The 72,089-nt window shown below is 44.5% G+C and overlaps 1 protein-coding gene and 1 long non-coding RNA gene across 2 annotated transcripts; both read right to left on the reverse strand.

The window, feature by feature from the left end:
• Nucleotides 1-19,752: 19,752 nt before the first annotated feature.
• LOC142826704 (uncharacterized) lies at nucleotides 19,753-42,692 on the reverse strand. The gene is made up of 3 exons (XR_012900908.1): nucleotides 39,784-42,692; nucleotides 37,711-37,903; nucleotides 19,753-20,227 (listed from the first exon to the last, which is right to left on the reverse strand). It is a non-coding gene; the product is annotated as an uncharacterized LOC142826704 (long non-coding RNA).
• Nucleotides 42,693-45,073: 2,381 nt separating this feature from the next.
• On the reverse strand, nucleotides 45,074-47,641 carry LOC142826990 (uncharacterized). Its single transcript, XM_075920337.1, has 2 exons — nucleotides 46,121-47,641; nucleotides 45,074-45,763 (listed from the first exon to the last, which is right to left on the reverse strand). The coding sequence occupies exons 1-2, from the start codon at nucleotides 46,692-46,694 to the stop codon at nucleotides 45,216-45,218; spliced, it is 1,122 nt and encodes a 373-aa protein (XP_075776452.1). The 5' UTR covers nucleotides 46,695-47,641; the 3' UTR covers nucleotides 45,074-45,215.
• Between the last annotated feature and the right edge of the window lie 24,448 nt (nucleotides 47,642-72,089).

Consider the following 72,089-nt stretch of genomic DNA (forward strand, 5'->3'; position numbering starts at 1 on the left):
TGATCCCTCAAAGGGGGATCAGCTCTTTACCAGGCCAGCCAACTTGTGAAATACAGAACTATAGCTGCCTACCCGGAGAGTATTTTATGTATTTTTAAAGCAAAGAAACAAACAAAAGATATATCATCAAGACATGGGCACACATCCCAGTTTCCCTTTCTTTTCTGTGGTGTATGCCTTTCCCTCACCCTTTTCCTGTTTGTGCTTTTAGACTGTAAAGTCTTTAAGGCATGGATCGTGATTGCCAAGCCCAGCATGTTATTGGTGTCCTGTAAATAAATAACAACAAATCCTTTCCAGACTCACTCTTAAAAGTATTCACATAATGGTTATCAATATGTGGAGAAATTGGCTTCTTTTTTCAGTTTCTGAAATGCCCAGAGGGCAATAACATTGGTTTTTATTCTTTTCCTATTTTCTTTTGGCTTTGTTTTCTGCTGTTTCTTGAATATTATATTCTAACTATCCTGCCCCCAGGAAAATGGTTCTTTTATTGGAGGCATTTCATCTGTACAGTCACCTGTCTGTCTGCAGAAGAAAGCATAATGCTTTGTTAACCCTCAGCAACCATTTGCTCACCTCCAAGATACTACTGTTTCATGCTTCATTTGACCAAGGAATTTGCACAGTCTGCAGGACAATTACCTGTGCAGTCAATATCTTTAGTTCTTGGCCCCATCCCAAAGAGTAGTTTGTGCTGACTTCTTGAGCTGGACTGATGATAATTTTGGTTTTGGAAAATGCATGAAAAAACTAAAGCTATTTCAGATCCAGAGTTTCATTATATGAACCACCGAATTTCAGTGGGGGAGGGTTATAAAAAGGGGTTGTAATGAGCAAATACTGATGGGTTTTGCATGAGCCTGTTAGTCAGGTTTCAAGTTTGCAAAATCAAACAGGGTTTAGACCAGTTTCTTTGTATTTGAACTATCAGATTTAGAATTTGAAAGAAGCAATGAAAGAGTTTCAGATAAAAGGATTCAGTTTTGTCCAATCTCAGCTAATAACTGTACTTGCAGTACCATGGCAGATGCTAAGTTCTCCTTTTTACAGTCTTTGTACAAGGTAGTTTCTAGGCTATTTATTCTCATTCTACTTTTGGGCCTGATTCTCTATTGCCCTGCACCATGAGTAATGTGGGTGTAAAACAGTCATTCCAGGCTCTTAGCTGAGAGAACACTTACCTTCTGCTTGCTTGTAGAATATTGATCAACCCACCTTAGATTGAGTCACTTCCTAGAAGAACTTGCTGCTGCTTCTGACTCTTCCCCCTCACATGCCTAGAGAAATTGTAAGCATCTGTTAATACTTGGAGCATGGAGAAACATTCAGACACAAACTGGCATGCTTGTACAGGTTGAACCTCTAATCCAGCACCCTTGAGACCCAACCAGTGCCAAACCAGAGAATTTGCTGAACCACAGGAGGTCAATATTGTCTAGCAGCATTACCAACACCTCCACTGCTTACTAGGCTCTTAGAAGACATTTAGGAGTAAATTAGAGCTAAATAATAGCACATAACACTGCAAGCCAGGACAGGTGGTTATAAAAAACTTTATGGGACTATGGGAAACTTGGCCACAGCCATGATTTTAGTTAACTAAAATCATACAAACCATGGATGTTGCTGGACCAAAGAGTGGCAGACTAGATTGAATCAATCTGTAGATGTTTCGATCAGCATGCTAGTCAACTCTTAAGATTGATATTTGTCTGGAACATGTCACTGATTAAATTTGTATAGATTCATGTCATGACAAGGATGTCAGCCATCAATGAGCATCAACTATATAGTTTGGAATTTTCTTACAAATCCCCAATCATAAGTGGATCAAGAAAAAGTAGGACTTGATTCTTAATTAAAACCAATGAAGAATAGATTTGAAGATTTGTGTTTCTATGTGCAAAGCATCTGCTTAAAATTTGCTCAGATATATTCATTATTCAAAATGATTTGCAAAATTACTTATGTGGATAATTGGTGGTTTGTAGATTGTTTGAAAGCAGTCCTTACCAGTAGTCAGTATTCAAAATTTGAGCTACTTCGATTAGTTTTGTTTGAACCCATAGGTTTCATGGTATTATTCCTTTACACTGATTGAATGATTGTAAATCTTAGAACTGGATTTCCAAAATGAATACACTTGTTTATAGGATTGGTATTCATGCTGTGTGACTATTCCTTAATCTATGCCTACAACTTATTAGCTGGGGTGTATGGAGAGGACATGAGGTAAATAGGATGAAGTTTAATAAAGACAAATGCAAAGTGCCCCGCTTAGGAAGGAACAATCAGTTTCATACAGAATGGGAAACGATGGTCTGGGAAGGAGTATGACAGAAAGGGATCTAGGGGTTATAGTGGATAACAAGCTGAATATGAGTCAGCAGTGTGATGCTGTTGCAAAGAAAGCAAACATGATTCTGGGATGCATTTACAGGTGTGTTGTGAGCAAGGCACGAGAAGTCATTCTTCCACTCTACTCTGCTCTGGTTAGGCCTCAATTGGAGTATTGTGTTCAGTTCTGAGCACCGCATTTCAAGAAAGATGTGGAGAAATTGGAGAGGGTCCAGAAAAGAGCAACAAGAGTGATTAAAGGTCTAGAGAACATGACCTATGAGGGAAGGCTGAAGGAATTGGGTTTGTTTAGTTTAGAAAAGAGAAGATTGAGGGAGGAACATGATAGCAGTTTTCAGATATCTAAAAGGGTGTCATAAGGAGGAGGGAGAAAACTTGTTCATCTTGGGCTCTGAGGATAGAACAAGAAGCAATGGGCTTAAACTGCAGCAAGGGAGGTTTAGGTTGGACATTAGGAAAAAGTTCCTAACTGTCAGGGTAGTGAAACACTGGAATAAATTGCCCAGGAGGTTGTGGAATCTCCATCTCTGGAGATATTTAAGAGTAGGTTAGATAAATGTCTATCAGGGATGGTCTAGACAGTATTTGGTCCTGCCATGAGGGCAGAGGACTGGACTCGATGACCTCTCGAGGTCCCTTCCAGTCCTAGTATTCTATGATTCTATGAACACAGTCAAAGTGAATTCAGCTTCTAATTTGAGTGAATAGTTGCAGAAATATTTGTGTGTTCATTCACCCAGCCCTATTTCAGGTCATAAACCAGTCACTCACTGCCTTGCATTACAAAAAGGCTTCCATCAGAGGTATGTTATTACATTATTGCTCTATAGAGAGGCTTTACACCTTCTTCAAGCATTTGGTACCCGCTGCTCTCACAAACAGGATCTGAGATTTGATGGAACACTGCCTGGTCCATTTTGTTCCTTCAAAAGTAAGCTTTATTAAGTTCAATCATTATTCATTAATACATGATCACTTATAATGTGCAGATAAAAACACGTGCTGGAGTGGGCAGCCTTCCAATCTTCTGGGGATATATGCTTGGCCATTGAAATAGGCAGATAGATAATGCCAGAGAATCATGTGACTCAGTTACCCTTGTGTTAACAATTCTCCAAGGTCACTTGAATGGCTTGCTACTGACTTATGCAGTTAGAATTTGCTGCCACCTCTGTCAGAGAATGCAGAATATATAAAGTAGTAGCACCTGGGAACATTCTGTGGCATGAGCAGCCTATTCAGGAACGATAAAGAAAGCAGGAGATGCAGCTGCCAAGACAGTGCACTGAGTTTCCTAACTTTTTATTTAATAGAGTTTAACTTTTTCTGTTCAATATTTATAATTGTTTCCCCTACCTTGAAATGAGACCTGCAAGCACTTGAATAAATGGATTGAAAGACTGTAGCTTCTGCAAGTTGCTCTTGCAGAATTCTCCTTTGTAACTTATTAATGCAGTGGTTACAGCTCACATCCATGTTTCAGCATCAAGGTCAGTGGCCAATGCAGGAAACACATCTCAATAATTTAGAGTCAGATTGTGCCTGGCTATTTCCCAGCTGGATAAGGGGATGAACAGATGCAAAGATCTAATGAAGACAAGCATCTGCAGTCTCCAGATCACAGGGACTGTTCCCTCTGTGTGCTCCTTGGAGCATGACACCCTAAGAAGGCAAAAAAAGGCCATGGATTTGGCCCTTTTAATGAATCAGCTAGTGCAGCTGACCAGGTGAGGGTGCTGCAGCCCCTGTAAGAGTATAGCAGTAACCACTCTCCTCTGGGTTTCAGGAATCTTTGGCAGGAATTCATCCTCTGATTTCCTGCCATAATTCCTCCTCAGGCTGTACCACTCCCAGCACAGGCTTGTGCTTTAATGACATAACTGAGCACATAGAAAATATTTTAGCCTATAAAATTAGGAGCATATGGACAACAAGTAAAGTGTGTGGACTAAAAGGGCCCGAGGAAATTATGTTCTTCCAGGTCTCACAGGGAAGTTTTATGAATTAAAATGTTGAGAGTGCTCCTCATTTGAATGAAGCCTGGAAATCACATTAACGCTTGTCCCTCAAACTAATGTAAAGCAACATGACATCCCATCATCCCCTACAGTCACATCTCAGACAGGAGTAAGACAGCAAGGTCCAAACAACTCCTCCTCTTTGTGGCCATAGATAATGGTAAGAAGGTTTTGGTTTTTTCACTGGTAGCATTTGTTTGTGGAACAACATTTTAGCACCTCTTGTCAAAACGACCCAGTTCACTCCTCATGCTGAAGCTGAGCAGGTGTGATCACAGAGAGCCAAGTTCATGCCTGGAGTAATGCCAGTGCACTCAGAGGAGTTACCCCAGGGATAAACTTGGCTGGAAACATTTGATACATAGAAACCAGGTGCATTTGCTGGGGAACTGCTGCCATTACAATTATGATGGAGTGTTAGAGAGTGGTCTTTGCCCATTTTGCATTCCAGTCTAAACAATAGCTTTGTTCCTTGAAAGTTAAATACCTATTCAGGCAGTTTCTCTTTTCACATGCAGCAGAGGAATATTGTGGTTCATCCAGGAGGTCCATTGCAGAGATGTGGGTCTGCAGCATGTTATTCTGCAAAGTTAAATTGTTACTAATAAAATTGACCCACTCTAGCTACCTGCCCTTTTAAAATGATCTAGAAAGGACAAAGACATTTAAGGAGGCAACACACCAGAACAGCAGGGTGACTCTCCGAATGGCTGCACTGTAAGAAATATGGAAAGGGGGACCTAACTTCATCCCTTTCTCAACTACGCAGATAGACTTACATGCCAGCATACTCACATTACATTAATTCTACAGCCAGGTAGTGAAAACTCAACAGCTCTGGCTGGCCCTGTGGCCTAGCTGGAGCACTGCTCACTGCTATGCCAGAGACCTAAATTCAATACATATGAATGGTTTATTTCAAAGATGTAAATAGCAATATTTGTTTTTACTGTAATTGTCACTCTGGTGGTTCATGACAGTCCCAGGGCAGACTGTCAAAACCAGGACAGACACTCCAAACGGGTGGTGTGTGCTGTCATTAGATTTCCTCAAGTCAGTAACAAATGTGAACTCCTGGATCGCTATTAGCTGTCTCACCGTGGAGTCACATATAGTCCTTTAGACCCGCCAATTCGTCTTGCCGCCCAGACAAACTGGACATAGTGATAAATGGTCACATACACCAAAAATCACACCACATTCACATTGCTTCCAGTCCCAAGGGATCAACCCTTAGCCCTGGTCAATTAGCACCATACGGGGGGCTGACAGCCATGCTGGGGACCTTGGCAAGGTTGTGGTGGGGACGGACTCCATATTCCAGGAAGGGGCAGGGACTCAGGTGGAAGGGGTGGGGCCGAGGGCAGCCAGCCCTCAGTTCTGCCTGGACCATGGAGCCCCCTTCCCAGTGCTATCTGGAGTGAGCTGCACAGTGCCCTTGTCTTCCCAGGCAGCCGTAAGAGCAGCCTGGAGCAGTTCTGTGGCAGGGATTTAAAGAGCTTGGTGCTCTGGGCGCTGCCGCTGCCTCAGCTGGAGTCCTGGGCTTTTTTGAATCACTGGGCTCAGAGGCAATTGCCGTCCTTCCAACCCACCCCCACTCCAAGTCAGCAGGCCTGATACCTTAGATCCTCTGCCAAAGACAACTCCTGTCATGTACTACATAATGTAAAGGTTTATTGACTAGGAAAAAGGAATAAGAGACTTATTTACAGGTCAAAGCAAGCAAACATACACCCACACAAGCTGTAATCTAAATCCTAAGAATGACACAGTTGTTGTTAGCTGTCAATTCAAACTGTTCTTCAGAGCTAGCCTAGGAGGCAGCCTCCCGGGAATCTGGCTTCAGTTTAGCATCTCTGCTGCTTCAGTGTTCAAACAGCTGAAAAGATGGGAAAGTTTGTCTTTGCCTTTGTTTTATTTCCTTCATTCAGCTTCAAAGCCCACAAGATGAGTTTCTTTGCAGTGATGTGCGAAAGGACCCATCTGATTTTGATAGACCTTTTGGATGGAAAAGGGGAGGAAGGACAATTCCTTGTGTCTGAGCTCACAAGTCCAGAGCAAATGTTTTCAAAGTTATAAAGCAAAACCTTACTTATTTTTTCATAACCTGGAATACAGGTGCTACAAGTGAGATTAATGCATGGATCCACTCACGAGCATTTCATCTAAATACCAGATACATTTGTATAAGACTAAGTATTTTGCGCAAAACTAACAAATGGGTGACCTGGTCTGGTCTCTAGCTACGCGGATGTCAGTTCTTAGCTAATGTCTGTAGCCTTGGCAATAGCTGGCATCTGGCCTGCTAGCATCAAAATAATCCTTTCCATTATATTCTCTGGCTTGTTCTGGTGGCTGATTTTTAGCCCTGCAATACCCTAATAATTTTCTGTGGTGTGATTTCATTAACATTTCTTTCAATTCTTTCCATTCATGAAATTAGATGGATTTATTAATTCTTGCCAATTTTCTAAAACAGACAAATATTTTATAAGAAAATCCATTGTAGACAAAAAATAGTTAAGCCATAAAGGTACCAGGCCAGGCTGCTTGCTCACTTACACTGCTAAGTGCATTAAAGCCCATGGAGCTATTTTAGATTGATACCGGTATAAATTAAGATCAGCGTTTAGCTACTTGTGCTGTGTGATTTAGTCACCCTAGTCACATATTAGTGTTTCTGCACACTGATCGGATGACTCACAAAGCTGCAAAGAGCTTTCAGGGTGGCTACACAAATTTCTGGTGAGACTCCTTTCGCAAATCCACATTCATATTTGTATTTGCAAGTTTCTCTTTCAACAAACATTTTGGTGAATACAAGTGTTTGTGGAAGACCCTGAAAGAGATCATGAATAATATTGCAGTTAATTTGTAATTTTTATTCAAACAAATGTTCCTGAATACTTTTCTGCTTCACCCACTCCTCGTTTAGTGATGAAAAGATTAGGAGTACATTCTGCTGGTCAAAAAATGTCAAATTTTGTATTTTTCAACAATATAACAATTCCAACTTTTACCTCAGAATTATTTTTCTCCGCTAATTGTACAACTGAGCAAAAAAGCCATTTTATGAACATGTATGGCAAAAGTTCTCTCATTTCTTGATTGCGCTAGAAATAAATCTAAAGTCTCCAATAAAATGAGAGTTTGTTTAAAATCTAAGTGGTCAGAATTCTGATAGCTTTAGCAAGATGCTATATTTTAGGGTGCAGGAGATAAAACAAAAACAAGTAAAGTTTGCCCTGAAACACATCATCCGTTCTCTGAAAATAAGACCTAATGCATCCATTTTACATCTCATGGAATGAGACAGGATTTTTCAAACTCACAAAATGTTTCATTTTAGCATTTTTCACAGATAAAAAAATGAAACCATTCCACATAGGTCATTAAATATCTCCTGTTATTTTAGTGGACTTCGCCAGATATTTCATGGTTGAGAAGCAGGCTACTGCTGTGTGAGCACGGGTGGTGGCGGCTGGGGAAAACAGCAGCAGGGATCTCATCCTTTTCCCAGTGAAAGCATGCATTGTATGCTGTGCACCCAATCCTAATCCCATTGAAGTCATTAGGAGTTTTGCCATGCAAGGTAGTAGGAATCATGTATTTTTCCACTGCTAAGGCTAACTAATGGTTTTCATCATACAAAGGCACACCACACATTCTGCTCCCAAAAGAAGGCTCACGAGTTAAGAGCATCAGCACCATGCAGGGCTGAGCCTCTAGTGATTTACTTTGCATATGTAATACAAAATATGCTACCCTCTTACTCTGTAAGAACAATGAGACACCAAAAGTGCTGTGTTAAATGAATTGGAACATTTAATGTAACTGTGTATTCTTATAACCCTCTAGATTTTAAATATATCCTTAATGATTGGTTTTCTACTGTGCTATTGTGTCATCCCTACAGAATGTTTGGGGGGTAACTATGTGGAGAAAGGGCACCTAATACAATTTATGATCAATTTAAGAGAGAACACAGGTGGGTTTTTTATGTTAAAATGTAGGTCTGACCCTACTCCATGGAAGTAAATAGAGGAGTTGGATTGGGTCCTGCATTATCTATTTTCCCATTAATAACTGAATGTTGCGCTGAGTGTCATTTTGTCAGCTAGTAAAAGGGAGAGAGAGACTCTTCAATCTTTGTTGGGTTTGAGATTAATTTAGGAGAGAAAACCAACTCAGCAGAAATGTATCTGGGATGAACCACTATGTATGTTAACATGGCATTGCCAGAGGTCTGACAGTGACTAGCCAATGAAAAGTCCATGTCAGTGGGCTGCTGACAGATATTTCTCAATATCCAGTGCTTAATTTGTGCCATGGCTTGTCAGAGCAGAGCCCTCACACTTCTAGACTTCATAGATCATAGTCCCTGTACCTCTGGGCTTGCCATATTAGTAAAAAAATTGCTTGAGACCCGACATCTCTTCAGTTACAAATGAAGCACTGACAATATCAGAGATAGGGCTCTGTCCTGCATGGTAGAGAGTCTTTTCTCTGAGGTGCCTACAATGCCAATGAAGTAGCAAGACTTACTCAGCACTTGCAGGCTGGAGCCCCTAGTTTACAGGGGGAAGTTGTTACCTAAGACATTCTCCAGACATGTGGAGAATGTGAGAAGTTTATACACCTGTAGCTGTGTAGTTCCATTTTGTTTTGGTCTAATTTCTTTCAGCTAGAACTTGGTAATTTGTGCAAAAATATGTCTGAATGTGTACTCAAATTCCCTTTGCCTGCATTCACTCCCTTAGCATGTTCCCCTTCCATAGGTATTCCAACTAACAAGCCAGCTCCTGACCCAGTATATGGCTCCTCTGTGCTGCTCAATGAAGTTGCCTTTTTTGGACAGCTGAGATCTCCCACGCAATGGGATAACCTATGGATGGCATAGGACTGATTTAGCTGGCTCTAGGCTACTACTTCTGAGCTCCCTCAGCACAGGAATGGGTAGGGGCACAGAAGAAATAAACTATGCTTTTGTAATCTTGGCCTGTGTAATCCTCCTGGGAGGGCTGTTACAAGATGGTGTAATTTAGGCTAAGTCTACACTAGAAACTAGGGGTGTGCTTTCCTCCTTCGTTATGCAAATGCATAATGAAGTATGCAAATTGTGTATCTTTTTTCGATTTAATTTCGAAAGAGGCTATCTTGAAATTTGGCGCGTCAACATGGCATCAAAATTTGAAATAAAGTGCTCTTTCGAGCCATTCCTTATTCCTCATGGAAAAGGCGAACAGAGGTGGCGAAAGAGAGCGTCCGCTATTTCGAAAATGTTTCCGAAATAGTGGGCGTGTTCCTTGGATGTGGCATTGCTATTTTGGGATACTTCTGGTATTCTGACATAGCAATGCAGTCTAGACATAGCCATACTCATGCCAACTCCCATCAAAGTAGGGTGAGTATGAACAGCAGTGTAGCAATGGTAGCAAGGATTGTGGCAGCAGAGTCAAAGCAGAACCATGCCAAATACTCATTGACTGGTTTCAGGCAGATTTGGCTTAGCCACACCTTTACAGATGATATCCAGGCTACCATAGATATATTGCTATTTATTCTCATGCTGCCTTATTGAGGACTAGCCCAAATATGTGCACCACATATCACAACTCCAGCTCACAGTGTAGATGTAGCTTTAGGGTTGCCATAAGGATCTTCTAAGTTACGCTGGGGACCAAAGAGGCCCAGGGCTCTGTCGAGATCAAAAAGCCTGGAAGGTGGCATGAAGCCATTTTTCATCCTCCCCTCCAATATCCATGTATGTGTGTCTTGTGCCAAACAGAGCTGATCTAGACCTGAGAATTGGGGCTGTTGAGTTTATTACAACAGAAATCTTTTTCAGAACTACATATTTTAAATAGCTATTGAGAAATATTCAAAATGAATGCTGCCTTCATAAACTTACCCCAGAAACCCGATTCTGCAAGTTTTATTCATCCAATAATAACAGAAATATCCTATTAAAATTAACCAAATCATCTTCTTTCAGAAATACTGAACACTCACAACAAACTATTTGAGTGTGTGAGCTACAAAACAAACATCATTTGTTGCAAACTTTGTGCAAACTATTTCCAACACCACCATTCCAAGGAAAACATCAGCCACCAAAGAGTAGTCTGAAGATGAAAATAAAGGAAATTTGTTGACTAAGGGCAGGTCTACACCTTGGGGGGATGTCGGCTTAAGGTACACAATTCTAGCTATGTAAATAATGTACGTTAAGATGAGCTAGGGCACCATCATCACAGCAGGAGGTCGATGGAAGAAACACTCCTGCCGACTTCCCTTACTCCTTGCAACAGAGAGGATACCGGCATTGATGGAGACACCCTTAGCATTTGATTTAGCGTGTTCCCACTAGACTCACTAAATCGAACACCTGAAGATCGATTGCTGCAGTGTCGATCTTTCCAGCAATGTAGATGTACCCTTAATTATTCAGTGAATTATTTGTTCAGCTCTACTCACAAGGCATTTGACATGAGAATACCACTACACATTGCTGCTTATTGCTTCATAAGTATATGGCTTCCTTAATATATTTTTACTCCGTTAGTAGTTTTAGTGCCAGGTGTCTGCTAATGTAGCTTAAAAGTTGGAGTTATTTCCAGCTGAACATCTCAGCTCATTTTTTTCCTTGGGGAAAAAGATAGAAAGAGAAAACCTGCTCAAGCCCACACAATTATTGATTTGCTTCCTGGTAATTTAAACTCTCTCTCTCTCTCTCTCTCTCTCTCTCTCTCTCTTTCTCCCTCTTTCCTTTATATGTGGTATATGGTAAGGATGTTAAGAGGCAGATAAATGGTTAATTATGTTGTCAATACAATTTGCATCAACTACATGATTAGTTGATAAGGGAAGGCGCTTAGTCCTGGCTTGTGCCAGTCCCAGGAGCTACCTCTGCCATGTCACGTCAACCAGGATGATTTGTTTGTCCTAAAGAGCAATATTTTTTTCAAAATATTTTCCATTTTTTAATTTTAATTTTTTTCTCAAATGAAACTGTTCAACAAGTTCAACACAAATTTGCAAAATGTATCAGTTGACTAAATCTGCATTTTCCAACAAAAATAACGTTCAAAGAAAACTTTCCTTACAGCTCTAATCATTGAAGGGGAGCACAGTAGGGCTCCTTGCATGTAATTGTTTGGCACTGATACGGATGTCCTGCCTTTGCTCTGTGGCCCGCCATTAATGATCAGCTTCATTTTGCAAGACTTGGTTGACTTCCTGTAGGTATTTATTGCTCCACTAGACAGAGATGGTATTCTGTGCTTCAAAGGCAGGAAGTCTACGGTTTGCTGACCCAGAATGCTTCTGACCTGAAAGATGTTCATTTGGTTTTCTGCACCAGTTGCTAGCTTTGGATTCAAAATGCCAGCAGAAACAGGGTGGTTTACGTATTGCTGTTCACACCAGAGGTTTGGTGGGATAGGAAAAGTGGAAACAGTGTGTGAGAGGGAGGAACCTTTGAGCACTGTCAAGCTGACAATCAGCCTTACAGGATTCTATGTGGTTATGGTCAGAGAAGTGACCCTGTTAAAAATGACAGCCTGCTGTTCTATATTTACTCCCCTTCGATGATTCCCACTTCCAATTTACTCCAAATGCTCACGTCAAAACATTTTTTTAACTGCCAGTTCATCCTAATAGCTATCTGAGCAGTCTTTACATCGGACTTCACTGAGAAGATGAAAACATTTGGAGCCAGAGCTTACCCGGTAATTTTGTTGATGATACAAAAGGCCATGCAGAACACAGCTTACTCTGCTATAGCTGTACAGCCTTGCTGGGTTCACGCCCATCAATACTTTTTATTTCCGCGACTAAGGGAATACAACTCAGAAGACACAAAGGAAGCAGAAATGTTCAGTAACAAGGTACATTTTTGTAGTTCCTTTTCTGACCATAACCTCACTTTAATGCAGCCACAATGTGATCAGTGGCCTTGAGGATTTATTATTGAAATAAGCGTCTACTACATGCTGAACCAAATAAATTGTGTTATCAGCTCAAGTATATGGAGCTCCTAGATTCTTTCACATTCACTATAAACCCTAATTTTATTATGGTTTAATAGATAATAAAATTAGGGTTTATAGTGAATGTGAAAGTATCTAGGAGCACTGGCGGGGGTATGAATGCCAGTTCACAGAGCTGGAGGGGACTGTGAGAGCCATTAACATTTGGACATATAATAGTACTATAGTGGGGATCATGTCACTACTTCCATAGCTCCATGTCATGAAAATACCCTCTTAGCTGACATTTGGCAAACAACATGCTTCATAATAGGGGCAAAAAGATGAAATATGCCTGTAGTAATGTTGTGAGACCTCCCCTCCCACCAATATGAGGGAAATCGCTGTGGATGATATGGGAGGGGAGCAAAGGTCTTGGAAAATGAATCAGAATGATGAATAATTGTCAGAACTTTAACAGTGTTCAACAAGGAACTAGATAAATTCATGGAGAAAATGTCTGTTAATGCTTATTAGCCAGGATGGGTAGAAACGATGGCCCTAGCCTCTATTTGTCAGAGGCTGGGAATGGGTGCCAGGAATCATCACTCGATGATTACCTGTTCTGTGCATTCCCTCTGGGTCAGGGGTTCCCAAACTTTTTGACATGGGGACCAGTAAATTCATTCACGAGTTTTTGGAGGACCAGTAACATTCATTTGCATATTTGCATATTCATTAAACAAATGATGAATATTCAGATACATTGTTTCTGGTCCTCCCAAAGCCCCCAGTACCAGCGTTAGCAAAGCTTTTGATACCGTCACCCACAATGTTCTTGCCAGCAAGTTAAGGGAATATGGATTGGATAAATGGACTGTAAGATGGATAGAAAACTGGCTAGATCAGGGTTTCCCAAACTTTTTACTTTAGTTGGAACCCGGGTTTTTTTTAGTACTGTTTTTTGCAGCCCAAAAATATAAAAACACATATACAAAAAGAATGAAAAATGAATAAATTTTCAATTTTCACCCGTCTGCATCCTCCACCCAGCCTGGGCCATGGCTTGGGGGACCCGGCACTGCATAGGTACTCCAGGAGGCGGGAGCAGGAGCAGACTGGGGGTAGGGTACCTGTCTAGGAGGAAGGGTGCAAGGAAGGGTAGGGTTGCCAGGTGTCAGGTTTTGTACCGGACAATCTGGTATTTGAGGGTTTTGTCTGAGAAACAAATTGAGAAATTATCAGACACACAAAATGTCTGGTATTTTCTAATTAGGTAAGTTTTATTGTAATTAGGTGCATCAGTCCTTAGCTGCCTGGATAGTAGATGTGCTCATGCTGCCTGAGTGTGTTTACCTGCCAGGCAGTTCGCAACTACTCGAGGGAGGGTATGTGTGTGTGTGTGTGTGTGTGTGTGGGGGGGGGGGGGACAAATTGGAATCCTCAGGCAGACTCACTCCTCTGCCAGGGTCTGTAGGGTCTGCATGTGCCCAGGTCAGTCCCGCCCCCCCGCCCCGCCCCTTCTCCTCCTGATCTCCCAGTCAAGCCCTGCTGCCCCCGTCCAGCCCTCCTTCCGGCAGCCAGTTCCCACCAATCTCCCCCGGTGAGCCCTGCTCCCCCAACGACCCCCCCAACCAGCCCAGCCGCCCCCATCCAACCTTGCTTCTGTCGCCCACTCGCCTCCCCCTCCCCCCCATCTCCGCAGGACAGCCCTGTTGCCTCCAACCCTGCTTCTGCCAGCTGCCCACCCGGATCGCCACGGAACTGCGCCACTACCTCCAACCCTGCTTCTGCTGCCCACTCTCCTCCTCCCCCCCATCTCCGCGGGACAGCCCCGTTGCCGCCAACCCTGCTTCTGCCGCCCACTCGCGTCTTCCCCCCCATCTCCGCAGGACAGCCCTGTTGCCGCCAACCCTGCTTCTGCCGCCCACTCGCGTCTTCCCCCCCATCTCCGCGGGACAGCCCCGTTGCCGCCAACCCTGTTTCTGTCACCTGCCCGCCTAGATCTCCACGGGACAGCGCCGCTGCCTCCAACCCTGCTTCCGCCACCCGCCACCCACACACCTGGATCTCCACGGGACATCCCCACTGCCTCCAACCCTTCTTCCCAGCAGCCGGTTCTCCCTTTCCCCCGCCGCCACCTCCTCCCATCCCGCCCTGCTCTGCGCCCCTACCGGCAGCCATGCTGAGGCCTGGTATTTTTTTCCCGCGGCCCGGTAGCAGGCCGTGGCCCAAAGTTTGGGAAATGCTTCTCTGGGGCACCTGGCATTGGCCACTGTCGGCAGATAGGATAATGGGCTAGATGGACCTTTGGGCCAAACCAGTATGGACATTCTTATGTTCTTATGTCAGCTATGGCAGAAAGCTCTGTTCCCCTTTCACATAGCCTGAGGTTCTCGGCACTGGCGTTCTGATCATGCTGGGTCATGCCTAAATCTGTTTCTTTGGATAAGGAGTCTTGTGATTTTTCTACAGAATAAAACCTTTCATTAAAAAAAACTCAAGCTTGGACTTGGGAGTTTTGGGTATCTCAACTTTGGCAAAGCTTTAGAATTATATTTTTCTTTCTATGGTCAATACCATTTTAGATGAATAGGTAAAGGAATCTGTTATTCTCTACTAGGAAGAATTCGGCCCTTATAAAGAAATTGGCATGAGGTCTTGGAAATAGAAGAACGATATTTCCTTTGGTGTTTTCTCTTATAAACTAAGCCACTGGAAAGACGTGGCAGCCAGCTGCCAGGAGTGGAAGACTACAGAGAGAGTGTGTGTTTGCAGTGAAATGAATTTGCAGTACAGTAAGTGGGATCCTACTGGCTGCCGTTGATCCTGCACCTTGTTAACGCTTCTAAGCACTGTTCTACTCAGTCACTGGGCAGATATGAGCAGTGTGCTTGAAAGGTGGGGGCTGGGAATTGGCTGCAGGAAGTCAGTTGTGGTTTGCGACTACCTATTAGTGCAAGTTAGGGACCTTCCACGAGTCAGTGGAAGATCAGAAGCAGCACACCCACAGAGTACCCATGACATGGCCCCCTCCTTCTCCTCACATTGGGCTGGTTGGCAGTGTAGGTACCAGCTTTTCATCAACAGCGAGTTCCCCTCAACAGTGGGAATTCTGCACTGTCTTCCGGTGACCACTTTAAATGCAGTGCTAAGTGGATTTAGCAGACTGGAGATTTTAGTTTAATTTGAATAATGGTGGCAGAACTGGGTACCCTAGCGCCTTGATAGACAGTGAAGCGCTAAGGACATGGGTTACAATGATATAGGGTGACCATCCATCCCATTTTTAATGGGACAGTCCCTTATTTAAACCATCTTGCAGGTGTCCCGCTTTTTTAAAAACCAGGCAAATTGTCCCATATTTTCACTCCCCTTTCAGGTCAGTCAGTGCAGCCTCAGCAGCCTCCTGCTTGTGGCTGGTGGATGGATGCAGGTGCTCAGTGGCCAACAGGTGGTGCTCTCAGGCAGGGTTCAGAGGCAGAAAGACACAGAGGGTATGTCTACACTACCCTCCTAGTTCGAACTAGGAGGGTAATGTAGGCATACCGCACTTGCAAATGAAGCCCGGGATTTGAATTTCCTGGGCTTCATTTGCATAAGCGGGGAGCCGCCATTTTTAAATCCCCGCTGCTTCGAACCCCGTGCAGCGCGGCTACACGGGGCTCGAACTAGGTAGTTCGGACTAGGGTGCCTATTCCGAACTACCGGTACACCTCATTTCACGAGGAGTAACGGTAGTTCGGAATAGGAACCTAGTCCGAACTACCTAGTTCGAGCCCCGTGTAGCCGCGCTGCACGGGGTTCGAAGCAGCGGGGATTTAAAAATGGCGGCTCCCCACTTATGCAAATGAAGCCCGGGAAATTCAAATCCCGGGCTTCATTTGCAAGTGCGGTATGCCTACATTACCCCGCTAGTTCAAACTAGCGGGGTAGTATAGACATACCCAAAGCTAGTAGGAGGAGAAGCAGCCTGTGTATGACAGGGGAGTGGTGGGGGAGGCTGAGTGAGGGGTGTGTGTCACCCCTCCCCATGTGCACCCTGAAGCAGTGTTTCTCAAGGGGGGGATCTGCCATCCCTTTCAGCCTATGAGGCTGAAGTCCCAATCCACTGTGGGGCTGAAATCTCAGTCCCTGGTGGCCCCCTCCCACAATGAATTTCCTGTGTCCCCCCAGACTGAAGCTCCAATCCCTGTTGGCCCTCACAGGTTGAAGCCTCAATCCCCAGTGCCACGTCCCACTCAATTCCCAGCACCCCCAAAACTGAAGCCCCTATTCCATCTGCCCCCCTGAATTCTCTCCCAAACCCCTGGCCAGTTGGAGATGGAAGCTGGAGCTGGGCAGGGTAGGGCAGCTGCTCCTCTGGCTAGTGCCTTGGCTCAGGCAGCCGTGGTGTTCCCTCCTCTCCTGCTGCTGCTGCTGGTGCTGGCACAGGGGGCTGACACTGCCCCTTAGCTCCCAGCCCCCTTTTCTCACACAACTGATAAGAGCCACAGGGGACAAGGAACCCAGCTCCATGGCTGGCAGAGCCCTCAGGGAACAAGGGTGCAGGGGAGCCCTCCTGGCAAACAGCCTCTAACAGCTCCCTGGTCTTACACAGCCTCTAGCTACTCCCTGCCTGCTCCCTGGGCTATGCCCCTGCTCACACATAGCCCCTAGCTACCGCCTGTCTGCCCCTGAGCTACTCACATGCAGTCTCTAGCTACTCATTCCATATCCTGAGCTACCCCTTCCCTGCACCCTGAGCAGCGGTTTTCAAACCTTTTTATCTGAGCCCACCACTTGCGTCATAATTATTGGCTGTACCTCCCTCATCTTCCAGCCACAGCCAAGAGAGGGTGCATGGCCTGCTGGGGTGAGTTGGGACTGCCTCACTGGTCCTGCTATATGGAGCTGGTTCAAGTCTGCTGGCATTGCCCCCAGCTAGAGACAGGGTTACAGCCAAAATGGCCCTTGGATTCCATTAGTCTGGGACTTACGTTTCCTAGTCACCTCCGTTCTCTGAGCACCTCACCATCAAACCCCACAATCACCCAACAGGTGATTCATGGGGATGGCAAGAGGGGACATGTGCCCCCCAAACACCATGGGCAGGAAGATCAAGGGGCTGGCTTGCAGCCAGTAGGCCCAGAGTCTCTGGGCAGATGGGGGGAGGATTAGCTGTGGGGGCTTGGCACCAGTAGCAGGGTCCACCCGTAACCCCACACTCACCAGCTGTGGCAGAGAAAGCAGAGCAACACAGCCCAGTGCAGTGCTCAGGAGAGGAGCTGGACCACCCCCACACTCCCAGCAGGAATCAGAGTGACGTGGCTGAGGGAGTAGACTGAGCTGCACCTACTGCTGCTAGTGAGTGTGGGGGGTCTTGACCACTGCTGCTAGCACCAGACCCTTTGTCTACTAGTTCCCGTTGTGCCCGGGGGGCATTATAGCATGTTGGGAGGAGGGGCTACTGCAACCGTTCTGATTGATTGCAATTAAACTTGCTTGAGTTTCAGCAATTTTACCAGGTATCCTGTATTCATCATAGGGAAATATGGTCACCCTATGAATATACAAGCATTCATTTTAGGTACATGGACATCAGAAGTGGTTCTATTTTTTAAAGTAAAGTATAAACATTCATGGTTGGTATTCAATGCAGCAGGAAAGAGTTTTAAGGGGTAAATAAGGTCCATGTACAAAAAGGCCTTTGTGACTATATTTACTGTAAGCCAGGGATTCAGTTTTATTCTCCATGCAACTCATGTTTTAAGAGAGTCTTGTGGACACCTTCCCACTAACTGGCTATGGTGTAATACCTCTGTGACCACTAACACAAATGCTTACATGGAAAAGGAATATTAATATGCCTTTAGTTATCTTGTAATTCAGTTTAGTAGGTAGAAACAAAGAGTAGAATGTGTGATCTGCCACCTTCCTGCAAATCATCAGCAGGTGTTTTTGGCCCATCAGTGATAGACAGACTGTAGTTTGAGAACCTCTGCTATAAATAACTATGCACTTACATATACATTTTGTTGTGCAATAGTTTTATATGCATGGGAAATTGCAATTATCCTGTGTGTATGCTACACTAGAGTGTGTGCTTTTGTGTGTCGGCCCACAAACATTTTATTTCTAAATTGCACATAAGTATTTATGAATGACCATTTTTAAAATTCACATCAGCATGTATTCATACCAGAAGTGTTTACAGACAAAACCTGTCAAAAAACCAACACGATACAATATGATTTATCTGACCAGTCAAAATTATAAATTAATATTTAGAGGGAACTGTTTGCAATCATTTATAGAGTTAAAAAATTACAAAAAAAAATACTTGAGTGCTTGAGGATCAGGAATACATTTGAGGAAATTAAATATATTTATGGATAACCAATTAGTGGAAAAGGGGTAAATACACATTGGATATATTATTTATTGTGAAACCACTGACCTTTTGTGGTTATAGATTGAACAGTAAAAGCATGTATCATAAATAAAATTTCAGCTTTACATGCTTTGGACATTTAAAATAATTGAATACATGATCTGGAAAAGCTATTAGAACAATGATATAAATTACGGTAGTTGGTCTTAGAATATATGATGATGAATTATATCTTCCTGTAATATAGAACCTAACAAGTCCTCATCTCGATGCAATTTTACAGCACTATTTTTCATCTCAAGAAACTCATCTGACTGTAAAGCTGTTCTAAATCTAAACCATTTTTATTATACATCACCATCTGTTCCTGAGAACCCCCATAAACACAAAATCCCACTCCAAGTGTGGTTCTAGCTGAAAAGTTACTTTGGAAAAAGGATACCCTTCTTACGCAAAGCATTTGCTCTCTGTGAGTAGTCATTAAAGAAGCTATATTTACTGTACTGCATTTCAAATATGTACCCCAACTTCCCTATTTGGTTTATTTTTCTGGGGTGTTAGGATAGGGAGCCATTATATATATTACAGACATCCCCTCAGGTTAGAAAAACACAGATTCTAGACAATAAAGAGCTGCTCCATTAGTAGGTGCACAATGTAATCATAAGTGAATGATCTATACTTTCCTTCATCTTTCTCTTGCTTCTAATGTTCTAAAGAACCTCTAAAATAATAAAACACTCTCTCAATGACTTAACCACCTGCATTCTGCTACAAAGACCTTTTACATCTGCACTTGAAAGGGAATCCTCTGAACTGTCATTCATGTTAAAATTCAACACTCTCCGGGAAGGAATGAACAAATACTCAAACTATCTTACCCATTACCAAGATAGCTTCCCCAATTATCACCTCTAATACCATTAGCTCACAGACATCCCACTCTCCCCACCTCTAATATCATCAATTCACAGACACTTACCTTCCTTCCTTCCCCCTCCCCCGCCCGCATCTCCCTCCTGTTCTGAAATGTGATTTGTCCTTTTCATATGTGTTCATTTTTTTTAATTGTATCCTTTGGTATGTATGGTTGTGACTATTTTCTTCCACTATTTGATCTGAGGAAGTGGGTCTGGCCCACGAAAGCTCATCATCTAATAAACCATCTTGTTAGTCTTTAAAGTGCTACATTGTCCTGCATTTTGCTTCTAAAATAATGGTGAGTTTTTGGGGCTTGATACTTGGGATGGTTGAGGTCCCTGGATCTCAGTCGTTGTTGTGGAATTGAGCCTCCATGGACTTGAAAATTAGTAACAAAAAAGCTTTTGTCATTTTCAGAGAAAAAAAATCTATTGAACTTCATCCTCCTCAGCCTGATGATTGTGGTAAAAACACTTGGGAAATCATGAGTGTTTCTTTTCCCCTCACTCATCCGAGGCCCTTTCTGATAGCAGAAAGCCATGATAGTGTGTGCCTGAGTTTTCTCCATTCAGCCAATTCTGCAGCTGTTAAGAAGCATACAAAATAACTAAGCCATCTTACCCAGCAATTAATCATTAATGTTTCTTGGAAAACATGTTAAATTGAAAAGAACAGTTTTATTTTTCCTAAAATATTACATTAAAGCTTCTTTTTCAATTGCTTTGCAGTATATCACAGAATACTATGTATTATGCATTAAACTATCCTATTTCTTCTTGTACAACCAGATTATTCCTTTGCCAAGTGCTCCAGTTGTAGAAGGTCCACTTTAAAAGTGAAATAAAAAGAAAAAGTTGACACAATAGGAAAATGTATAAATATGCTTTTAATTTGGATATGTCTGGAAAAGGGGAGGCATAACACAAGAGGATTAGGTGACATGTTATTTGAACGGACATATTGCTCTGTGGGTTATATATGAAGTCCTGAGAAAAGCTGGGATGTATCAGCCTGCTTTCCTGACATGAGCATGGCTGAGGATTTTGGACAGCCAGTGCACTGATTCTAATCTTTACCTCCTGACAGCTCATTACTTTACTCCCTGTTAATGCTGCACTAGTCTGCCTTTTCTGGTAGTGGTAAGAAATGAAATGAACCCCATGGTATATGTACAGCAGTTGCCACTCTCAATACACACCAGAAAAAAATGTACAATGCAGCATAATAATATTGTCTTCATCTCTTCCACAGAGACATAGAAGCAAGTTCAACACACACCGTCATATGTTTCAGAGGGCAGCTGTGTTAGTCTGTTTCAGCAAAAACAAGGAGGAGGCCTCTGGCACCTTAAAGACTAACACATTTATTTGGACATAAGCGTTTGTGGGCTGGAGCCCACTTCATACTCAGATGCATGAAATGGAAATTTCTATTAGCCATGTATATATTACTACGTAGAGGACCAGTGCTAACCACGTCAATTCATTCAGGGTGGAGGTGGTACATTTGCAACAGTTGATGAGAAGTTATTGATACTAAAAAGAAGAAAAAATACTTTTTTTATGGAGCTACCTGTTGAGAATGGGCCACTTCTATACTGAATGAATCAACCTGGTTAGCACTGGTCCTCCTCAAAGTAATGTAACACACCCATCATTGAATTAATGTATTTATCCGTGTCAGTCTGAAGTTTCCGTTTCATGCATCTGAGGGAGTGGGTTCCAGCCCACGGAAGCTTACACTCCATAATGGAGATCACTGTACTAACTAGAACTAATAACTGAGATTTTTTAAATGCCAAAGCACCCACCTTGCCTCTGCATTAATTAGCATAGAGATAGCACCTGACATGAATAAGCCAGAAAGACTTGAGCAGGGCCAGTCTTAAGATATGTTGCGCACCAAGCAAAAGCAAGACTGTGACTTTCCTTCTGCTGCTAGAAGGAGAGATTACAGTGAAGGGTAAAGTAAATTGGAAGCCTTTCCATTGACTTCACTGGAGATTGGATCAGTCCCTTAGCTTCCTCCTCTGAGTCAACTATTGAATGAGGCCAATGAAAATCCATGCAGGAACAGAGGATCCTAAAAGTTTCTTGAACAGTTGTCTGTACCAAGGCTTGCAGAACTACTAGGGATAGAATCACCCCTTCATACAGGTGCCACCAATTGTATACATAATGCTTTCCCCTAGATCGCTATGGGGAATGAATCCAAACCTTTGTCAGCTGTCTTCATTGGCACCAATGAATTTGGCACTGCTCTGGTAATAGGATTTGCTATGTTGTGCTCCCCTTTTAGACTCCGTAATCAGAGCAGTCCACAGTTTGCAATTCTCAGTAGCAGTGATTTTTGTGGTTGATCTTGAAGGAATAATTTCCAGAGGGCATTGCCCACCAAACCATAACTAGGGCTCTACCAAATTTTTGGCCCATTTTGGTCAATTTCACAGCCATCAGATTTTAATAATAGTAATTTTCACAATTTCAGCTATTTAAATCTTAATATATCCTGGCAATATTCTCCAATAAGAAAATAGTGGTTACTTCAGCCACCAATTCAAGGCAAATGAATTGATTTCTGCTAGATGTAAATATCATATAAACAACCAATTAGTTATTTGGGGAAACTATGCCATGAATTAACACAGAAATAGCTGATAGTTATGTAACATTAAGGTTGCATCTACACATCAGGGCTTAACTTGAAATAAGCTACACAAATTGAGCTACGTCAATTGTGTAGCTTATTTTGAAATTGAAATTGGGAGCATCTACACAGCACTTATTTTGAAATAGAGCATTCTTCCTCTGACTTTCTTCCTCCTTGTACAATGAGGGTTATAGGAGTTCGAGTAAGAAGTCCTCCAGCTTGACAGTATCTCGACATTATTTCGAAATAACTGCCTGTGTAGATGCAGACTAAGTTATTTCAAAGTAACATTAGTTATTTTGAAATAATGTTGTTGTGTTGATGTACTCTCAAGGTGTGTCACCAACTTTAATCATGAAAAGAAACTTAAAGGGAAAGCTGCCAGTCCACCCTTGGGCTGTAACGACTAAGGGTAGCAGGTTGTATGTTAGCATCTAACAACTATGTCCCAGACTTAGCATTAAGGTTTATTGTCAACTTCAGCTTGAAATTTCCCAGGCATGTGCCAATTTGTACAATATCTTTAATGTTATTTAAACAGATTTATGTCTGTGTGCTTCATAGGGAAGCTGCTGTTTGTTGTGAAGTTTTCAAAATTTATGTGCCTTGCAGGGATATTTGAAAATATTTTGAAATGATAGCTAGGCAGTTTATTCCAATCAAGAGTGTTTATGCAATGAAAAGCAAGATCTCTACAAATATTTGTATTGTAACTGTACTTGTATATAGAACCCCAAAGTTTGTATAAAACAGGTGTTTGTTATATACATGTTTCCCTGCGATGTTAACCATCTAACCTACACTTTACATTGCTAGCTCCATATACAAACATAACTTATTTGGAAAAAATACACTGAAACTGTCATTAATTTTAAGTTAACTCATTACAAAGCTGGGAAGAAGGCTACAGAATACAGGATGCTATATCAATCAGGGTCACCTTTTGACTATTAAATATCAAGTGATCTTTACAGATCAGTGTTTTTCATAGCCAACTGCTCCTATATGACAGGTGATTATTTGGTACTGAGAAGAGAGGATTTTTATGGATGGATGGGTGGGTTATATGGCAGGGTTCTTTTTGTTTTGTTTTTTAATAAATGTGGGACATGTGAGAAGCACAAGATGTGCGGGGAAGAATAATCAAAGATCTCCCTGTTCCAGAGGAAATTTTTTTTAATAAACATTTTGATCACATTTTCTAATAATTTAGTACATATTCCATTCTTGTACAGAGCCCTCTGACAACAGTACCTGGCTTCCTCGACACGGTTAGTTTCTCTAGAGTATTTATTTATTTATTTAAAATATTTCTACCCGGCCTCTCTATTTAAAATATTCTAGAATGCTTACAAAAACGTTTAAAACAAAATAAATATGTATTGTAGCACCCTCTACAGTTTCAGAGACTTCTCCAAAACAACTACAGGTTGGGCCTACCTGGTCCAGCACCTCCAGGACCTCAGTGGTCCTGAACCAGGGAGATTGTTGGACCAGGTAGGTCAAAGTTCCCCTCCCAGCTGTCAGCCCCTGAGGTGCCAGCCTCAGCTATTGGGCTGCGCTCTGGGTCCTGCCTGGGGCTCTGTGTCACACCAGTCTCACTGCTACCAGCTCTAGCCAGGGCTGTGCTCCCCGCTGCACCAGCCCAGCTATGCTCCTGGTCACTGACCGGGGCTGCACTCCGTGCTGTGCTGGCCCTGCTGCCACTAGCCCTAGTCAGGGCTGCGATCTCCACCACACTGGCCTGGGCTGCACTCCTGGCAACTGGAGAGCTGCTGCTGCTGGATGGGGCTTTGCACCTGACCCTGGCCACCCCCAACCCCCACCTGGGCTCTCTGGACCAGCAATACTAGACCATGGATGTTGCCAGACCACAGAGTGTTGGATTTCAGAGGATCAACCTGCAAAAGGATAATCAGGAGACTAAAAAATTATTCTTGCATGTACTGTGGTCATTATATTATCCCATGATTTTAGGAGGATCTGAGCCAACATAGACAATATTGTTTCTTCTTTTCCCCAAAGATGGAGTTTCCCTTTAAAATTACCTCAGAGGTACAGATTGGGCAATGGCTTGTCCCACTATTCCACATGCCATACTCAAGACTAGATAGAATGCCTTTATACAGAGAGCTTAAAGCTTTCCATTTGTGAAGGCTTCATAAGAGAAAAATCTCCTGGATCACCATCCGTTCCAATAACTCCTGCTCATCGGTTTAAATATTACTCGCTGTGCACCACCACCACATATTCTGTGGATCAAAGTGCAAGAATAACTAGCTTAAAATCCAGATGAGCTAGGATCGACCTTTCCAATGGAACGAGACATGTATTTGCAGTTCAGGCAGGCTAGTCCTTGAGCATAACAGTTTTAATGAAAGACAAATATTTTGGATAAGAGGGCACACACACTTGGCTCCATATGCCCATTATCTGTTCCTGTGCTATCTTTTCCCCTAGAGGCGCTTCCTTTCGGTCAGAGCTGGGAATGTTGGAAGGAAGCATGGAAGAAGCTTACACTGCCATAGCTCAGCAATGGGCAACCAAGGCTAGTGAGTAGGTTCAATAAGAGGGTGCATCTACGCTGCACTGTTATTTTGAGATAACTAGTGTTATTTCGAAATAACTATGTGAGCATCTACACAGCCATTCCGTTATTTTGAAATAATTTTGAAATAACAGATGGTTTGTTCCAAAATCTGTAAACCTCATTCTATGAGAAATAACGCCTATTCTGAAACAGCTATTTCGAAATAAGGCGTGTGTAGACGCTCCACTGCTGCTATTTCAAAATAGCCCCTCACCAGGGCCATGCTAAGTTATTCCTCCCTAGTGCCTCCTGGGGCTCTAAAAAAACCAAGATAGCGCGTCCACATTAGGGAAGCCTGCATGGGATTAATTTTGAGGCTTCCCTGCTGTGTTGTGTTATTTCAAAATAAGCTATTTCGGAATAACTATTCTGGAATAGCTTATTTTGAAATAGCTGTGCAGTGCAGACGTACCCTCAATGGGCCCCAAGACTGTTGTGTCCAAGACAGGGTAGTTTTGCTAACTGTGCTTGCATACTTAGAATTTATGGGGTGTGCTGATTGAACCATATGTAGAAGCACTTTCATTGGATGCAGAGGGAGCACATGGCTCTCACAGTCAATGTTGTGTGCAGTCTGCACTCACCTCACTTCATGTGCCCTGGCTTTATGTGAGTGTCATGTTAGTAATACTGGTTGGAAAAAAATCATGCAGATGGAAACCAGCGGAATCTGGCAAACTTTGCGTGTGGGCAAAGATAAACAAATTGTCCTGCAGGGTCACAAATAAAACCTTGACAGACAGGTTGCTCACCACTGACAGAGTCTGTATTGTTTGTTCTGTGGATAGACAGGAATCTTCAATCTCCGCAGCTGCCAGTCTGGTACCTTTTGTTGCCCACTAGTTCCACACTGACAGAACCAGATTTTGCTATAGCTGATTTGGCTTAAGGGCTCCCAAAGAAATGTTTTTGGGTAAAGTGTCGTTCTTGGGAGGCACACAGCTGACATAGTGGACCCATACTACCCAATTCATAACCTCTAGCATGTAGGGTTGGAGAAATGAGAACATAAGAATGGCCAAACTGTCATACCAAAGGTCCAACTAGCCCAGTATCCTGTCTGCCAACAGTGGCCAATGCCAGATGCCCCATAGGGAATGAACAGAACAGGGAATCTTCAAGCAATCCCTCTCCTGTCACCCATTCTCAGTGTCTGACAGAGGCTAGGGACATCATTCCTACCCATCCTGCCTAATAGCCATTGATAGACGTAACCTTCATGAATTTATCTAGTTCTTTCTTGAACCCTGTTAGGCTATGTCTACACTGTGCAGCTGTTTTCGGATACTTCTGGTATCCCAAAATAGCTATTCCATGTTTTTTGAGCAAGCCCGTTATTTTGAAATATAATGGGCTTGAGATTCCAATGTCCCTGCAAACCTTGTTCCACGAGGATTAAGAGACATTTCATTATAGCAGTTTATTTTAAAATTTGGCACTGCGTAGACAGTGCCAAATTACAAAATAAGCTATTCAGAAATTAACTTGAAGTAGGCTATGCAATTTGCATAGCTCAAATTGCATAGCTTATTTCAAGCTATAGGTGCAGTGTAGATGCCCCCTTAAAGTCCTGGTCTTCACTCCTCTGGCAAGGAGTTCCACAGGCCGACCGTGCTCTGTGTGAAGAAAATCTTCCTTTTGTTTGTTTTAAACCTACTACCTATTAATTTCATTTGGTGACTTCTAGTTCTTATGTTATGGGAACAAGTAAATAGCTTTTCCTTATTCACTTTTTCCACACCAGTCATGATTTTATAGACCTCTATCATATCCCACCTTAGTCTCCTCTTTTCCAAGCTGAAAAGTCCCAGTCTTTTTAATCTCTCTTCATATGGGACCCCTTCCAAATTCCTAATCATTTTTCTTACCTTTTTTGGACTTTTCCAATGCCAATACATCTTTTTTGAGATGAGGTGATCATATCTGTACACAGTATTCAAGATGTGGGCGTACCATGGCTATATATAGAGACAATAAAGCACGTCCCTACACTCTTGCCAAGAATATCCCCAGGTGCTTGAATGATCCCTGGGGCCATGTGAAACTGGGTATAATTTAGTGATTGCTCTAAATTATACCAAGTCCCACACTCATGTTCAAGAATTGCAAAGGTGTCTTAGCCTACGTCTGCAGTGCAACGCTATTTATGGATACTGGAGTATCTAGAAAACGCTATCCCGTATCTTCACACCAAGCTGTTATTTCAAAATATAATGGGCTCACTATTCCAATGTCCCTGTAAAGTAAACCCAATTCCACAAGGAGTAAGAGATGTTTCAGAATAGCGGGTTATTTCAAAATTTGGCACTGTGTAGACAGCGTCAAATTAGGAAGCAAGCTATTTTGAAATAAGATCGAAATAAGATCAAATTATGTAACTTATTTCAAGCTACAGTGCAGTGTAGACATCCTTGGAGAACGACCTCTGCCTACCACCCACTCAATAGTGCTGAGCTGCTCTCAGTTGACAGCTGAGGATCTAGCCCATAACATTTTAACATTGAGGAACAAAGTCCCAGTAAATGATTCATGGTACAAAGCTAATAAGAGATGTTATTATATAACACCCCCCTATCAGAATTACTTGGTTTTTGTAAAATACCACTAGATTGTACAAATGAATCTAGATTACTACAATCCCTCCTCTGATTTGTGGTAAACCTCAGCTTATTTGTGACATTCAGTTTTGTTGAGGAATAAATCCTGGAGAATAATATGGATGGTTTGTTTAAATGTAGCAGAAGAGAAACTCAGCCTGTTTCCAAATTTCACATCCAAGCCTTCACCTAAATTCTTATTGTGTTAGAAAGGGTAGGAGGTTGTCAGGAACACAAGTTACAGTTTCAGGTACAACCTAGACAAGGAATGTGATCCATCTCTTTAGGAAGCCTGATTACACGGGCATGGTAATTACTAGAGCACAAGGGGGAAATCACAAACACCCAAAAGGGCAGGTTTCTCTAAAATTGTCTTTCATTTGTTACTGGAATATATACTCTGCTGATTAAGTAAGTCTTTCCAGTCTTGTCACTGTGCTCAGCCTTGCAAAGCTTTTCCTTTTATTTTTAAAGGCAAGTGCCCTTGTATGCCCCAGTTTTTCTTATTTGTTTTATCTTCCATGTGTAAGCAGTTCCACTGAAAATAAGTGTAGCTATTAAGTCATAATGTGCATCAAGAGAAAAAGATTTTATTTTTGGATTTAGTTTTAGTTTTGGTTCCCTACTCACTTTATGAAGACTTCTGACTCTTGCACCACAGATGGGCCAGGCTATAGCAAAACTTCCCAGAACTTTATTTATCTTATGTATTTACTGTGGGTGAAGCAAAGCAAGTTTTATGTGTCCATTGAGGACTGTCCCTTCAAAGGTTGGGGTGTTTGGTTTTGAAAAGCAGCTGAATGCTTAGATATTTGTCTAAAATTAACCTAGAAAAGCAAGGGAATGAAAACTGAAGCATCCAACAGTAAATACTCTCTACTTCCACACTGACAGATGTATTCACAGACAACACAACCGTCGTGCCCAGCAGACCATACCACCCAACCTTTACTCCACTCTGCTCTGGCTGCCTTCCACTGGCATAAGGTCTTTAAGGTCTATTAAGGACTCTGTCAGTAGCAGACTCAGAGCCAGCCTGTCTGCATCCCTGAAGTGCATCGTGTGGAGGGTTGCACCAAATAACATCTGTCTCCTTGGTCCCCACTAATCTCCTGCATCAAGCAAAGTCTGCCACAGGATGGAACTTTACCAGTACCATGCAACCCCACAACCTGACATACAACACAGGAGTGCTGCATATGAATTTCAACATTTGCTTTTTGTTCTAAGCCCTGTTGCTTGTGCAAGGATGCAGATCACTGACACTGCAGTGGCTTCTTTGGCTGGATGCTTTGCTGCACACCCTGTTCTTCAGGAGAGGGGCAGTTGCTGCTGGGTAGCTCCTCTCCTCCAATGCAGCCTGAAGAGCAGACTCTTTGGGACAGTGCTCATCAGGCTCAGAAGAGGGGGAGGGAAGGGAACCGAAGCAGGCAGCTGGTGAGAAGGAACAGGGTTTGGGGAGCATCATGGGACAGGCATAGGGAGCTGCTAGAAGTACAGCTGCTGAGGAGGGGGAGGAGCTGCTGTATGGCTGGCCCTAGTTTAACAGTAATTTTGTCTCCTCTCTTGTCTCTTTACTCCATACTTTTTCCCAGGCCCACGGACAGGGGCCTCAAGGAGCCAGCTGCCCTAGGACCTGGCAATCCAAAGGCCCCAGGGTCCTTTAAGTCACTGCTGGTGTGCTGCATGGGGTGCTCTGGGTGGCTCTTAGGGCTGCCTGGGGAAGTACAGGAGCCATGGCATGTGCTCTGGAGGGGAAGGGTGTACCATAGTCTGGGTGGTGCTGAAAGCTGATTGCTCATGCCCCTGCCCTTTTCCACCTGAGGCCCCACCCCTTCCATGTGTGTGGAGCACCTCCCCTCAAACACCTTGCCCCAGGGCCCTCAGAAGCTGTCAGCTCCCTTGCTTGTTCCTCATATGTAAGTGCCAATACCCTGTGTGCTCCAGAGCTGAAGCACCCATAGAAACACAATAGTGCGTGCTCAGCACCCATTGGCAGTTCACAGATCAGCACATCCCCCTCCCTCCAGCACTTCCTGCCCATTGTGGATCAGTTGTTTAGCAGCTTTCAGGAGAAGCTGCAGGAGGCGGGCAAGAGAGAGGGCAGAGAGGCACAACTGAGGAAAAGGGAACAAGCAGGGGTAGGAAGAGGCAGGGTGTGGGAGACTTGGGGAAAGAGGTGGAGTGGGGGGATCAACACTCTTCTGGCAACTCATCAGACAGAACTTAAGCCTCATCCTTTCTTCCTCTCCTTCCTCTCACCTGCTCTCACCTTCTGGTTAGCTAATTCCCTCCTAATTCAACCTACCACCCAGCTATCCCAAGAGGTGACTCTGCCATGTTTGTCTCCTTCCAAGTGATCGCTCTGCCAGCGTGCTCTACCCCATCCCCTACCTTTTGCCTTGTCTCTACGCTGTGAACTCGCTGGGACGGGGACTGTGTACTACTCAGAGTTTGTACAGTGAGACCCTCAATGTATCTCATCTCCTGGCTCTACTCTAATGAACAGAATTCTTAATCTACAGGAGGCAAATGTCAGACCCTTTGATGCTGCTTATTTAAGAAAAAGCTGATCGGCTGGCTAGTTCTCTTGTACCATGGCTGTTTTTACACATTATTTCTTTATATCACGGAATCATTTTTCTAAATTGGCTCCTGTGCAATGTGAAATAGTTTTGATCGGATTATATGGACAGTGGAGGCAAATGCTAATTTGATGCCTGTCAATATCTTGTAAGATTTCTCTTGAGATCTTATGGTGCTGTAACAGCCTAAAATTAAATGCCAGAGGCCAGTTGCATCTCAGCTATAGCTTCATGGAAGACAGGGATGTTACACCAAGGATGAATTTAACTTTGCTATATGGAACTCTCCAGTCTACTTGACATCTTGTTATTTTTAATTTATTTTGATTTCCACATTTTCCCTCCACCATGCCTCTCTCATTTGTACTTCAATACCACTTTTCATCCCAATTTGAGTCATGCCTATGGAAGGCTGCCATTCATCACAGCTTTCTTTGATATGCAGCTTGCTTTCACTTTGCTTTATTTATGGATCAGTTATCCATTCATTTATAATTTCGTCTCTAAAAATACCAACACCAGCATTTCATCTGATGTGAACTGCAGGGAGTTTCCAAACTTTGCAGTAAGACCTACAAAGTTTCATCGTAAAGCCTGTATCCATATAGCATTGGGGTTTGTGCATCATAGTACCCATTTTTACTTATATATTTTGTAACCTTTCCCTCAAAGACTTAATGTTCATTATTAAGGAAAGCATTATTAAGAAAGGAGCTGTCATTTCTGCCTCCCCATTGCACTTGTTCACATTTTATAAATATCTTGTGGCACCTTTCCAATGACAGATATTTTTCATACACAAAAAAATTGTGCTTAGGTGAAAATCAAATTTCCATTTGAAAACTGTTCTCATGAAGAAACTTTGCCCAGGCCTATACATCACTTAATCTGTGCTGTGCCTGTCTGAAAAATGGGGATCAAACTTCCTTACCAGGAGTGATCTGAGGATAAGATCTGTTAATGGTTGTGGGGTTCTCAGATACCACACCTAATAAAGGCCATATAAGTAAATGGCTAGATATCAGAATAAGCAGTGTGGTCTGACACAAAGGCTCCCATGGCCTTTTAAATAGCATAGGATAAGGTCTTATTATACATCATGTCTGTGTCTAGATGCACCCCTTTTGCGGAAAAGGGATGCAGATTAGACACAGCGCAACTGAAAATGAAGCGGGGATTTAAATCTTCCCCACTTCATTTGCATGAACATGGCTGCCACTTTTTTCCGGCTCGGGGCTTTGCCGGCAAAAAAGTGCCAGTCTAGATGGGGATCTTTCGGAAAATAAAGCCTTTTCTGAAAGATCCCTTATTCCTGATTTTAAGAGGCAGCCATGTTCATGCAAATGAAGCAGGGAAGATTTAAATCCCCGCTTCATTTGCAGTTGCGCTGTGTCTAATCTGCATCCCTTTTCCACAAAAGGGGTACAGTCTAGACACAGCCCATTAGTGCAGCGTGTCTGAATTAGGACATGATCCTGCAATCTGCAGTGTGTGACTAAGTCTTTTACACTTAAATAGTCCCATAGACTTTGACTAGACCACTTGAGCGAGTAAGAGCTATTGACATGAGTAAAGATGACAAGATCCAGCCCTTAATAAGATTTACTACTAAGCTATGCTGTGTGCATATGTGTGTGTATGCACTCTGTATGTGTTATTTTCAGAGCCCAGAACAGTCTAAGCAGAATTGCTGGTAGACATTGGCATGCGTACGGGGTGTGCCGGGTGTGCCCAGGCACACCCTAATGTCTTAGGGTTGCCAGGTGTCCGGTTTTCTACCAGACAGTCCGGTTTTTTTAGCTCTGTCTAATAACAAGATCCAGAAAATACCGGACATGTGCAATGGCTGGTATTTTCTGCTTTTCCGACTGGGTGCCTGGAAGCCTGGCGGGGGGAGTGGCTGGGAGGCGGGGTGCAATCAGCACTGGATGCCCTGGCTGCGTGAGAGGAGGAGGGGCAGCCCGGTCTGTGCTCCTGCGTGCTGCACAAGCGCGGGGTGGAGCCACAGCCAGACTGACTCGCGCTTCACCTGGACCACGCGGGGGGCGGGATCGCTCTGGGATCTGCACTGCCTGGGTCAGTCCCGCTCCCCACCAGCTGATATGCTTCTCCCCTCCTGCCCCCTCCTGGCCGGCTGGTTGGTTCTCCCCTACTTCTCCTCCCGATCTTCCCCGGCTAGCCCTGCTGCACCCCCCCGCCAGCACAGCTTCCGGCAGCCAGTTCTCCCCTCCTCCTCCTGAGCTCCCCAGCCAGCCCCAGTCCCACTGGCCGCCCCCCCTTCCCCTGATCTCCCCTGGCCAGCCCCTCTCCGCCTGACCCCCTCTGCTTTCCGTTGGCTGCTCCCCCCCCCCCGATCTCCTCCGGATAGCCCCCGCCCCCCTGCCCCTCTCCTGGACAGCCCCGCTCCTCTCCCGGATGGTCTCCCCCTCCCCCCCATGAAGCGTGACTGATATTTTTTTTAAGACTACCTGGTAACCCTATAATGTCTCAAAAAAAAGTGGCTTTGAATTTTAATTTAATTGCATGATATGCTCTTTTAGTTTTAAAGAATGGATTGCTGTATTATGCAATTAGTGCTGAATTGCACATGTAAAAACAAACTAAGAAGTACAAAGTCCCATACTTAAGTCTGTATTTTTTAAGTAAAGTTTAGTTGTTAATTAAAAAAATAAGTTTAGTTAAGTTTTAGTTTCTTTAGTTTGTTTGATGAATAAAAATAATGTCCTTCATGATTGAGTATTCAATAAATGTTCACCTTTAAAAAAAATAAAAAATAAAATTCCCTGGGTGCACACCCTAATGAAATGTTCTGCGCATGCCTATGCTGGTAGATCTATATTACGCCTCATGTAGCTCCATTCTGAAAGATGCAACACTCAACACAACACAAATTCCATCCTCTTGATTCTGTCCCACCTCCCAACAGTTGCAGATTAATATGCTCTTTCACTATAACAAAAGCCGGCCTGGTGCAGTTTTGGAAACCATGGTATATTAGAACTCTGGATCCGAAACACAGGAGCACTTCTCTCTATTTAAAAGCACAGTTACTCATTTTACAGGCCTGTCTGAGCCTCTATTGTGTTTGGGTTCAAAAAGAATGTGTTCCTGCTCTTCTCTCACCTGTGTGGTATGCTGAGTCTCACCTGTGTGGTATGACTTTGGGCACCTGCGGCTCACTAAGGGTATATCTGCTCCTGAGTGGAAAGGGGTAATTTCCAGCTCAAACAGCCATAGCTGTGCTTGCGCTGATCGAATTAGCAATTGAAAAACAGAAGTGTAGCTGTGGCACCGTGGGCACTTGGAGGGGCTAGCCAGCTGCATACATACTCAGGGTTTCAGACGGGCTTGCGCTCGGGGCGGCTAGCCCTTCCTACTGCTTACACTGCTATTTTTAGTTCACTAGCTTGATCAAGCACACATTGGTCTACTCAAGCGGGAAGTGGCACCTTCCTATACACAGCCTCCCTGTGTTCCTGAAAACGGCTCGGTCCAAGATGGCTATTTGGCAAAGACCTTGTCTCTGACAATGGGCTATGTGGTTTCTCTCATGCTCTCACTGTTGAGTTTGAAAAGCAAACCTGATAATTTCCTTCTTCCTCTAGCAATGCAAACACAAGTGCAGTCATAAAGTTAAATGCATCCCGTTTTTGCTCATTGCAGTTGCCTGCCAGGAATGCAGAGCCCTCACACAAAAGGTTCGGGTTCAAAAATAGCCTGAAAACTCCTTGTGCTCGGGTTGGTGGAAGACTAATCTGGTAGGAGCAGTTTGGGAGAACATTCCTCTCAGCCTGCCCAGGTCCAAATGTGGGCATATGAGTGTGATTCACTGGCTGCACATGGTTTAGCAGGGTCTCCTCTCTGCACCCCCTGTGAGAGCCACTATTGCCCTGTAATTGTCAGTTTCTTTGTGTCACTCAGCTCTTTGGCAAGGTCACATGAAATCACACACCTTCCAGAGTAAACCAACAGTCCAACAAGCAATCATCCACTGACCTTACATAGGGCCTTCTCTCTGAGGCTGTCTACACTGCATTCTTTTTCCAGAAAAAGATATGCAAATTGCGAGTCACAATTTGTGTACCTTTTTCAGCTTTTTTTTTTTTCAGGAAGAGGCTTTTCTGACATTTGGCCCCCATCTACATGGGGGGAAAACCTCCTTTTTTGGAAGATCCCTTATTCCTCATAAAATGAGGAATCCCGAGCTTCCGAAAGAACGCTCCCGCTTTTTCGGAAACTATTCTGAAAAAGCGGACGTGTTCTCTGCAGTCTCGACATACCCTGACTCTGGACTCACTAGTCCGTATCCCAGTAACACGTGGTTTCAATATTACCCACACTTATGTCCTACCTTTCTTGGTAGGCTGACCGGGAAACCCACCCCTGGTTTCCAGTTCAGGGATCCTTAAAATAAAAGTAAATGTCTGGCTCTGCCAAACCCCTGCTGTCTTCCTGGACCACACATACCACCACTGCCCTTAGCTCTTTCCCACAGCCTCTTCTTGGGCTCACTGCGTATTAGTGTCACTCTTTCCAGACCTCTTCCACAGGCTCATTGTCGCTAAAAGCTGTGTCATGTAGTAAAAGCCTTACTTACAACCCTCACAAAAAGGGACATAAGAGAGGCAAGTGGGGAAATGACTGAGGCAAAGTGCAGTGAGGAGAGAGGGAAACCACATGGAGAGGACTATGGGAATCCCACAACAAAAACAGCAGCACAATAGTTCATACCAATCTACCTCTGTGTAGCATCTGTGGCAATATGAGTTCCATCAGAACTAGAGCCATTATAACACAAGCCCCTCATGCAACTGCTGGCTGCCAAGATCAGTCTTACAGAGCCAACCTTTCCAAGTAGTCGTCTGGCTGTCCCCCAGTTGTCTGTAGGTTGGGTACTCAAGGAAGGGCTGAAAGAAGGAGGGCCTTGGCTTTGTATCCAAAGAATTTTTTTTCTTTACATGAAGCGGCAGACAGCACAATGGATAAGGCTGGTGCTTGCACTCCCCACAGATGGCTTTAATGAAATAAGGACAGGGAGTGTCTAATGAAAAGTTTGAGAGGGCTGTTAGAGAAATTAAAAGCAAGTTAATAATTTGCATGGCAAACTTATTAAGAAATGGAAATTAAAGCTGTAATTGAAAATTTTATGTAATTAAAATCATTATGTGGAAAAAGTGAAGTCCTGCTATAGATGTAATAAGAAGCACAGAAATTGTTCACACATGCTAGAGACAGTGTAGCTAATTAAATGTTCTCCATGCTTCGGTTCTCTCTAAAAACTAAATAGGTAATTAATGTTTATCTGGTGCCAGCTGCAGATTATTCCATGATTCCACTGTGCACAATATGAGTTTCCCACAACATTTGCATTGTTGCAACCGGTAGTTTCAGATATTCCCCTTAATATTAAGAAATAAAGCCAGAATAATAGTGACACTGAAATAATGCTGAATTAGCATCAGGACTCATGGTGCTAGGTGCTATACAAACACATATGAAGGCAAGATACCTGCTCTAGAACACTTTGCTACAAGATGGTATGAGGCCTTGTGGATACTTTGGGAATGGGGATGGGAGAAAAATCTAACAGCTGAAGTGAGTGTGGTTGCTTGATTTGAAGTTAACAAATTCTGTTTCATGCTAGTGTCTATTTCATGCTATTTCATGGAAGAAAAGATATCTTTGTGAAAGGGTGTTCTCCTTTCCATGAGCGGGATAAGATACAATGGTGAATTTTGTGGTTAATTTGTGCCTGAGCTCTGACACTTCTGGACTGGCCATGTCACTAATGAAAGTAAAAAATTGCTTGAGCCCCAGTACCGATTTCATTACAGATTAAGCACTGGATAAATTTATATGAGAATATAGACAGCAGGTACCATATACTTGTTTCCATCGTGCCTGCTGACATAGAGTTGCTTTAGATTCAAACACCAGCCCTACAGAAGTTTGGATTGCTGGGTATTGCTGGATTCCTGGGAACTCAGGGGCTCCTCTGGGAAAAGGAGGAGCAGGGGTGTCTGCTATTTCTTTTTTTTAAGTACAAAGAAGCTAGTTTTAAACAGACAAAGAGGAAGAGTAATGCCCTTGGTAAATGTTTTTCAGACAGTGTTTGTTTACAGTATCTGGTTCACTGACGAACAGACACATACGTACCTCAAAAAAAAAAAAAAAAAGGCTCCATGTCTTAGCATTCCTGGCCTTTTTGTAACTTTCATCATCTTTAACTTGTCCTAACTGTGGCTTCTTGTTCCAGGAATAAATGTTTTTTGGATGCTGCTGCATTGCTGGCTCAGGTTGCAGGATTTCTGGGTAGCCCAACTTGTACCTGTGTGAGGGATAATCCTCACCTACTTTTCAAAGCATTTTATTCTGGGACATAAAAATCCTCTCTTTTCCCCCTATGTTGCTATAGCCGCAGCACATAGCTAAGGAAATCATCTGCTACAGGCTGACCACCACGTCATGGCATGGGTTCAGTGTTCACAACCTTCAGGCTAGACTGCTGGGTTTATTTTCTGTCCTTCTTTGCTGTTTTGAGTGTCACAATGTGGTCTCCGATACAGTGATTTCTTCTCTCACAGCTTTCCAAATCTTAACTATGCCTGTACATCAGACCTTCGACACAGCAGGTGAAATCCTGTTGTCCTTACATGGTCACATCTCTCACTGACTTCAGTGTGATTAGGTCTGGATAGTGGGATTTGTACTATCCAGTTTCACCCCAAATTAAGGGAAAAACATGACTGCAATTGATTGATTTGGTTGCTCTAAGACCACGTCCATTGGACACTCACAACACGTAGGCATCACACAGTGTGTATCAACACTAATATAAATTCAATACCAGTGCAGAAGCACTAGCAGCAGGTTAGAATTTAACTGCTCCACAAAAGCAGGGCCAGGGATCTCTTGTATTGTGAAGGAGTCACGACCTCATGTCAGTGTGATACCCACTAAGCCAGTAAATCAATACAGCTCTTTCTCCTGGCTTACTGCTACATTAGGATGCCCCTAACTAAACAGTCCTTTGATGTCAATCCTTTTATCAGCACAAAATGCACCCAGCTTCTGGTAACTGTACTATCACAAATTTGAAGCACATATGGCTTTGCATAATTCTTTTTTCCCCCTCAGAAAGCTGTTTCAAAAAAAGTAAATTCTAATATCACACTAATATATTGTATTTTTCAAAATCCTCTGGGAAAATTGTATGGTATGTTCTCTGTACAGTCCACTTTTCTACCCACTCACTTCCATTTTCACAGGCATTAACCACCAGAGGCTCTAGTGAATAAATGATTCACATTCTAGTTGCATGGGGTTTCCATGGATTATAGCACACTTGTAACAGCGCATCTACTGCATAACTCCCTGGTAATGAGGCAGGTCTATATTTGCTCAGTAGCAGCACAACCAGAGACATTTAAAAATTGCATCCCCATCTGATGTCGTAAAAGATGTATTTATTTAAAATAAAAATAATTTAAACTGAAAACCTACTGGTTGAATAAGACTGATTTTATCTGTTCATTACTGATTTCCAAGGAAGTTTACTACTTCTTTTATGTAGGACAATCCTCAATACAAATTATTATATACACAAACATTGAAATTTTTCAGGTCCCATAACATATAACACTTACCAGTTACATAGTACTGTTCATCTTCAAAGAATTCTGCTACTATGTACTAATTAATCCTCATAACATAGCTGAATGGTGAAGTGACTTTCTTCTGAGTTGGTCTCAGAGCCAGGATTAGATCACAGGAGATTTTGTCACTCACTTCTCTGCTGAGACTATGCCTTTCATATAAACAACTCCTGGCTGTTCTTCCCTAGGGAAATGCGGGCAAACAAATATAGATGAGGAGGAAAAGGCTTTGGCTGTAGGAGGAAACTTTTTTTGGTATTATGCTTATATATTGCATACATATGGCCATACTGATTTTATGGGAGCTAGGAAGAATTAGTATTTACAGGCTCTGGCTATTACTATTGCTGTATAATTTGCAAACATGTATTCTTCAGTGTCCATCATCTTTGCTTGTCTTTTCTCTTCTTGTGAGCAAGCTAGGTCTGAAGAGCAGAATTCTTGCCAATTACAATATCTTGTCCTTGCTGACAAGAACTGAGCAGAGGAAGGATAATGAGAAGTGCACTTGCAAACCAAACCACAGCTACTTGGCAGAAATTTTAGGGCAACACTCTTGATATTTTCCTTTCAAATAATTTCTGGAGACTAAACTCATGAACAAAAATGTTGACATAACTCCAGGATCTTCACAAACTATGACATAACTGTTATATAGCATTGCTTGGCGGGGGAAATCACTAACATTACAAATTATTACTATTGATTTATGAGCGTTAATAAAACGTGGAGAAACATGAAAATTAGTTATATACCAGACTCTTCAGCAGACTCATCCAATCTTGATTGAATCTAGAAAAGTTATCAAAGGGTTTTATCCCAAAGGAATAGGATTTATTCATAAATGGTGGACTAACATATTATAGGATGCTTGTGGTCATAGATACTACTAGCATTCGGATGCTACAATGATAAATGGAAGAAGAAAAACCTAGGATATTACTCTCTTGGTCTAAGAATTACTGTTAATATATGTTTTCTTTTTTGCCTGGAAGATGTGCCCAAGTTCAGGAAAAACACATAGACCCAAGATATTTGGTTCTTCCCATCCTGGTTCTGGATTTATTTAAAATCTTACTTATACACTTGCAATTAGGGAGTCATAATCCAGAGCTGCTTTTTGGACACAAGTCCTCTTCAACGGAATTCCATGAAACATCTTCCTGTGCACAGTGTTATATATTACCATATTATTAAGATAGTCATTAAGGACGGTCACGGGCTGCACCTTTCACCACAAGCTGTCACTCTATCTCTATCCTAGGTCTGTAGACCCTCTCTAGATCAAGGAACCACAGCATCCTCTTTGTCACTCTGTCCTCTGGTCAGGTCACCACTCAGTGTTGCCCACCTTTGGGGTCACAAAGTCCCGTCTCCCTAGCAGTGCTAGACAATCTTTTTTCTCACTGTCCCATGGCGCCACTCACTCTGTGGTGACTAGGGCAACCCGGGCCCACCCTCTACTCTGAGTTCCAGCCCAGGGACCCTCAGCTCAGAAGTTCTGTCTCTTCCTCTTTCAGACCTTATTGCTCCTTCCATAAGGATTGCTTCCTATCGCACCTGGTTCCTCTTCTCCCTATGGTAGACCCGCTCCAAACCCCTCATTGCGCTGGAGTGACTGCTGTCTGCCTTCCTGCGCCCCTTCCCAACAGCCCTTTTTACCGCTCTCAACTTCTGGGCTTTAGACAAACCCCTCCTGTTCCTTCACAGCTGAACATGCTTCCAGTTAGTTCCCTGCCCCTGTCTCTTCCTTCCCATGCATCCTGTGGAGTTAATAAGCCACTTTGGCCATCTTACCCCCTTCCCGCCTTGGGTGGGGTGGGCACCCCATCACAAGGCCCATTGGTGTGCTTTGTGCTGCACAGGACCTGTCCAAAAGAGTTTATGACAGAGTGGGAGAGGGGGCGAGGTTCAAACGCACCTATGGGATGTAGGACCAGAAGTCCGACTGACTTTAAATCCATAGATTTTTTTCCTTTCTAAGGCCCTTATTTTGCCCCCACTGAATTAAGCGGCAAAGCTCCCATTAATTTTCATGAATATAAAGCATAAAGGGGGACTTACCTTTGTATTTATTTTTGTCCATGAGATCAGACGCCTTACTTCTCCACTATGAAAGCAATGGCCCTTTTTGTTTCTTGGTGTTGTTTATGCCTTACAGATGGTAAATGGTTTGGGAACTGGCAGCCAAAGACACCGCTGCTTTCCCCCACCTGAGGTCATCACAGTTGTAATCGGCAGAGGTACTTAACTGAGTGTCCCTTTCTGTGTAAATGGGAGAGCAGGAAAGTTTTTATGACAGTCTCTCTGCTCTGGCTCAGGCTTTGTGCCTTAGTCAGCATACAGATTTAACCATAGGAGCACAAAGCTCAGACCTGCAAAGCCCAGAGCTTTGTGTGGAGAGAGAGGTTGAGGGCTGACAGTGTTTGAATGAGATCATGCATAAATATTATGGGTGAACCCTGTATTTTATGTTGCCATTTGAAGGGCCTTGGTGAGGCAGTTCATTTCCACAGAAACTAACTTTCATCTTTCCCTGGGAGTGCTCCACTCGCACTCAGCCCAAGACCCCACACAAACTCTACTCCTGTCTCAAAGGCCACTACCCTCTTCCTGTTCCCACACCACCCAGCTCTTGCTTTGCTCCTCCCACCCTGGATGCCTCCTGCCTGTTCCAAACAGCTGATCAGTGGCAGGCGGGAGACATGGGGGCCAGGAGGTGATTGGTGGGGCCCACTGAACAGCTGATCAGCGGGTGACTGGTGAGTGCTCAGCACCCACTTTTCCAAGGGCACTCCAGTCCCAGAGCAGTCAAAGATTCAGCACATTTCTACCATGGAGTTCAGTCCTATTTTTGTCATTCATCACCTAGCTTTGTCATCACTCCTGCTGATATCTCTCCTGAGGCACACAGCCTCTCCATACTTTACTTTGCACCCTGATGTTTGCAAAGAGCACATGCCAGGATCAAAAGAGCAAATGATTAAACATTTACACTAAAAAGAGCCATTTCCAATAGTCACCTCATAACGTGTGATCTTGACCTCGGTGTTTAGTTTTTGCAAATTAGAGGAGTCTGTGTGTGAAATTTGGGCAGCTGGCGTAAATCAGGTGGATGACAGCAACTAATTGAGGATTGTATGGAAGTGGGGAATAGGATCAATTCCTAAACTATTAATTTCTAGGTATTCTAATGCTTGGGGGGGTTCACTAGCTGTTGAATTTTCATAAAGACTCATTTTGCTTTGGGGCATTAGCCTGACTCTTTTGAAACACATGTTCAGAATTACCTTTGTTCCGACTTCTTGTTTTTTCTAACCAGTAAATGTAGAATTGCCACGTGTACAGACACATGTCCATTCATTTTTGTGAGTGTGGCTTATACCACAGGCTGTGAAAATTTGGGCTTGTCTCTATCTTTCAGACACGAGTCACAAATATCTTCCTAGTGGTGTTTGACTAGTATTCACTCAACTTTTCAAGTCTATAGACAAAAAAGGTGAACTTTCAGTTTTCTACATGAAAGTATCTGTTTCTTGAATCCTTTTCTATTTGCTTCAATAGCTTTACTTAGAAATAATTTATTCTACATACTTATTCCACATACTTTGATTGAAATAGTTCTGCCTGAATTTTCCCTTCATTCTAAATTTTCTAGTTTTTAGTCTCTTGTTTTTTCCAGACCTCTTGTCACATCGAAGAGTTTCTCATTCTACTCATCAAACCTTTTCACAATTTGAATATTTTTCTTAGATCATCTTGAAGTATTCCCTCTGATTTTTGCTGATGAAAATAAATGTATTCCCTTGTATCAAATGCTCTTAAATCAGGATTCATTCTGCTTGCCCTATTTCCAGAAAACTAGTACCCCGTAGGAGAAGCTGAGCCAAGCGAACCACACTCTTTCAGTCTAACCGAGAGTCTCAAACTCAGTTTACATTAGGGTCAGTGCCTGTCCTCAAATCCTGCTAGTGGGCCAGCAGGCACCCTTCTCTGGCAGGGCTCTGGGGGATCTCCCTGCATTGTCTCACCCACATCTCCCAGTCCCTCCTGCCAGCCTACGTGTTGTCCCCCTCCCCACATCCCCTGGCCCTGCCTGCTGCCCCTATGCAATTAAAACCCCTATCCAGGGTCCCCCGGAGCCACCACCAGTAGTGCAGCAGGGCACTGTGTCACTGTTGGCACATCTCCGTGACCCATGTGAGGTGTGTGCAGATCCATTCTGTCCATGTTCAGTGTGGCTGCCTCAGGCCCTGTGCTTTGGGGACCCCGCAATGGCTGCCCCAACTGTCCTACTGATGAGATGATCCCCCATAATCAGATTAGCCCACAGGACCCTGGGTGGGCTGGGGCTGGCAGCAGGGGTCAGGCCCTCCCTCCCTGAGCTCACCATGGCAGTGGGAGCCACAGGGAAGTGGGTGATGTCAGGGTCTTTCTGTGGGGTCACCACTACCTCATCACTGTCCCCATTAAGCTAAGTTTTTGCAACAACCTTTTGTGATGTTGCTGGCACATCCACCCCTCCCTTGAAAAGCTGATGACCTTCCCCTAGCTAGCCCCTTGGGACTCATTACTGATCAGAATAAAGTGCCCTCAAATGAGCTACAAAGAAACAATTGCTCATAGTCATTATTCAGCAAGTATTTGAGAAGAATTAGCACATTAGAGAGAATCAGGAACTGCACAGAGACAATAACTGCAGAGAAGCAGCATAATCAAAGACATAATTGCTTGTGACTTATTTGTTTGGTCTTAAAGAGAAGAAAAGGACCTGAGTTCTCCCTCTCGGCCAATCATAATTGAGACTGAGAGCTTGGAGGTGAAGAGGTCTCAGCAGAAGTCTTAAAAGGATGGCCCAAGTCACCACTGGAGGAGATCATTCTCTGAGCATTAAAAGCAGGGCCAGTCATTTGTCCTTGACCTTGACTCATTCTTTCTCCACTGAGGGCTACCCACCCCTCTCCTCATACTGTGCTGCCTAGTGCAGTAGACTGGGTGCTGACCTTGTCTGTAAAAGCGACGAGGAGTCCTGTGGCACCTTATAGACTAACTGACATGCATCTGACGAAGTGGGTCTTTGCCCACGAAAGCTTATGCTCCTACACTTCAGTTAGTCTATAAGGTGCCACAGGACTCCTCGTCGCTTTTGCAGATTCAGACTAACACGGCTACCCCTCTGATACTTGACCTTGTCTGTGAAGACAGAGGCAAAAATAGCATTGAGTACTTCAGCTTTTCCCACATCATCTCTATGTAAGACAGCAGTAGGGGTGTGTCTAGACTGCAGGCTTCTTTCGAAAGAGCCTCTTTCGAAAGCATCTTTCGAAAGAGGCTCTTTCGAAAGAGCGCGTCTAGACTACAATGCGCGGATCGAAAGATCGATCCGCTATTTTGAAAAAGAGCGTCCAGACTGCCGGACGCTCTTTCGAAATTGAAAGCCACCCGGAACTGCTTCTGCCAGGGCATGGGGGCAGCATTTCCTTCCGGGTGCTGCCTGCCTGCCCTTTGCTGAGACGCGTGGTGAGAGGGACACTCCTGAACACCCGTTGCTCTGCTGCTGCAGCTGCCTTTGCTGTCCCTTGAGGAATTTGGCAAGGCATCGCAGTGCTGCTTTGGAGTGCTCAGCTTCCTGGGACACCCCAGCAGCTTTTTTCTTGTGAGGTTTTTCTGCTTGCAGACCCTTATTTGTGGCATGGAGCCAGAGCTGCCCCTGGGCAGGCGAGGGCCCCACACCACCATACTGCAGCTGTTGCTGCATCTTCGTGAGACAATCATGAGGCTCCTTCCCGAGCTGGACCCAGACCAGAGGGACGAGGGGTTCCCCCATCCGGCAGCCACACTGCCCTTGCCTCCGAACTTTTTCGTTGACAGGCGTGTTTGGAGGTTTGACACCAGCTCTGACTGGTGGGACCGGCTCGTGATGGAGATCTGGGATGACCAAGACTGGCTACGGAACTTCCGCATGAGAAAGACCACTTTCCAGGAGCTGTGTACCTGGCTCGTCCCTGCTCTGGAACGGCAAGACACCCACCTGCGGCCCGCCATCCCCCTGGAAAAGAGGGTCGCCATTGCCCTCTGGAAGCTGGCAACCCCCGACAGCTACCGCTCCGTGGGACACCAATTTGGAGTGGGGAGATCTACTGTCGGGGCCGTCTTGATGGAGGTAAGTCATTGTCTGGGGACAGTCACAGTTTGGGGTGGGGGGAAGGGAGACTGTCAGGAAGGGCCAAGTGGAGTGGGAGTGTGAGTGGGAGGGAGCTCCTCCACTCACCCTGAATTGGGGGGGGGGGTTCTGAGGAGGGGATTCCCGGGCTGTTTGTTTGAGAGGGAAGGTGGGCGGTGGGTTCTCCTCCTAAGACATAAGGCACCCCTTCTAACACTTTGTTGTCTGTCTTGTTCTGCAGGTGGTGAGGGCCATCAATTCGGAGCTGCTCAACAGGCTCATCTGTCTACCGGATCTGGACAGCGTCATGGCCGGCTTTGCTGCCCTCGGATTCCCAAATTGCGGAGGAGCGCTCGATGGGACACACATTGCCATCCGTGCACCGCCCCATCGAGCAGCCCAATTCATCAATAGAAAGGGCTACTTTTCTATGGTCCTCCAGGCCCTGGTCGACCATCGTGGACAGTTTTCGGACATTTGTGTTGGGTGGTCAGAGCGGGCACACGATGCCCGCATCTTCAGGAACTCGTACCTGTACCGGAGGCTTCAGGCAGGAACTTTTTTCCCCCATCGCCAGTTTGCGGTTGGGGATGTGCACATGCCGGTGTGCATAGTGGCTGATGCCGCCTATCCCCTGATGCCGTGGCTGATGAAGCCCTACACCGGCCAGCTGGATGCGAGCAAGGAGCAGTTTAATGCTCGCCTTAACCGGGCTCGCAACCAGGTGGAATGTGCGTTTGGCCGTTTAAAGGGCAGATTCCGGTGCTTGCTCACACGCCTCGACATGGGGGAGACCAACATCCCCGAGGTGGTGGCCGCGTGTTGCGTCCTCCATAACCTCGTGGAGAGGAAAGGGGAGGCCTTCCTACCAGGGTGGGGGAGAGCTGCTGATGCCCAGGAGAGGCTCTTTGCCCAGCCCCGGACAGCTGCCATCCGCCAGGCTCACCGGTCTGCAGTTGGCATCCGGGAGGCCCTCCGGGACCAATTCTCCAGTGGAGGCCACTGAGTGCACTGAGGGGCTTCTGCCTGGGGACTGGGCCCTGGCCCCCAATAGAAGCTTCCCTCCACAACCCATCTCCTGACCCAGTTTGGACACATCACTTACACCAGGGTGTGTTTCAAAATAAAATGTTCTCTACTTATTTATAATTTTGTACATATAATCAAACAATGTGGCAAAATAACAAAAATTTTCTTCATTTTTGTTGTGGCCAAACTATATACAATAAACAAACAGTGCCTTTAACCCTTTGTTTGTGCTTTAACTGGGGTGATGGGGGTGACTGAAACCTGGAGGGGGGAAGGGGCCTGGAAACCTGGAGGGGGAAGGGGATCAGGTTGAACGGGGCTTGGCTGATTTCCCTTTCCTGGCTGGGCCTCGTGTTTGGGGTGCTCCCCGGCTACGGGATCGGGTGATGCACCTGTCGGTTGGCTGGCTGCTGGGGGGCTCTTGGGACGTGGAAGCCTGGGGGAGAGGAGGGCCAGGGGGAGAGAGGGGCTGGGGAGCTGGGGGGGCTGGGTGAGAGGGAGGTCCAAGGGGGGAAAGGGCTGCTGTTGTGGAAGGGGGGTTTGGTGGGGTGGGGTCATGGGGTGCTGGAGGAGCAGGACCAGGCACAGCAGCAGGCAAGCCGCTGACCTCCCTCAGGGTGGCGTACAGCACCGTGCGCTGCAGGACCAGCTCATTCATGAGCCGATCACGCCACCGCTCCTCTGCCTCCGCCCTCTGGAGCAGGATGGCATTCTGCTCCTGCACAGCCTCGACGTGCTGCCGGAGGATGTCGGCGTAGACACGCCTGTGTCTGCGGCTCCCATGTCTCCGAGGTGGAGATGGAGATGGAGGTGGGGCTGGGGTGCTGCGGCCCTCTTCCACGGCTGGTCCGGCTGTGGAGGAAAAGAAGAAGACACAATCAGTCCTATAAACTGGACTCTGTAGCACTTACAATACTAACAGGATGGTTTATTTGGGGATGAGCTTTCCAGGGCCAGACCTACTTCCTCAGATCAGAGTAACACGGCTACATTTCTATCACAATCAGTCATGTGTGCAACAGCTGTCCAAAAGGGCATGCCCTCTCCCTTGAGACAGGGGAAGCAGACATTGTGAAGGTCACACTGTGTGTGTGTGTGTGACCTGGGCATCAGCCTGAGCATGACAGGTTTCCCTTGTGCATCACCCACTGTGCACCCACCCACCTACCTCCTCCCCCCCCGGGTGTGACACAAACTCACTGTACTCACCTGCTGCTTCCTCTCCCGTGCCAGATGACGCCTGGGAGGCCTCCGAGGTCTGGGTGACTGGCTCCAGGGTGAGGGTCGCCGTCTCCTCGGTGTCCTCCTCCTCTGGGCCCATGTCCCCGTCTCCAGACTGCTGTAGCTCCCGCTCTGGAGCGTCCACCACGGGGTCTGCCAATCCAGACTGGACGAACCGCCGTGGTGTGCGTGCTTCTGCACTGCCACCCAGGATCTGGTCCAGCTCTGAGTAGTAGGGGCAGTAGTGGGGGGCTGCCCCAGACCGGGAGCTCTCCTCCCTGGCTTTGGCGTAGCCCTGCCGCAGCTCCTTCACTTTGGAGCGCACCTGGTCCTGGGTGCGGGGGTAGTGGCCCTTCTGGGCCAGGGCTTCAGCCATGCGGCCATAAATTTCGGCATTTCGCCGGCGGCTTTTGAGGGCCTGTAAGGCCTCCTCCTCTCCCCACAGCTCCAGCAGGCTCTTTATCTCTGCGCTGGACCAGGATGGTGCCCGGCGCTTGGAGCCCTTGGCTGGGTCCCCAGAAGGCTCGGAGGAAGGGCCAGGACGCTCTTGGGGCTGTGACATGCTGCAGCAAGGTCACCGTGTGCTCTGGCTCCTTGTCTGCAACAAGTGGCTGTGAGGGTGCGCCTGTCCCTTTAAGGAATGGCTGCAGCCAGGAACCACAGACATGCAACCCATGGCCCAGATTGTCCACCAGGGCTTGTTCCTGGAGGCCAATAATTTCGAAAGATAGGGCTCTCCCCGTCCAGACTCACGTTCTTTCGACGGATCTCCCTCGAAAAAGGCGTTCTTCCTCGTGAAACGAGGTTTACCGCTGTCGAAAGAAAAGCCGTGTTCTTTCGATTTAATTTCGAAAGAACGCGGCTTGAGTCTGGACGCAGGGGAAGTTCTTTCGAAAAAAGGCTACTTTTTTTGAAAGAACCCGAGTGTGGACACAGCCTAGGATTGCATAGACAGCAGATCTTCCCTCTTATCTTCCCTGCCTGTCCTTCCTGAACAGTTTATACCCTTCCATGACAATGCTCCAATCATTTGCGTCATCCCACCAAGTCTCCATTATTCCAATCATAGTTCTTTGACTCTGCCAGGACTTCCAGTTCTTCCTGCTTGTTTCCCAGGCTTCTTTCATTTGGAATAGAAAAGGGAAAAAAGAAGAGAAAGAGGGAGGGGAGGAGGAAAAAGGAAACCTAAAAGGACAAACCCTCAATGTCCCCAGTGATTCTGCATGACAAAGCCCTTGGTAGGAAAGAAATCAAATCACCTTAACCTAGTGATTTCTATGCCTAGAATTCAGCTGGTATCAGGTGGATCAGATCGGACAAATTCCAAACTCTCTGAGGCTCTTACCTTCTGAACAGGGACTTCAAAATCAATAATAGGGAAGGAGAAAACTCCAACAAGTTTCCTCCTCATACTCACGTACTAATCCTAATTCTCTCTCAGTCCCCAGAGACCTTGAGAAAGAGCCTTGCTGCTGCAAAGCCACGGGAGCCTCTGAGGTTGCCCCTGCCTTGCACCTCTGTTCTGCCTGGCTGATGTCAGTGTCTCTCTATGAGGTTATCACCTCCCCACCACTGTCCCCCAATAGGCTGAGGTCTTGCAACAGGCCTTTGTGATGTCACTGCCACACCCACCCCTCCCTTGTAAGGCTGGTGTCCTGACCCTAGCCAGCCTCTTTGGATGTTTGAGTGGCTTCCCCGGATCATCCCACTTAATGACAGCTGATTCTGGGGATCCAGACAGCTACACAGTAAAGACCTAGAAGTTGCTCCCTTTGCCACACTCAGTTTTTCATTAATCAGTAGACTTAAGGCCAGAAAGGATCATTAGAGCATCAAATCCTATACCCGAATATCCTAGCCCTCCTGTGTATCATAGTAGCTAAGGGTATGTCTACACTACAAAGTTAATTCGAACTAACAAAAGTTAGTTCGAATTAACTTTGATAGGCGCTACACAGGCAAACCGCTAGTTCGAACTTAATTCGAACTAGGTAAACCTCATTCTACAAGGACTAACTCCTAGTTCTAATTAAGTAGTTCGAATTAAGGGCTGTGTAGCCACTTAATTCGAACTAGTGGGAGGCTAGCCCACCCCAGCTTTCCCTGGTGGCCACTCTGGGCACCACCAGGGAAACTCTTCTGCCCCCCTCCCGGCCCCCGAGCCCTTAAAGGGGCATGGGCTGGCTACAGAGCCCATGCCAGGTGCAAGCCTGCCAGCACCCAGCCAGCAGACCCTGCACCTGGCACGGCATGAGCCAGCCACCCGCTGCCACCCAGCCCTCCACCTCTTCCCAGGACCAGGCTGGCGGCTCCCAGGAGCCTGCCCGGGGCTGCAAGAGGCGGGCGCCCGCCTGGTCTAGTGCGGACATCGTGGACCTCATCCACGACCTCCACACTAGGCACAGGAAAGTGGCCGTCTAGGGCAGGATAGCTGCCAGCCTTGCCACCCAGGAGCAGGTGTGCATGAAGCTCAAGGTGGTCCAGTGAGACCCCCGACCCTGAGCCCTGAGCTTAGAACGGCCGTACTGGGTCAGACCAAAGGTCCATCTAGCCCAGTAGCCTGTCTGCCGACAGTGGCCAACACCAGCTACCCTGGAGGGGATGGACCGAAGACAATGACCAAGCCTTTTGTCTCGTGCCAGCCATCTCCAGCCTTCCAAAACAGAGGCCAGGGACACCATTTCTAACCCCTGGCTAATAGCACTCCATGGACCCAGCCTCCATGAATTTATCTAACTTCTCTTTAAATTCTGTTCTAGTTCTAGCCTTTACAGCCTCCTGCAGCAAGGAGTTCCACAGGTTGACTATTTGCTTTGTGAAGAAGAACTTTCTGTTATTAGTTTGAAGCCTGCTACCCATTCATTTCATTTGGTGTCCTCTAGTCCTTCTATTATGGGAACTAATGAAGAACTTTTCTTTATGCACCCTCTCCACACCACTCATGCTTTTATAGACCTCTATCATATGCCCCCTCAGTCTCCTCTTTTCTAAGCTGAGAAGTCCCAGTCTCTTTAGCCTCTCTTCATATGTGACCTGTTCCAAACCCCTGATCATTTTATTTGCCCTCCCCTCTCCCACCCTCTCTCTTCCCCTCTCCCACCTTCTTTTCCCAGTCTCCCCGAGTTTTGTTAAATAAAGAGAGTTTCTATTTTTGAACACGTTTCTTTTATTTTGTACATCAGGAAGGGGGGCTAGGAAGGGGTAAGTGGAAGGAGGTGAGGGAGGAATGGGGTATGAGCCCTCAATGGGGAGGACTGGGGTGGCTCTGCCGGCTCCTCTCCTGCAGCCCCCCCGATTGACACCCCCCTGGATGGCAGCCTGCGGCAAGTGCAGCTGGGCTTATGGCCGAGTTTGGGCATTCAGGGCACTCCAAGACAGGACTGCTTTGCTGTCCCTCATCGAGTTAGACATGCGAGCGGGGAACCCCTGAGAACTGTCTGTCCGGGGTGGAGGTCGGGACCCTTTAAGCACAGCCCTCGGCCAGCCTGAGACAGCAGCTCCACGCTTTAAGTCCTAATCTGATGCCCTGCCGGCACTGCTTCCGGCCATCCTTAACGTCAGTTCAGGGTCCACTCAATGTGGACATGCTAGTTCGAATTAGCAAAACGCTAATTTGAACTAGTTTTTAGGTCTAGATACACTAGTTCGAATTAGCTTAGTTCGAATTAACTAATTCGAATTAAGTTAGTTCGAATTAGTGCTGTAGTGTAGACATACCCTAAGTGTGGAAGAAAACAAGCCTTCACTATGTGTTGTGTTTAAGCAACAAGTAGCTAGAGGCAGTTTTATTACGAGCTGCAGCAAGGGAAAAACTGGTTCGGATGGGGGGGATCCCCCCCTTCCGAGGCAGATCTTCCAATACAAGCAATTATGAAGCAGTTTATATACTGTCTATTAGATATAATAACAATAACAATTAGTCTTCTTCTCATTACAAACACCAGTGGCTAACAGTTATTTAGTTCTGCCCAGATGCTCCTTATCTCAAGGTCCCTGCCAGAGTCAGCGTTCTATCCTTATCTCCGTATGGAGGCGAGAGGCAAAGGCAGCGTCTAATTACAGATCTCGCGTTGTCAGGCTACAGACTTAGCCTGACTCTTGCTCTCTTGTTAACAAGACCAAGATGGCTGCACACAAATTCCCTTATTCCCTTTTCCTGCCTCCACATAAGTTTTGATCCAAGTACACACCCGAAAGGCCTCTAGTCTTCATTAGAAGATAGCAAGAAATGGAGAATCTCTCACTTGCTTTGTTAGTTTGTTCCAATGATGAATCATCCTCACTGTGAAATATTTGTGCCTTATTTCTAATATGAATGTGTCTGTTTTCACCTTCCAGCCACTGCTCTTATTCTGCTTTTTTCTGCAACATTAGACAGGCTTTTAATACCTGACATTTTCTCTCCAAGAAGGCACTTAGACACTTCAGTGAAGTTCCCTCTCAGCCTTCTTTTGTAGAAGCTAAACAGATTGGGCTCCGTTCAATAGCTCACAAGAAGGTGTTTTTCCTCAGCCCTCAAAACACTGGGCTCTTTGCTGGCCCATCTCCAGTTTTTCAACATCTTTTTAAAATGTGGCCCCTAAAACAGGCTGCAGTATCCAGTCTCAGTTTCACTGATGCTGTGTCACCTCCAGGTTTGGGATAGCTGCTCTGGGCCCTGTGCGTTGGGGTCCCGGTGGTGGCCACCCCAATTGTCCTGTGGACGGGATGATTCCCCATATGGAGATGAGCCCACAGGGACCAGGGTGACCTGGGGGATTACCTGGGGGGCCTGAAGCCAGCAGCAAGGTTTGAGCCCCTATGTACTCACCGCAATGGCAGATGCTGCAGAAAGCAGAGCGACACACACAGCAGCCCGCTCTACTCCACTGCTGTCTCCCAACAGGGTCACTCTGCTTCACTGTGGTGGGATGAAGTGGAGTGACCCGGCCCTTGCCGGCTCCACTCTTCTGAGTGGTGCAGGTGTAACCCACACACCTATCAGGTGTGGCTCACTGTCCTATGTAGTGGATCAAGGGAGCAGAGCGCCAGACCCCCAAGCAATTCCCTGGCTCACGCTGCTTGGGGGAGGGAGCTTTGTGGAAGGAGTGCCAGCGGGTGGATCACAAAGAAAATGAGGATCCATTAACTCACCCTGGTTCACTTGCTAGCAAAGAGGCAGCATTTCCATCTGAGTTCTGCCAGCACCTGTCATGGAAGCAGATCTGGAATTTGCATGGCTTCTGCACTGACCCACTTACAATTCCATCAAGCTTCCTTCTCCCTGGCTTGGTCTGATGCCTTCTCCCTCAGACCTCTCAACCCAATCCCCCAGTTACTGCTGTGCTAATTTTGTATTATATCAGTGGTGTACTGAAAACTTGTGTAAGTTATCACTTTACTTTTCAGAGTGTTTCCCAGTGCTGTTTGCAGGCTTAGGGGGCTGTGTGCATGTGATCTGGGACCAGCAGCATTCAGTCTGCCAAGAGCTAGGCTGCAGGAAGGAGAGATGAGTTATGTATCTCTGTCTTAGGGGAGCAGCCTGCTTTGTCTCTTTGTTTTGTGAGTTATTGTTCTGAACCGTGAGAAATAAACAGTCTTAGATTGTAACTTTCCAATAAAAATCTCCTAGGCTCTATCTAACTTCTCTGTGTACACACCATGAACATAACAATACCAGTTGGACCTCCCTAGTCCAGCATCCTTGGGACCAGACCAATCCTGGATGAAGGATTTTTGCTGGACCAGGACAGGTCATGTCTGGCTCCCCTGCTACTGGTTCCCCCTAGCCCTGGACCAGCTGCCAGGCTCCTGCACGGTTCCCCCTTGCCACCAGCCTTGCTGCCCTGCTGGGTCCGCCACCACCTTCTCTGCTATGCTGGACAGCCCAGCTTGCTGTGTGCCAGGCTTCTAGCCCCAGTGAGCAGCACTGAGCTCCTGGCCCTGCTGGGAAGCCCTGCTGCAGTACGCTGAGCTCCGGGCCCCACTGTGTTGTGTCTTGCTGCCCAGTTGCAGAGTAGCCCAGCTGCAGGGATCCCAGCTTCCAGCCCTCCACCGGGACTCTCTGATCCTGGAACACCTGTGGTCCTACCGGACAATGGATGTTGCCAGACCAGGGAGTCCCGGATTACAGAGGTTCAACCTGTACATCCTTCTATGCAAGCAGCTGGTTTCCAGTGCAGTGTGGTCCATGCAAAATGGGCCTTTTAAATGAGAGCAGAGTCCTGTAAGTTTCAGGTTTAAATTAAAGCTCATCGAGCAACCATTCTTTATAAGTGGCTTGGTGTATAGTAATGGTTGTGATTAGTATTGCCCCTTTGGCTTGAGTGGTTAGCCAAAATCTGGCTCTGTAGGGTCATTAAGGTGGACAGTAACTGCTATATCCATCTTTGTGGCCCTGACAAATGCAGTCTTGCTCCATTCATCCATTCAGAATGCTGTTGCAAATGCTGTTGCCTAGTTCATTGCCTTGACCTTGCCACCCCTCTTGTTGCATCCCTCCATTGGGACTCCTTTTCTATAACATCAAACTTAAGTTACTTCAAGGCCCCTCACAACCTATCCTCATGGTACCTGTCATCTCTTATTCAGCAGTGACAGGTCAGCTTCTGCATCCAGTCAACCCATAATGTCAGCTTCCATCACCCACTTATTACAGCTTTAAACAAGTGCTTTGTGCTTTCTCCCTTGTTGCCCCTCCTGTCTGAGAGAAACTTTCTGTAAACATTTGCAAAACTACCTCATTATCTGTACCAAACCCTCCTTAAACTATTCCTTTGCTTTAGCACCTACAAAACACGTAACAATGGTTATGCTGGTGCTGTACTGAGGCCACTGGATAGCACCTAGGGGTAAATAGCACTCTGCTGCCATCTGTTGGTGAGAAGGGAGACAACAATTACACAGAGAGCATCATTTGCAAAGTGGTCTATACAGAATTAACTAAGTGACACTTTAGGGCTGCGTCTAGACTGACATGATTTTGCGCAAAAGCAGGCGCTTTTGCGCAAAATCTTGCTGCCTGTCTACACTGGCCACGAGTATTTGCGCAAGAACACTGACTTTGTAATGTACAAAATCAGTGGTTCTTGCGCAAATACTCTGACACTCCCGCTCAGGGATAAGCCCTCTTGGCAAGTATTCAGCAACATTAATTTCTTGTGCAAGAAAGCCCGATGGCTAAAATGGCCATCGGAGCTTTCTTGAGCAAGCGAGCGTCTACACTGGCACGGATGCTTTTGCGCAAAAGCAAATCTTTTGCACAATGGCACATGCCAGTATAGATGCTCTCTTGCGCAAATACTTTTAACGGAAAAACTTTTCCGTTAAAAGTATTTGCGCAAAATCACGCAGCCTAGGAGTTACCGTAATAGAATGTAACCCACTCATCCTCTGGGTGTGGTGTACTATCCTATCTGTTTTCAGAGGGATAGCAGTATTAATCTGTAACTTTAAAAATAACTAGTAGTCCTGTGGCATCTTAGAGACTAACAAATACATATATATCATATCATTAACTTTTGTGAGTAAAACCCACTTCTTCAGATGAAATGATCTTGTGTGGAGAAAAAAAGATGGACCCTCTGAATAAGGGAAAGGGGGGGAAAAGTACCTGTCAATTGTAGTCCTGTTGCTAATTAGGCTGTGTGGTCTGGAAGTGTCCCGTATTTAGCTTTTGATGTCAATGAAGTGAATATAAGGAAGCTGGTTTTATAATATATTAACCTGTTCAAGTCTTTGTTCTGGCCAAGGGAGACAGTGTCAAATTTGTATATGAAGGTTAATTCCACACTGTCTCTCTATAATTGGCTTGTGAAATCCATCCCATCTAGTGGCACTGAGACCATTTATAGAGAGAATGAGTCTGTTCTATTACCTTAGCAGAGAGCCAGCTGGCTTTTCACTCATGCAGTAGAGGCTTATACACTAAGCTCCAGAGATCCCAGGTGTGATTCTGCCCACAGATGATGGAGATCTGTCAGTACAAAAACTCAGACTTGGTTGGGTAGTGAACTGAAGTGGGAAAAAGAGAGGGGAGAAGAGTCTTACCTCTTAGTGCCATTCTTACCTCTTAGTGCCATTGTTTTCCCTGCATTGATGACTTTGCACCACTGAGAGGACATGAAGCAAAGGTAGCTGTGTCCTACAGCCCCAGAAGACAGCAACAGAGGCAAGTGAATTCCAATAATGCCTCTTTTACTCCACCACTAAACAGAGCTGACATCATTCTAGCTGTGTGGGATGGTAAGGACTCATATAGGGCTAGGCAGCCCGGAGGTACCTCCCTGAGTGCATTTCAGGCCTTTAGTGCTATGCTACCCGCTGAATGGAGTTCAGCATATTGGGGAGGGGAAAGTGGTTCAGGAAAAGGGCATTTGTCTATTGACCCTACATACTAGTGGAGAAGGATCCAAGATAACAGACTACCCACAATGTTAGAGTGGGGGGAGCATTTTATGCATCATTCCATGACTGTACTAAGGCGGTCTTTTCCCAACTGATGCTGTGTACCGTTTTGTCCCGGTATAGTTTTTCTTGTTTCATACACAGACTCAGCATGTGTGAATTGAGCAATATTGCCTACTAAGGCTGCCCAGAAAAGGGAGTCAGTGATCCCAGAAACTCATAAGTAGGCCACAAGTTGGTCCAGTTATGTGTTGAGAGAGAACCTTGACATATTGAATCTGATCCTTTCTAATTCTAATGGAAGAGTCACACATACAGATGGTAACAACCACATATATTCCAGCTAAAAAAAAAAGATAAGACATTATACATATTAATAATCATAATATAGCGTCATGTGAATAGTCAAACCAAAAAGTGTCTCCCTCACATTTCAGGGCCAAATTTTCAAATGGAGGATTTTAAATTAGGTTATCTGGTCAACAAGAATTTAGTTGGCTAGCTTTTGGTCTGAAACATTTGGAAAAAGAGAAAATTTGATCCTCATTTTAAAATTTGTGGGGGAAATGAAAACTTTAAAAAAATCATATTAATGTTTTGGAGCCGGGACTTTCTAGTCTATGGAGTCACTGATTGTATGGATAGAAGAGCTCATTAGATCATCTAGCCTGACTTCCTGAAATAGATGGGCCATAGAATTTCACTTAGATATCCCTGGCCTGAGTCCAATTATGTGTGTAGGTAACTTAGTCCCTATAGGGCCTTTATCTCTTACCATCAGAAGAGTAGCAAATAGCACCAATAAACAAATGAGACAGGGAACAAATTGTTTCTGGGAAGCCAAACAAACATTTTTGGTTTTAGTCATGAATTACTGGAGATGGGACCAAACAACAAAATTTGGATCTGGATCTCACTTTTTGTACATTCAAAGGAGCTTGCATTTGGGGTTTTGGTTTGTTTTTCCATACACACAGAGCAACCATTTACTTTCAGTTGAAACTGCCATGTTTCAATTTACAGTCAATATAGCAATAAGAAAGAAAAAAGCTCAGTAAGGAAGCAGAGTGAGTTGGTGTATGACAGCTTTGAAGAGGGGAAAGGAAGGGTGGCCCCTTTATTTAGGACACTGGCATGGAATTTGTGAAAATTAGGTTCAATTTCCTGCTCCACAGTGCACTTCCTGTATAACTTTGGGAAAGTCACTTACTCTGTGCCTCAGTTCCCTATTTGGAAAATGGGGACAAAAGTACTTCTGTATCTTTTGTAAGAGTAAATATATTAAAGACCATGGGACACACAGATGCTACAGTAAGAAACACCGTAGAATTACCCGAGAGACTTAGAAAACAAAATGGCTGCTGTCCTGGCACCACTGTAAAATCCTTAAAAACTTAAACCTAAAGCAAAGACTTTTTTTTTCTGTATAAACATCAGAGGGCTCCTACTGTAGAGAAAGGGTAAAGAACTGCATTTCCCCAAATGGGAATGTTTTGATCTAGGGCTTTGTTTCGTGCCCATCACTACACATTACATTTAGGCAATGACAAATCTGAATTTCCACCACTTTATTTACCTAAAGGCTCCATAGCCACAGAACCTCATGGCTCTCATTGGCTCCAGTTCAACATTTCCAGCTAAGGGGAACCGTGGGAAGGGGCAGCCCAGGCCATTCCACTTCTCGCGGCTCTCCTTGGCTGGAAACAGTGAATCAGAGCGGATGGGAGCCGCAAGGCTCCATGGTTATGGAGCCTTTAGGTAAACAAAGCAGGGTGGGCAGCTTTCCCAAAGTGGGCCTATGGTCCACTTGGCAAAACACTGACATACACATATTGAGGTCTGGCTAGCTGCTAGCTGCAATCAAAGGTCATCTTGTACTAGGAAAAATATAATCACTAATTAGCTTGCAGCTTACAGGAAAAAGTTATTACACAGTGTTCCCACACTGGAAGTCCAAAAACATGGACTGTGTATTGTATGGCATTAGACTGGTAATTCTTAAGCGGCCCGACACTCAGACGGGTGCCCATAACAAAAGGAGAAAGCTTTGCAGTATGATGAATGGTTCATTTGGAACAGATTCAGCGAATTCCTGAGAGTCACTTCAATGCCAGACTATTTTTATTTAGATGCGCCTTATAATTCATGGCCTTCAAAAAAGCCATCCGTGTCTTTATTTCTATTTTTGTTTCTCTTGTTCTGCGTTGTCCCAGTTTTCCCTCATTTGAGTTCTTCCTGCCACCCCTCTGGTGAAATCAGTGCAATGTTTAGTCTCTGGCCCAGAAAATGAGTGGGAGTGTCCCCTTTACAACCATTGCTGAGTCAGTTTCATGAATCATCAACCAAGAGTGCTACTCCCACTGCTGTATGAATGATGCAATGAGAGCATCTGCCTCCTTTTCCGATTCTTAACACTTCTCACATCTAGGGCAGATACACCCTGAGTGAGGCAGACTGCCCTGGGGCCTGGGAACCTGCACGCCTCTACAAGGACGACCCTGCATCACTACCATGATCAAATCCCACCAGTCTTGTGTGTGAATTTATACAGCTAAGAAGATGTTACCAAATACAGTCAAGAAGCCAGACAGTGAGGAGTCAAGCCTCCCACCCTGATCAGCCTTTATGTTATTTGGGGTCAATTACCATAAACTATCAATTTTTCAGGAATGCTATTAGTTCAACGGCTGTATAAACCGAGTCCCTTGTTTCTTTGCAGTTACAATGCACAAGACCTCAAACACTAGTAAACCTAGATTTTTCTCCCCCTTTTTCCAGTTTTATTTTCTCCCAGAGTTAATGGTTTCCAGCTGTGTATTCTTTGGAAAGGTTTCCACACCAGCTTTTTCCATAATAAAGTGCTGGCCCACTTCCAAGCCCCAGATGTGCTATTTATTTACTCTGAAGCATCTGGCCCCCGACATGGTCCTGTCACTGCAACGTGGCAAACTTGTGAAAAACTCAGCCTGGCAGCCAGTTCTCAGGCAGTACTGTACTGGCAAGCCCTGGGAACATTGCAAAGGAGAAAAGGAAAGAGGAGAGGGCTGGAAATGAGGAGGGAGCAGAGGTCATGTTTTCTTGTGCTGTGCTTTCTAAGGTTGCAGATGATTAGTGACATTCAAATTGGAAGCTAGGGATTTCACTCTTCTCATAACAGAACCATACAGACATTAAACCTCCTAGAAACAGATCAGCCTGGCTGCTGTTTCTCACACATCCTCTCTGATTGTCTCCATGTGGCTTCCTGGTAAAGCCAAACACACTGCATTTCATGCTGGTGGATGGTGCGGCATGTTTTCTCTAAGTCATGCATTTTTTAAAAACCTTTGAAATGACTGTGGCCTCTGGAGTAAATTAAGAATGGCATGTTAACCTTCCCTCTGCAGCTCTCCTTTGAGGTACATGTGTTTCATCAGAGCTTTATAGATCAGGCCGCAAATATCATCTTTAGCATCACAGCATAATGGCCATTCCTTCATTTTGTTTTAAAAGGCAAAATACAAGAGGATAAAATCTCCAAAATATTCCCTACAGTGAAAACTCCAACATTGGCAATTATAGTAAATATAAAATAATTGTTTAAATGATGGCACCTCTACTTTAACTTACACGTCTCATTGCCTTAATGCCAAGAATCTGAAATTATGTAATGGCACTAAGATGTCAGGTGGCCCTGAAGAGACAGATGTTTAAGCAGGTGTCAGCGATTGTTTTAAGACACGGAAGGAATCAGTCAGAGGTGCTGAAAGCCAAGAAGTCAAAAGTTTACTAAAGCCTGCATAGGAGAAACAAATGATTTTGTGAAACTGAAATTCCTTATGGTATGAGTTTAATTTTAAAAGTGTTGGATCACATTAAAAATGTGAATACTTCCCTGTCCTCCTATGCAGGCTACAGTTAGTGAGCTTGTGCCTGTCATTCACAGCTTGAAGAGTGTGTACTCCCTTGCTTTACAACTGTAGTAAAACAGCAGGGGCTGAGAAAGTTCTGAGCAGAAGTAGTTCTGTAGGGAAGCAGAGAGCAAGAGAAAGGCAGGCCATAAGGAAAATAGCGTTTTCCTTAATCTAATCATGTTCTGTGCTCAGTGTTGGCAGAAAGCTATTCCTTGTGTGATTCTTTACCATTGCCACATGATGAGTGACGTATGTCCAGATTTGTCATTTCCTTCAAGGCCACATCATAAATGTGTCTCTGAAGATGCCTCGGGGTCTAGAGCAGGGGTGGGCAATAATTTTTGACGGAGCCACCCCAAGATTCTGGTAAGTGGTCAAGGGCTGCACTTTTCTGTGGAAGGGACACGGGATCTGGGATGGAGGCTGGGTGCAGAAGAGAGCTCAAGTTAGGGGATTGGGGTGCAGGAAAGGGTGTGGGGTCAAGAGGAAGTTTGGCTGAAGGAAGGGTTTGTGACCTGGGGCTGGAAAGTAGGGTGCAGGTCTGGGAGGGTTAAGGGTGCAGGAGAGGATTCCTGCCTGGGGGAGAGGTTTAAGAAGGAGTACAGAGTCTGGGAGGAAGTTGTGACTTGGGGCAGATGGGCGGGGGGTGCCTAGGCAGCTCCAGGCCAACAGCGCAGTGGGATTCTTAGGCAAGTTTCCTGCCTGCCTCAGCCCAGGCCGCTCAAAGCGACTGGCTGCTCCATGTGCCTTTTTGTGCTGTGTGCCGGGGGGAAGGCTTCACGTACTACCCCCATCCCCAGCAAAATCACTGCAGCTCCCATTGGCTGGTTCCCCTCCCCAGGTCCTGGTGAGGCAGGCAGCAGGTTGGAGCCAAAGGTGTGGCGGGCTGGATTCATCCCTCAGAACATATTTTGCCTGCCCCTGGTCTAGAGAAAAGATGCACGTACTCTTCCAGCAATACAGTAATTATACTGACCTAATCCTCCATATCGACAGCACTACCTTGAAGGAAGAGCTTTTCCACGACATTGAGACTGCCTCTTGAGGATATGGATTAATTACACCAACAGGAGATCTTTGTCCCATCAGTTTAGAGCATCCTCATTAAAATGCAGCACTACAACTGTGGTGATGCAGTGTATTAAGTGTAGCTGTCCAGGGTTCAACACCCTCTCCCTCCCCACCCCCCGCAGCCTCAAGTCACTCCCTCCTTAGTGTCCACTTTGATAGGAATGTAGCTTTATCATGCATACAGTGAAATGCACCAAAACGTTTAATTTGCCTGGAGCAACATTAGTTGTGTCAAAAGTTGAGGGAAAGTTTTAATTTTTTCCATAGACTTTTCAGCTGGAAATGTTTCTTACTGAAATATCCACACACCCAGGCAAAAAAGCCACAAGAATGCACAAGTCACACCTACCAGGGAGTGTACAAAGGGAGAGAAAGAGGAAAGGGTAAGCCCCTACAGGCGAGAAGCCACATGAGATAGAGCCTATCACTGGAAGCGCCGCAGATTTTGTGTAAGTGATTCCCACACAATTTTGGGGTTTGGTTTTTCTGGGGGGGGGGGGGGAGAGAAATAACTCACTCACCTCCAGCCAGAACTTTGTAGACATGCCCAAACCATGTGCCCCAAAGGGCCACACTCTGATGCTGCTGCCTTGCAGGCACGAAGCCTGTCCGGAGTGCTACATCCCAGTTACATCCCCTTCTTACAAAATGTAGTGCAGTTCCACAGCACAGACCTCAGACATGCTTGCTCCTTGAGGCACACCCCCTCTCCTTTTATTAGATACAACAACACTTATTAGTGAGTTCATTGGAGCATAATATTTGGGAGGAAGAAGATGCCTTCACGTATGCCCCTTCAGGAGAGAATGGGATGATAAGGGACTGTGCAGGGCTAAGTGGTCATGTTAACAGGCTACTTCCCAAATACACTTTTTCCACAACTAAAAGTTTGAAATAGGAAGAAGGGAGTTTGCGACCAAAGTAACTCAAACAACCAGGCTCCACAGCTCTAGAGAAGCTTTGCCTTCCCTCCTTTCCATCATTCCTTGGGAGGAAGCTGTTATGTTCAAGGAGCAGGGGTCTCAAACTCCTCTAGTGCCAAGAAAAGAATGGCAAGGCATAGAATATTTCAGCTTTGGGAGGGCTCTGGCTCACCAGCAAGTCTATCAGTTTTTCAGCATTTCCACAGCCAATGTTGGCATGAAGACAACTCTGGAGGTGGCAGGTTAGAGGCCAGGGGAATAAATAGAGTATCCACCAAACAAATTAAGTACTGAAATGTTTTTACTGTTGGGGAACTGTGCATTTCCTATGTTAAAGCATGCCCCAATACCTTAGCCATCACAACAGTCATTTTCTGGGGTCACAAATTATTTTATGAAGTAAACACAATCACAATCGTCTTATGCTGTAGGAGAGCTGGTTGATGTTTTGTCAAGCCATGTATTCAAGACCTGTGGGAAATACAAGTACCACTTATGGGACTGCTTGCACTTGGCTTTCCACTATAGAAGAACAATAGCTATTTGTATTTTCATTCATTCTGCTTCTGATCTAGTACTGCAATAAAATGGCATACCAGCAAACAAATCATATATACAAGCACACTGATTTACATTGTAAATCTTGAGAACTGAACCATGCTTAGCAAAATTTAATAGATTAGCCAGTCTTTCATCTGGACCCATGTTCTTATGACCCAAATTAAGGGAATCTTTCTTTCACTGTTCATTTTCTTCTGGGCAAGAATCACTAAAGCAAATTTAAACAGATTTTTAAAATGAGCATAGGACCTCCTGGATGATCAAATCCAGTCCCTGCCGCCACGGGCAAATATCAGTTAACTTAGTTCCTCTTCAGAAATAGAATGAGTGAAATTAAGTCCTCTGTTCTTAGATAGTAAAGAGCAACAAAGCATCATTATGAGCAAGGTAAGGTAGTTATGCCAGTGAATTAGCAACCATCTTTATACACTGAGTGACATCAATATGTCTGTATTACTCTGCCCAGCTAATTGGCTTTGATGCAGATTACGTGTCAGAAAGCTGGGAAGGTGAAACTCCCTCCTCCACCCAAAACCCAAAGCCAGAGCACAAAGGGGCAAGTGTTCTCTATCCTAGGGGAGGGAGAAATGGCCATGGCCCCCATTGTGTTGAATTTACATGCCCCTGCCACACCCCACCACAGTTGTCTTCAATAGCCCATGTGGCTCTTGGATTAGATCCTACATGATGCTGAGCATTCTGGACCTGAGCCAGCAAAGCACTTAAGCATGCAAGAAGCCCTATTGAAGTCAATGGTGCTATTCATATGCTTAACTCAAAGCATGTGTTAAAGTGCTTAACTGGATCAGGGCCAGAATGCAGATCTCTTCCATAGCAGTGGGTGGCAGGCACCCTTGCTGCAGGTCTCACACACAGCTGGAGCTTGAGTGACAGGAGAGCCCGTGCAGGTCCTTTGCAGCACAGATTAGCACCACTTGTGACTTTTGACATACACACTTTAGGAAATCTCTGCTATCTGTATTACACCTTGCTGATAATGGAAATGGTATGTTACAAACCAAATCAAAGGCTCATCTGGCCTAGAATTGTGTAGAGATGTTCCAAAAAAGTGATCATTAGTAATTCTCTGATGATCTGAGGTCATCATTCTATTGCAGCCAGAATGGATATCGGGTTTTATTACAGTACCTCTTCAAGGTTTGATTCAGTTTGGGATAGGATGTTGTTGGCACAGAATATATGATTCTCTGAGGTGGAAAATCTCCCTGAAAGTGGGTAGCATTGTTCTAAGGTTTCTTCTACTCTTCTAGGATGCTTGAAGTCATGTCAGCACCGCTAAACAGGATCTTTGTTCAGGGATATATAGTCAGAATGCCCAGGGGATGATCTCTTGTGAATGCTCCACCAAACAGAGCTCAGCCGTGCAATTTAAAGCTGTCTTCTCACAGAGTCATTGGGGTGCAAACATTATCTCCCTTCTCCTAGGGTGAATTCAAATGGTACAGAGGGAGGCAAATGTTACCCCCTACTCTACCACAAGTGAGTTTATATAGCTGTCTGTCTCATCTGTCTGCAAGTCCAAGAACTAAAGCAACCAAATTCAGTATGCAGCTTCCTCTTATTCGAACTTAAAGCAAGGCCAGGGTTTGGTTGTACCTGGAAAACAGGAAGTCCTTGGAATGGGACTGTTTTCCATAATATGGAAAGGTAGGGTTCAGAGAGAAGGGATGCAATACTCACAGTGGCCACTAGGAGGCAGTGAGTACAGGAGAGAGCTATATTGCAGCATTACCAGTGAGGGTATCTGTATCACCAAGAAAGTGGCCAGCTGGGGCTGGGGCTTGCCATTTTGCCTGCCATCAGACTGGGTAAGTAGCCTCCCTGCCCCAGGTGCTTCCCTACCTCCAGCCCATAGCCACAGTACCAGGGGGCAGGGAGAAAGCCCTGCCAGATGGGTGGGAGGCCCTTGCCAGTTGAAGGTCTGGTGAGGGAGAGAAAAGGACTCTGCTGACCAGAGAGCAGCTGGGGGGATGAATGAGGAGGCCCCTGTCAGCTGGAAAGGGGCTGGGGGGGCAGGAGAGGAGAGAAAGCCCTGCCAGATGGTACTTCCCCCACCCTGAGCCCCTCCTCACTCCCCAACCCTCACTCTCGCATCCCTCCACATCCCCAGCCCCCTGTCCTGAGCCCTCCTTGACCCCCTAACCTGACTCCTGCACCTCATACTGCCAGCGTCCAGCATTGTCCCACATATCCCTTGGCCCTGCCCTGATTCCTGCATCCCCCACACCACCAGCCCCCTGCCCTGAAGTACGTATATACTTATGAGACTTTTCCTTGAATTGATGGTATATGTCCAGTCACTGTCTGTTCTCAGGGATCCCACCCATTTCCCTCAGAACTCACTAGGGCATAGAATTCACTGTCCCGCATTATCTTTCTATGCAAATCTCTCCCCTCTTTGAACTACACCTGGAAATTCCTCCCTCAGGCTTCTTTTTGAAAGTTTATGATCACTATTGAGCCCATATTTATCATTTCTTCTCCTCCCCCATGCCGGGCTCCCTCTCTTTGCTTTTCTAGTATGAAATGCTCCGTGGTTACTGTCATACCTCGGTGTTTTTGTACCTCGGTACCTTCGGTAGTCTGGACTGTCAGCGTCGTCTGGTCAGGGTCGTCCTGGCGCGCTCCTGACAGGACCTCTACTCCGTTGGTGGTGATAAACTTTCGGCTGCATGCGTAGCAATCAGTACTCCCTTTATCTAGAGTGTTAGACCCCGTGCACTTGGGTCAACACAGGAGATCTCTGAGAGGCCCTGGAAACAACAGATGCAGGCAAGGTTTGAAATCAATCGAGCATGTTTATTGTCAAGTGCGAAGCTCTACCAGTTGGTAACAGATCAGTACAGTGTTACACCACTGGGCACTATGGCCCGCGTTGACAAGGTACCAACACCAGGCAGGCCTATTGCCATAGATCAGATATTAACAGCAGTTAGTCAAAGTTAAGCTACTGTGCATTCTGTAAGTTTAGGCAATGACACCTGCTGTTCAGGCGCCTAGTGCGCCCTCCCAAGGTCGGCTGGAGAGCACCCTCTGCGGTGTCCTTTTATAGACAGGTACAAACAACTTACATCATTTCTTTACGTACCAGGTTACCACCCTCTGTTGCTTAGGTACCACCCCTCACCATATGGAAGGGGGGCTTACTTACTATCCTTCATGCTGTCAGTTCCGACCTGGTCCTGAACCTAGGTCAGTATGTGCATTAGTTTTTAGGGAGTTTTTGTACCGAGACATTTCTTATTAAGATGTTCTGTTACTCCCCTTTGGCTTACAGTCTGTACCCAGTGCCTCCCTATGTCCTTCCATGCTCGACCTAACTTACACAATCACACAATTATCAATAGGGCTTCTTTCTTCGCTCCTGTGTTACTGAACCAAAGTCTTGCTCACTAGATTGCAGGCCTGTTGCTGTTTCCATGTTTCAGGCCTTAGGCCTGCTGACTCCATATTACTGACCCTCAACTTACTACAGTTACTATTAAGTTTGTTTTCTATTCAACAGTATTTTGTACTACTATGGAGACCTCCCTGCCTCAAGGGTCTTTTGAGTATTCTCTACACACAAGATTATTGTGTTCTTCCAAACCATATGAGCTTTTCATAAATCAGCCGCTTTGCTCAGAAAATATGTAGGTCTCTTTGTGGAATTTTCAGAGACAATGATGTTGGAGAGTCTCAGTCATTCTGCAGACAAATTTCTTAGGGTAGTTGCCCCAATCCGTTGTAGCTTTGGTACAACATCAAGCCTCCCTGCAGGGTCCTTGAGCCTGGGCTTCAGTGCAAGCCTGGAAGTCTGCTCAGCAATGAAGCAGCCCTACAACCTGATTGAGCTGGCACAGGCCAGCCACAGGTGTCCAGTTACTGTGTAGACATACTTTTTTCAGTGAGTCTAATTTCACCAATGGAAAAAGCAATTGAGAAAAACATTGTGAATGTCTTCACAAAACCCCAGAGTAATACACAGCATTCTTAGCGTGTTTTGGCTTTACCAATCTAATTTACATTAGTAAAAGTCCTGGCCTCCATAACCACTGATTATAGCTTCAGCTGGAACGGAAAGAGATGATGGGTACTAAAATTCTTTGGTGGAAGCAGAGGGTTTGGCTATATCCCACAGAAAATAGTAGGTGACCCAAGGCCGCCAACATTCACATGGAAGGCCTGTTGGTTTCGTTACAGTAAGAAGGTCCGAAACTCATTCATATTTATGGCATTGATGAGAAGCACAATAAAAAGGTTCAATTCAGGAACGGTTAGCAGAAGTTTTCAGTGTTAGCTGGAGTTAGTGACAGTAGATATTGATCCCTCAAAAATCAATCCCGCACCAACTATTATCCTACTGTACCCTGCTCAGGTGACTGGAAGTTTTGAATATAAAGTGAAGACTTTCACTCATGAGCAAAGAGACAAAAGCTTAATGTGTGCATACTCCAGGCCAAAACAGCCATTCCTTTAACAACTAAAGTCTACGTCATTTGTGTTATACCCAAAAGTTCAGGATAATCAGGATACATTTGTCAATATTGTGGGATTTGGAAGTAGAACTTGTTGGAAAACTAAATCTTTCCTTCGAGAAATTTAAAATGAAAAAATTGTTTTTTTTCCTAAAAGTAGATGCAAATTGATTTGAAGTTAAAATGTTCATTTTATTTCAGTTTTAGATTCATTCTTTCTTTCTCAAATCCAAACTTCAAAGCATCAGGAGGGATCCACTCTGTCATTTGTCATTCCAAAATCAAGAGTCTGGTCCCCCAAAATCATGAGATTAAAAAAAAACCTCATAATTTTTAAGCTAAACAACAACCAAACAATACATTTTTAGCTTCTTTATATTTCCCTTGATTTTTGGGTCTTGAGGCTGTACTCAAGTCACATTTGCAACCTTTTCTCCCCAGATGGCAGCTAGAAACTTAACAATTTTTTAAATGACAGATGAGATTCCCATGAGCCTGGGCTTTAAGAAAAAATATCAAATAATGCTAAACTCATAATAAAAATCACAATGGTTAGCAACCATGCTTTCCCACTACCAGCACCTTCATTGCCTACTTTGCTTCTATTCATCAGCGCTGGGACCATTGAATTGCAACCCCTTTGGACATTGTCAGCTCCTGGAATACTAGATGGAGCTTCTAAAGCACCTATCTAAGGGTACGTCTACACTGCATCCCTAGTTCGAACTAGGGATGCAAATGGAGACGACCGAAGTAGTTAATGAAGCGGAGATTTAATATCCCGCGCTCCATTAACATGATCTCGCCGGCGCGCTAGTTCGAATCACAGTTGATTCAAACCAGGAAGTGCGCGCCGGGACGCGTTAGTTCAGACTAAAGCCCTTAGTCCGAACTAATGTTACTCCTCAAAAAATGAGCCCCATGTAAAACTAAGCTGCACCATGGGCTGCAAACAAACGGGCCGCGTGCCGCATGTTGAGTAGCCCTGTCCTAGAACATTTAAGGAATTGGTCGAAAAGAGTAGAGCCTTTAGCTATTATTTTTAAGGATCCATGGAGGGTACGAGAGATCCCAGAGGCATGGAAAAGGGCAAACATACTACCTATATAAAAAGAGAGGAGTCAGGACAACCCATTTTCTGGAACAGGCTATGTCTACACTACGGGGTTTTTCCGGGATACTAGAGGTAACTCCACGGTGTCCAGGGAACGCATTTGCTCTTCTGTTTTTTTTGGAGGAACAGCAGATGCGTTCTTTGGAAACCCTGTCCTCCTCCTTCCAAAAGAGGAGGCTTTTCCGAAGTTTGGACCAGTGTAGATGGGCCAAATTTCAGAAAAGCCTCTTCCAAAAATACTATTGGAAAAAAGGTAAGCAAATTGCGGTGTGCAATTTGTGTACCTTTTCCCCATAGATCACTGTAGTCTAGACATAGCCAGAGTCATCTTAACTTCAGTATCCAGAAAGCTAATGGATGATAAGCAGCCAAGGTGATTAGTAACAGTCAACATGGATTTGTTAAGAATAAATCATGTCAAGCCAACCTAGTATCCCTCATTTACAAGATGACAAACTTTGTGAATGAGGGGATAGTAGATGCAATGAGAGTATTGTGTACAGTCCCGGGCACCATACTTCAGAAAAGATTTGGAGAAAGTCTTGAGGAGAGCAACAAAAATTATTAAAGATCTAGAAAACATGATCTATGATGGAAGATTGAAATAACTGGGTTTGTTTAGTCTGGAGAATAAAGGACTGAAGGAGGACATGATAAGAATGAAAGAATGAATGAAAAAGTAGTTATAAAGAGGTTGTTGATAAATTGTTCTTCGTAACTACTGAGGAAAGGCCGAGAAGCAATGGACTTAAATTGCAGCAAGGGAGGTTTAGGTTGGACATTAGGAAAATCTTCCTGTGAGCGCTGTTAAGTACTGTAACAAATTGCTTAAGGAAGTTGTAGAATCTCCACCACTGGTGATTTTTAAGAGCAGGTTAGACAGACACTTATCTGGGATGATCTAGATAGTACTTAGTCTTGCCTCCATGAAGGGGACTACACTAGATGACCTACGGAGGTCCCGTCTGTTCTTGCACCAGTTTTTATACAAGGGAGTGAACTTGACCCCAGAGCAGTGGAGGACATACAGTAAGCAGACAGGTCAGTAACAGTCACTTGCAAGCAGCATGGAATAGCAGTTGGAAGACTGGCAAAGTAACTTGCAGTAGTGTTGGGGTGCACACTAACAAATGAGAAAACAAGCTCAGTTCACATCAAAGATTTCACTTTCAAAGAGGATTTCAGAGTTCAGAATAAATATGGAATGAGTGCACTATAATGAATTATCTTGTGTGCACATAAGCATTTTCAAACTAGTTTAACTCAACTTAATCCATTTTGAAACCCATATGTAGACATGCTGTAAAATAAGAACATGCAGAAATCAAGGAACACACTGACCTGGTCAAAACTGAAGTTTTTGGTAATGTTCTATATAGTGGAAGGGTCTCTGTTAAGGTTGAAGTTTTCTCTTTCTCTATAATGCTTTATCCTCTTACAGCACATTAAATTATCTGCATGCACAGGAAAAGCTCATTTTTTTAAAAAAAGTGTAGCAATATTCAGTATTTTGAAAAGATGATAATTGCTTTTGGAGAAATAAACAAGAACGATCAGAAGAAAATCTGGTGATGTTTCAATTATCCGTCTTGTGTGAGCAGCATTGTAAAATGTAAGTGTATGATGGAGGCCTCTGCACTTTGCTGGAAATTGCTTCCTGAGAGGAGTGAGAAATCTTATTCCTTAAGGTAATTAAAAAAAAAGGGAACCCTGGAAGGGCTAAACCTAGAAATAAATACAAAAGGGAAAGACAATGCTGAGTTTATGTGAACGTATTTCATAGAAATCTAGAGAAAAGTGCACATCAAGAGGCCATCAGGCTCGTCCCCTTGAACTCAGGTAGAATTAAATATACCTAGGCTACTCCACAGATGATTGTGTAATTGTTTCTCAAAACCTCCAGCAAGAGGGATTCTAAAACTGTCTTTGGCAACCTATTCCAGTACTTAACTATCCTTGGACTTTGAAAGATTTTCCTAATATCTAACCTAGATCTCCTTTGCCTCAAACTAAACTCATTACTTCTTGTCTTACTTGCAGTGAACATGCAGAACAATTGATCATCACCATTTTTATAAAATTTGTTTCCATATTTGGATACTTGTGCCCTTCTCCTTAAATCTTCTCTTTTTTGGATTAACCAAGGCCAATTCTTTCAGCCTTTCTTCATCAACCATGATTTTTAAATTTCATTTTGTTGAAGAATGGAGCTACCAATGGCAATTATCTGGAATAATGTCCAAGAAATTCACAATTATTCTCAAATTAGTAGAGAGAATGCAGATTACTGTATCTTGACAGGAGGAAAGAGAACATAAACTGGGCCAATTTGTCCCCTCTTAACAACTGAAGTCAGTGGACAGAATTTGGCCTGTTTCACACACACAATTCTGTATGTTATGAAAGGCCTGCTGTTCTGTCTCTCCCAAGCTCTTACTTAGCGCTTCATTATTTGGACGATATTGTATGGGAAAGATGAGATTGGGCTGCAAAGTCATGCCATGAAGTCAACAGCCCTGTGATTCATCTAGCAGCAGAAGAACAAAATCAGAGTAAAGTCTTTTTGCAAGTATTCTGATTTGCAAAACTTGATCATGTTTTCTAAAACAAAAACACAGTGTTGGCCTTTTAAGAGCAGAGAACTGCCAGCTAGAAATTGGTCACCTAGCAACTGGACACTGATTTTTCCCTCACTCCTTCAAGGCAGCTGATAGCCACCACCAGCAAGCTTTTCAGCTTGCTTTTTGTCTGTTAGTAGGCACAATTCATTTCTGGTTTAAGTCTGTTGGAATCAGTGAACGGTTAGAGACTGACTTGGGCCCCCCACTTCTGGATCCCAAGAGACTGTATTGATAACAGTAAATAACCCATGGAGGTCTGGGATTCTTTTGTAGTTTTTCAATATTGCCATCTTTACCCTAGTCTAGGTTATATTAACTCCCAAAGAAAATGAAATACAAGAAGTAAAGGACTTCACACATCTAAAATGGTTATAGTGCTCTGAAAAGACCTTCTATACTTAGCAAAGATAAGAGCAGCCCTGGAGAAAGCAGGCTATCAGAGTTATGCAAATTAGTTTGCTTGGAGATTGAAGGGATGTTAAGATTACAATAAAACTGCAAAGTCTGCAAAAGAATTTCACACTGTTTTTTTGCACTTCTGAATATAGGATGAAATTCCCAACCAAGTAATATGTTTACGTATAGAACAACAGGCTATTTCCTAATATAGAATGATGAGGTACCCATGTAGATGGAGTGAGCCCTCTTAAGCAACAGACATCTATGTTGAAAGTGGCACTAATGCCTGAAAAGCCATGCACTTCAGAATTAAGGCTTCTGCCTTGGCTCATCCTGTTGAGAAGTGCATGAGATCAGAGTCTCCCAATACATAGGCATGAATTAGCTGTGTACCACCCTTACACAATTTATCTGTCTGCAACTGCATTCTAACTGGGCCATGGAATCCTTGTAACAGACTCAGGCAGGGAATGCTGGGCTAAGTCGACATGGCTAGTTGAGGAAGAAAGTGCTGGTTTATTTTGCCCATTTGTTCTTTATATGCTGTGACAGCGTTGTGTTTATTTTTTTGTAAACAGCTACCTTCATGGTTAGCAATCTTGCCAGGCACTTGGCTTTCAAAGCCAAGAAGTGTTCTCTGTCAACAAAACCAAAATAAAACTAATACCCTTTATTAAAGGGAAACATGCATATAAATGCCTCTTTGCTTTGAATGATACATTTTGTTGGGATTTCTGCAAATGTGTCACCATTTGTCCAGGTAATTCCTGCTGTCCTGTCCATCATATTCTTAAACTTATTCAGTTTGCACTGTAAATAAAAACATGGCTAGTGATTTGATCTTTGTTTTGTCCCATTATGCATAAGTCATAAGTCTATTTTCAATCAAATCAAAACTTTGTATCTGAATGCACTCAATCTAGATACGTTTTGAATTTCCGCTCAAACCAGATCTACAAACAAGGCTATTAGGACAATCTTTGCCTCTGTAGTTTGGAAGTGAAATTAGAACTTTTGCCTGACCAGTCCCTACCCCCGCTCCCTCCTCCCAGGGTACACATCAGTGAGGACCTAGTGGGAGAAGGAGGGGGTCCAAAAACATTTCTCAAGCTTTTCAAGCTGACCATCCCCACCATTTCCAGTTCCCTATTCCTTCTATCAGTCATAGTGGAAACACTCACCCTTCAAATTCATTCCAGCTCTCAAAACACTCTTGCACCCAGAGGTGTTTTTTCAGATTGCTTAGAAATGTTTGTCTCTAGTGTCCCCCGAGTTCTGTTGGGTGCTACCAGGCAAGCCTTCCTCACCACACAGCTAATACAGAGAGGAGGCAGAGGAGGACTGGACACTAGCTGTTGCCCTAGGTCTATTATGCATCCATGATCCATAGTCTATTCACTTCTTTGGACTTTGAATCAAACCCTTAGTTACTTTCTAATGAATAAAGACAAAAGGAAAAACAGGAAATGGGTTTTCATATTTCCTTTGTTTTTTATAATGTTTCTAGGCCACATTCTGTCTGCAAACACTCTCTGGATGAAGTCGCATGCCCAAAACTTGGCATTCAAATTTCCAGCAAAACCATCTCTCTCGGAATCTCTTCTTCCTTTCTATGGGCTCCCTACCATTCATTTCATTATGAATTATCTGTAACCATGGGGCCAATGCCTACATACTCTTGCCCCTGGGACTTTGCTGATCTTTGGGGGAGAATGTCTTTAAGAAGCTGGCAAACACAAAAGGAGACTAAATGGAATGTTTTCTTCCCTGACACCTGAGCTTTGAATGTGTTGGCAGTGAGTGATTCCATTTCCAGTCATACCTTGAGCCCTCTGAGTAAGGTGACAATAAAGGGTAAAAAAATGTGCAGTTGGTCTACAGAAAATAACTGGTTTCCTTTACAAAACACAGGCCTAAGCACATGATTTCCCAGGGTTTAAAGCCTGGAGCTCTTGCTTTGTCCTTTACTCAGGCAGCACTCTCATTGAACTAAGAGAAGGGATCCCCTAGGGATGCTACTTTTAGTAAATGTGACTTATCACCATTCTGGACTTGTAGTCAGGCCATCTGCAGTGAGGAAAGAACTTACGTTTGGTGGAATGATCTAACAGTGTAAGAAGTCTTTGTGCCTAACACAAAAGTACTCATCTAAACCCTTCTGACAAGTTACAAGTGTCCGTGTTACATGTGTGATGTTTCTTGTTCTCTGATCCTACTGCAGCAACTTCTGCAAAGTTTTCAGTTTTATACATCAACACACTCCTTATATGCTCACCCTACATAAAATGAAAAGTTGAGCTGGCTGAAAATTTTCCTACATAGCAATTTTTCCACGAGAAAATGCTGATTCTACAAAAGTCAAAATGTTCTGAAGAAACAGATCAATTTCAACAATGTTTCATTTCAGATAAAAGACCAAAATATTCTGTTTCACGGAGGAAGAAAATCAGCTAACTGAAGATGTAGTAAAGGTTAAAAGAGCACCTGAAGGTAAGTATATGGACAGCAATGA

This window comes from Pelodiscus sinensis, chromosome 2, assembly GCF_049634645.1.
Source record: "Pelodiscus sinensis isolate JC-2024 chromosome 2, ASM4963464v1, whole genome shotgun sequence".
Taxonomy (NCBI): domain Eukaryota; kingdom Metazoa; phylum Chordata; order Testudines; family Trionychidae; genus Pelodiscus; species Pelodiscus sinensis.

What these genes read in the sequence shown, in the direction of transcription:
- LOC142826990 (XM_075920337.1), bottom strand. Translation starts at nt 46,694, where the DNA reads ATGTCACAGCCCCAAGAGCGTCCTGGCCCTTCCTCCGAGCCTTCTGGG. An exon ending in CACGGGAGAGGAAGCAGCAG is followed by an intron (nt 45,764 to 46,120) that starts GTGAGTACAGTG and finishes TTTCCTCCACAG; the next exon opens with CCGGACCAGCCGTGGAAGAG.